Below are 72089 nucleotides of genomic sequence, written 5' to 3' on the forward strand. Positions count from 1 at the left end.
GTCAGGGGTACGATATAGAGTGAGCGAGAAAAAAAACAAAGTAGTAAACTATAGTGTGACTACTACCAAATAAAAAAATTGTGTTACAATAAAATCTGCCAATTTTTATATTTTATTGGTATCATAACAACTGATTTGTGGTTATCAAACTTGTAGGCCTATCATGGTAAAAATAACCATAATACCTATATAATTTATATATATGTTAATGGTTGATAAAGAAAATTGAAAAAAAGCTGGTAAGTGAATGTCACTCTGCTGTACAATAGGTTACAAGTGGGTCAATGTATAATGGATTGCATTAAACTTCAATTCAATGATATAATATCATTGTATAAGAAAAACGGTTCTGAGCGGAGACGGTTTGTCAGTCTGGATATTGTTTATTGTTATTATTTATTATAGCCTGTAAGTTGAATTATTATCATTATAATATTATTATTAGATTCTGAGCGGAGCTGAGCGATGGTCTTACAATGGTGTTTATTTAGTTTGTACAAACTATAATATTATTAACGGTGTGACGGTTTACATAGCCAATAGCCATATTAGTTATTTTAGTTATAACTATATTATTATTATTATTATAAGTTATGAACCAAAAAAAAATTTTAAAAAATATTATCAATATTAATCCATACATTTTTCTTTATTAATCTAAAATATAAATAACTACATTATAACTATAATCTAAGACATTTTTTTAATCGGACAATTCGGGCAAACTGTCGAGTTGAAACGCTGATTGGAAATCAGGGAATGTCCGGCTCATAGACATACTGCGCGAAGGACGACGAGAAGACATTTTGCGGCGGACCGTCGGACCAGGACGCCGGGCGGCCACCGAGCCAACCCGCGCAGGGGATCTCGTTGGACCGCGACGACGGCGTGAGGTGCACTACAACATGCGGCCGACCCAAGCCGGCAGTACTCTCGACGGAGAGATAGGAGGATGCTCTGGTGCTCGACGGCGATTGCTATGACAAGCAGCGGCGGCAGCAGCCTGCACGGGATCAGGATCGGGAAGCGGCGAGCAGAGGACGAGTCTGGAAATCAGCCTTTGCCGGAGGACCACCACCACGAAAATGCTGCCCACGTCTGCGAAACCGGCTCGAGTTTTCGTTCTGGGGGCAGGCAGGCGGTCGGCCGGGCGGTTCGGACTAGAAAGCTTCCGGCTGCAGATCAAGGTGCGGGCCGTGCGTGCCGCGGATATGGTGACACAATAGGAGTAGGAGGAACTTTTGGAGGTGACGGTGAAACTGATCAAAGGGTAAGAAGATTGGCGGCGACGGCAGTTCCGAGAAGCGCGACACAGCTTCGAGTATATTATAATTTGGAAGCTCGCCGGTCAATCGTAGGGTGCGCTGAAATTGTAATTTTACGGACAATAATTACTAACAATTTTGACGATTTTTCGACATATTGTTATATATTGCTAAAATATATGCAATATAATATATTTGCTATATTATATAATAAGTCGTAACACTCTTAGTTCATAAATACTGTATATACTTAAAACTATACTCACGTTATAATATATTATGTTGTCATTGTTTTTAGTAGTATGAATTTGATTTGGAGTTTGGACACGGGTTAGGCTGATCTGGCGCGGCCGGCTTTTCCTGTGATGTATATCATATACATATGGTTAACTGAACGGATCTATAGATGCGCCGTGGCAGTTCCGAGAGAAGCGCGACAATAAACGAGCACATAACATATTATGCTTTATGATAATTTATTTTCGCGATTCTCTTGGAACTTCCACGGCGCGTCTAGGTCCGTTCAGTTGACCGTGTATATGATATACATCACAGCAAAAGCCGGCCGCGCCAGATCAGCCTAACCAGACCACAGCAGAACGAACACCGTCGTCGCTCACGGGCGCGGGCAACATTACTTAATATTATGCTTTCGGTGGTCCTCCGGCAGCGGGTGATCTCCAAATACTCGTCCTCGCTGATAGGAGCTCCAGTTCCGCGGATTGGACATTCCCCGATGATATTCCATCTAACTCAACCAGAGTTTCTCTCCAAGTTCGTCCGGTATTGCTTTGGTCGGTCGCCTGTGGTTAGTGTAAATAATTAACTTTAAACATTTTAATATAGGTACCTAAATGAACAAATCTCGTCACTATATGGTCCAAGATATTATTATTATGTACAACATTATGGAATTAGTTAAAATATTATTTCGATTTTGGCATTTAAAACGGAAAAGTTATTTATTAAATTATAGCTAGATGCCTATATAATGTTGTGTATATATACGATAATTATTATGTTATACCTAGGTACCTAATAAGTTATAAGACTTATAACTAATATCTGCAGATAATTAATATGATAATGAACAACGGATATAGATTATAAGCTCAACTAAGGAGGCCGGAGTAGTGGAATGGCTATGCACTCTCAAAAGTTACGCAAAGCCTCCTAAATAAATTATTCTCTGAACTCACTAAAATGAATAAATAAAAAAATGAATTCACTGATTTTTTTTTTATTAGTTTCTATGGTGAAAAACAAAGCGTTAGAAATACAAATCTCGTTTTTAGTGGTTTTTCGTAATTTCTTAGTGGTTTTCACCCGTGTCATTAAATAACTTTTGAGAAAATCAAAAAATGACCTCTCTAAAGTACCATCTTATATCATATCTAAAGTACCATCGAGTATTTAATATGGAAAAATAATGTAAATAACTGTTATAATAATACTAGGTATAAACATATTTATCAATAAGTAAAATACTTTTCAATCTTTTACAAATCTTTATTTCAATCTCCGTATGACTAACCGTTTAAAGGTGTAATACAAATGGAGTTCTATATTGTTAATGAATAATGTGATAAAAAGTCAGAATCTCTCAGCAGCTGTCGAGTATGACAGAGAGAGTTCCTAGGTGGCTGGGTACACCTATTTAATGTTATACCTATTTATTTTCCAAGTGCTCATATACTTCATAGTGATATTTAAATGATTTGTGTTAACCAGTGGTCGTAGTGGCTCAAAATAAGTGGAGGGATGCTCTATCAACTTTTCATACATAATGGGTTAAACACACGGACTATGATGAGCGGGGGTAGGTAATGATGGGGGTGAGTTAAACCACTATTCATTTTTTCATAATACAATTGTATATATATAGTATAGTAGTATACACTTTATTATACATTTTTGTTTTTTAACCATTTTCTTATAATGTACATATAAATATATTTTGATTTTAAACCATAACAATTTTTACATGTTTATATTAATGTGTACAGGCAATTTATAACTTATAAATACTAACAGTATTCATTATATATATTTTATACCATTAAACAGCAGGCATAAAAAAAATGGAAAAACTACACTTTTTTTGTACACAAACTGTATCTATGATAAAATTATTAATAACCAACTCTTGCTTGTATAAATAACTCTAAACTTCGGAACTATTATACTTACATTATTTTATCAACATAAAATTATAATAAACTGCGTATAAGTTTATTAGGTTTAGGTGTTATGTGGCCCAATTTGACAAAAATAATACACTTGTTTCTAATCAAAAAAATAGCAATGTTTAAAATAATAAACATCATTATGTTTTTGTTAAACTAAAAACTATCGTAAAAATAATTTAAATTAAATCCATTAAAAACACCAATAGTATAATATATAAAGGTATCGATAATCATTGTATATAATTATGAGGAGATATATTATTATTTGTACAAAATAAGAAATGAATGAAAAATGTAAATTATAAAAAGTGGAGGGAGGCTATCCCCCATATTTCCCCCACACTTCCACCTCTGTATACTATATTATCTTATCACTGATAGAATCGTATTTTTGTGTGTAAATAGATATCAGAGAATATCATTACTAAATACGTAATTTTAATGTAAAGTTTAAAAGGTATCATTAGTGAAAATATCAACTATTACATTATGGCAGACGGCGCTATAAATTAGTATTTAACTATAAAATACTATATATTTATGGAATTATGAATCTAAACCATCATAGATATCATCATTTTATTATAATTATATAGTAAAATCTGTAATATTATAAATGTACTCATTATTATTATTATTATTTTTAGTTTTCACTCAAAACTTTAAACGTATTCATTATTCATAATAAAACATTAAAATATAAAAAATGTATCATTATAGTGCCTATATGCTTAACTGAAATGACGAATCAAATTTTAAAATGTGTTTCATACTAGTCTTAGTTTCGTAGTTATTGGTGCCGTTATAATACATTCTCGGTGCACCGCCTTAAAAACCGTACCAGTTCGAAGCATTAATAATATTATTCTGGAAGTTTGGTTCTAGCAAATATATTATAAGTTAAACACTTAAACGTAAACAAACATTGCACGCACCCAGATGCGTAAATGTAGTATGACGTAAACTATATAATTCCATGTATGTATATAGACATAATATAGCTAATAACAAACACGTATGTCGTAATACAAACGAATCCAATCTGAATTCGACTTTTAAACTCTTCTCTCTTGATCTTACAGTTCTGGTCTGACGGCTCCGTAAGCATAATAGGTACCTAAGCTACCATCGATTTCACCCGTGAGACGGACAAGAGTAAAAAAAAAAAAATGTATTTTTATCTTTCACAGCTGTGCGTTGCACAATGATATTTCATAATAACGGGCTAGGTATTCGAATTTTTTTTCACATTTTTATTTCTACTCATCAACCCCGGCGCGGACGAAATTTAAGGCCATGCGTTCCGATACCGGTTTCGGTACTTGCAGCATTATTATTTACCTATTTAATGTTGAGATGCCGGCGAGTTGTTTTCGCAATCGCTGTCGTGGTGTTCAAACAATATTCTATTTTTTTACTGTCTATATATAATATATTATACGGTCCATAATATTATTATATTTACGCCTAGGGGAAAGAATATGGTTGGGTACAGTGAAAGATTCTTCCTGCGCCGAGGGTACCAGTCAGAAAATACGATAACTTGGGGGTACACCAAGGGGGTGGGAAATACGTTAGCTGACCCAAACCAGTTGCGAATAGAAAAAAAACCAACGGTTTATTTTTTACTGGACATAATGATATTTCTGTTGATGATATATTATACACGTTAGACCTATACATAGTCAATAATATAACATTATGCTTGGTATGGACATTGGTCATAATATTATTACGACTGCAGACCATATTTATTTATTTATTTATTATTGTACATAGGACTGCACGAGAAGTACTGAGAACGAATAAAACATCATCTTTATATTATTATCTATATAGAAATCGAATATTAGTGGTTTTAAAGTAAGTAAGTATCTACAATCTATATAATAGGTATGATATATTTTTTCCGTTTTAGTTTTTAGAATTAGTAACAACACTACCTAACTGACTACCTAACGAGTAAAGATTTTTTTTTTTTAAATTGAATAGACATCACTATATTATAATATAATTTAACATTTGATCTATAATATATATTGTTAAGGTCGGTATATATACAGTAAAACCTACTCATAACCATGTAACGGACCTCCTACAGTCCTAAGACAGAAATCTCCCTACAACGGAAAATCATGACATTCCCGAATAATCTATGTCCCGTAAATTTAAGTCTCCTTAAAACTTCAAGCACCTCAAAAACTTCTTTATAGCGAAAAAAAATGAATTGGCACCGAGCGATTCCGTTATAACGATGTTTTACAGTACATATATACGTGTATTCACAATTTTGAATAGTCCGTGAAAAGTACATACAATCAAAACAATACGTTTAATTATAAATATTAACATAAAGTCAAATGTATTTTTTCTCAAAATTATACGATTATTTATTTTCACCTACTCTACTTAAATATAGAATATTTTCAAATATTCATATATAATACGAGTAAAAAGTATATAAACTTTCGATATTTGTCAGAAGTTTTTGATCCGCGCAATGGACTGTTCTTTTCTTTGAGGTTTTAACTTTTTTAAGTACTTGTAAAAGTTTTACTCAAGTCAGAAATTTTTTCAACAGGATTTCCAAAATATGTTTGAAGCGATAGTGAACGACGATTTTAAAATCACTTTCAAACTTACAGTCAGTACAAGTTCTGTTGGAATTGGATACGTACCAAACGTTACATTTAAAGTTTTTTGAAATCTTTTTATCACAGTTAAACGTATTCCGTTGTGTCTATATCGTATATAAATTTAGGTATATGTAGTTCTCGCGCTGTATCAGTATATAGATGGATCTGTCGCAGTTTGTAGGGTATTAGAATTTCGTTGTTTATCAGAAAACATTTTTTTCCCGTTACTTTGTTTCGTCCTAAAAATGTGCTATAAGTGCTGATAATCAACTGCTTACGATTTTGTAAACAGACGAAGTTTCCTTAAGATTTTAAATGATAAGCAGGATACAAATTTTATCTAAGTCACCACCATTGGTATAAATACTTTTCATTTTATACTTTTTAATATGAACAGTGGTTCTTACTTCTTAAACTTATCTTCTCGTAGCACATTATACTTAGCTACTAAAAGTATTGTGGAACATTTTTTTCTTACACTAAGAAAAAGAAAAACCCTCGGCAGCGTGGCCATTGCTACATTTGTTGTAATATTTATTAATGTTTAGAAGACATTAAGTACCAATACGTGAATTTACTAATAATGATATTATATAAACAATAGCTTAATTTTAATTAATTTTTCCAATCCCGATTCTTGAAAGAATAAGAATTTATTGACAAGGTACTAAAAGTTCCGGCCCAAGGGTTTTGAATATTTTGTTGTTGTTCATTGTTTCATGGTATAGTTATCGTGTTTTATAAGTATATATTTGAAGAGACTATACCATATGTCGTACGATAATGAGAGTTTCAATAAACTTTTGTATTTCTCAATAACAAGTACTTAAATGTCCGGGAAAACAGACCAAACGCACATTGAAATATTTACAAAAGATATTGAAATCGATATTTTCATTTTTATAATCATTATTATTCCCTTTCCTAAAAAAAGCTATATCTCAAGTACCTCATTTTATATTTTATTGGAAAACTGTTTTTTAATAATATTTTTATTATTTGTATGGGTCCAAATAAAAAGGTTCAAATTTTTAAGGCACACCCTTTGGGAAATACTGAGTCACAGCATAATGCATATACAATAAATACATTATCTGGCTGTTTTTTTCATTTGTTATTACTTATTACTTATTGCATAATATATTATATTGGCTTATAAAAATGTGTTGACAAGTAATAAAAGGCGTTTAAATTTGAGTGTTAATAACAGCTCTCATTTTATTTAACGAATTCGGACCACAACGAAGATCAATCGTAAAATAGTTAATTAAATCTTAATTTTTTTGTATTCAATTAAACCATTAAAACAATATAAAGTTGAATTTTTCACATTTGTTCAGTTCATATTTATTTTTGAACATTTTTAAAAAATAATCATGAAAAGTTTATCTTGAATAATTTCTTTCAAGCAATTATTTATTTATTATTATTATGTCGATTGTTTATTAATTTTATTTACTATTATACAATAGTTTATTCATTTATGTAAATTTTTAATATTTTATGTACCCTTACTATTTATTGGTATACTCTTCAACTGATCCTATTTTATGTTGCATAATTTCGTATATAAATAATATATATAGGTGTATGGCTATTGTATCTATAATTAATGGGCAGTTCATTATTTTTTAGTTCACAAGTGCATGCGTACATATTATTTCACTGTTTTTTTCCAGTGCATTTAATCCACGGCCTTGATTACATGTAGGTGTAATGCAATAACATCGTATTAAAATATAATATAACCGTCGTTTCGAAACGGGCAACTCGCCCGGATTTAAGAGCGGGCCTTCTGACTCTTAAAGGTTAGCGTGAGGTGTGGCGGCCAATCCGGTGTTATCAAAATTTGCGAGCTTGCCAAAAAGTGTCACGGGGACCAAATCCAATCGTGGGAGACTTTCAGCAGTGAAATATATGTCCGGAACGCAATTATCGCGGTACTGTATCGAAATTGGCGGGGAAAGAGGCATTGTTATTATGCGAGCGAGTACAGCTTAAATCGGGCCCGATAAAATTGGATATCCACGGGGTGTGCACATACAGTTAGAGCGTAGGCATATATTATTATATGGGGTGACTCGCCCCACGATTATTTATTTCATTTAATAATGAATATTTTATTCAAACTAGGATTTTCGGAATTTGTAAGTATATATACCTATACCCGAGGACCATTATTTCAAATACTTAGATGTGCTACACCATTTAAGGAGAATCTTTTAAATTCTGTTTTTCAAATGCGTAGGTATCACTGTTTTTTCTTATAAATTGGTAACCAGATTATGAAGGTACGTCGCAGCGTTTCAAAAATATTATCCACTAAATAATTTATGGTAAAAAAGGTTGGTTCCCATTTTAAAATAATAAGTTTGTTAAATGGTATCAAAATCTAAAGACCTAATTTAAAATATTTTAACCATATGGTCCTTTATAGTATATTTAAAAATTATTTAAAAAATATGAATTTGAACAAACCATTATCGAAGAAAATAACGAGGGTGAGAATCACGCTGTATATTATGGTACCTACATTATCGACGGGTGGTTTCAAAAACGCCTATAATATGACGGCGGCCGGGTGTAGTTTATGTTTATTTTCCGTTTTCCAGTTTTCCAAGCCACCCTATGTTATTTTAGGGGGCTTTTCAAACATATTAATACCGACAGGACCAGAGCTAATAATTCCTCGACGATAAATTATATACAGGTTCAAAAATCGGCATGGAAATTTGAGAAACGTTTAATACTACGTTTCCAACAGATAAATAATATAAACATATTATATAGATGTATATATTATACAGGATGTACCCGGAGGATATTATGACATATTTAAATTCAATAATTGCAGTGTAAAATTTTTAAATCCTCCAGTTTCACACTCTATATTATACAGGATGATTCACCATAAGCATGTTTGTCCCTATTTTTCCTTTAACAATAAATTTATTCAAATTCTTATTCTTGGAATTCTTAAATATGTTTAAAGGCCATAATATTTTTAAATTCTTGAGATACTTCGTATTACTGAAGGAGTGTCCTTTGGTGATATAAACTTCTGTTTTTCGAATGAGAACCTTCTTTGTTTACCATAAATTATTAAGTGAATAATTTTTTTGAAAATATTGATGTACCTTCCTAATTTAAAATTTAAACGGGTAGCTTCTCAATTATAAATATTTGTACTAAAAATGGTAGTCCTTAAAAACTATTTAAAAATAGTATAACATAAATGTAATATCTATCTATTATCTAGTATAATTACTTGGACCTTTTTTACAAATTATAAACGTTGATGAATTTATACTAATTACTAACATTTTCAAATCGTTATAGTCCCCATAATATCTTCCATATCATTGACCTATAATTATTCTTAGTACACAAAGTTAAATAACTGAAAAATATTTGTTAGAATTTGGATTTTGATACGCCAAAATATTCAGAAAAATTATCAACTAAATAATGTATTCATTATTGTTGCAAAGGGAATTCTCAAATAAAAAACAAAACCTTGTATCCCTACAGGACACTCCTTAAGTAGTTAAAGAATTTGAAAGTATTTAAGTGTGTTAAACAATTTCAATGATTAATTACTGCATAATTGAACAACAAAAAAGTAGACGAGCATGTTTGGTAGATCACCCTGTTAGTACCGTATATGACGAGAGAAATAAAATTATGCGCTGTACCAGGTGCCTAAGGATACCTCCGTGCAGTCGTTAATAGGTACGCTCAATACGGTTTTCTGTTAAACAATAAAACTGCTTTCTCCCCTCTCGAAAACGCATCTATAATGAACAATAATGGAACGAGGACTTTGTGGACGTACTCCATATGTATAAAAAAATATCATACTCTATAACATATGATTATCATGTACCTACGTCCTACATAATATTATAGCTGTATAAAGCTATATGCCGTAAAATACTTCAGTGTATTAAACATTTTGATACATCGTTTGGAACACTTGGTAGAGTAACGCGTAATAATATATTATAATTTATAATAATATAATAATTATTATTATTTAGTTTTTTTTTTTTTTACCACATTTATTCTAATTATTAAATCGTTTAATTCTTATTCTCTACGAATGTACGATTATGTCAAAAACATAACGTATTATATTGGATTTTTTTGATATAACATGAATAAAACTTATTTAAAATATTATAGTTATTACTTATTATAGGTACTATAAAAGTACTTAGGTATTCATTTTATAATATCGTATGTTATTTCCACTGCGAATACCTAACAGCATCTCTAGTAAAACGGTTGAAACTGAACATGTTTTTAATTGAAACCATAAGATCCTGAAATAAATCTTAAACTTAACTATATTTAAAAATATTAAACAGAAAATGGTTGTCAAAACATCTTCGGGCTATTTAAAGTACAACAAACAATAGAAATTTTGGAACACATTTGCCAGAGGTAGTCAGATGGGTTTTAATTTGATAATTTAAAAGGAACAAAATATAGTGTAGACTTTAATGTAGCTTATTATTTATTATATTAATTATCTGTAATACGAGATTTAAATTTACACTGAAAACAAGATAAGAAATTGGATCATAGAATTAACTTAATTATTATTCAATTTATTTTTTAATAATCGTTATATTTCGATTAGGTTTGGACAGGGGCAGACTGGCTGGGATGCTGGGATGCTACAGCATCCCTTGCCTTAAAATATATTTGTCTAATATTTTTTACTATATATTTAAAGACTCTATAGACACCTAATAAACAGCAGATTGTTAGTTGTTACCAACTTACGATTACTAGGAATCTATAATATTGTACAATTTTGATTGAAAGTTAGTTGTAACTTGGTACTTATTTACATTTTTAACATATATTCAATATTTTTTTAAAACAAAATAAAATATATTAATATTTTATAAATAATCTACATGTATTAAATTTGCCCCAACAGTTTTTGTTATTTGCCCTTTAAATTGTGTAGCATCCCGTGCCCTATTTTACCAGTCCGTACCTGGGTTTGGACAGGGGTTTTTAACAATTTTAACAATATGTCGCATAATAATTTCAAATATAATTCTAGATTTTCAAATTCTCAATATAATATGACAGCAGGTACACCACACACATTATGTAATCGACCGAGAAGAGGTCGTACGAAGCAGCGATATGGACCTAAATCAATATTTAATATGCATTATAAAGTATAGTAGAGCGTCCTAACTTCAAACGATATTGTTTAATATTCTTTATTCCTTCGAGAAATAACTTCTCAACAGAATGTCAGAATATCATTTAATATAGAAACAGTGAGACTGACAGACTGTTGTTGTTATAAACATTCAATACCGATACAGATGACATGAACATTGTCGTAGAGCTTCCAACTTTTTATATTTCCTCGCAGCTATAGGTATGCACAAACGCAAAAAAACTTTCCTGTCTATATTATAAGTAATACCGAGTGGTGGTCTGGTGTAAATTCAAATGTCATTTTTGACAATGCGTTAAGGAGTACGGACCGACCGTGGGTGCAAGAAATATAGGTATATATAATATAACTCCATTTGAGCGAATGACGGCGTCCCTGGGGAAACTGATCTAAAAAGCACAACACGTAACCCAAATCTAATGGAATCTAGCTGAAAACACGTATCGTCATTTGATATTTGTGCGAATTCGGTCACCTTTGTCCGAGTTCGAATATCAAAACACTTAACGAACGAGCTGCGGTAGCGACCGAAATTATCGTTCACGCACCGTCCTAGTGTTTTTGAAGTTATAATGTTATTAGTGACGTATTACAATTTATATTATATTGTCACGGACTTTATATTTTATTAATGGATGAAAATATATCGTGAGGTTGGAAATGGAGACGAGGCTGGGGTGTGATATAACAACTCCTTAGCACCCACAATACGGGGAAAGCCAGGTGACTTTAACATCCTAAAATATAGGGCATATCAAGTATCTGAAACTATCTATTGGAAATTTAGCGAAACAGATTTTTTTAAAGCCGCCAATTTCCAAGTCTATCAATAAAAAATAGTGCCCAACAATGTTAATCAGCTGATTATTTTAAACCAACAGTTGATGGACACGAAGACTGCTCATAACACCGCTCACTACAACTATAATATTACTCAGTATACTAGTAATAATTGATAAATACTAGTGAACCATATTTGTTAAAGTATTATTTAACATGAACAACAATCAGTAGTTTATTTTTGAGCGTAGGACAAAGGATCTCCACTATGGCACTCAACAATAATATAGTGTAGGTGCAGCGCGTGTAATGCAGTCATTTGATCGAAAAACTATTGTATGCTATATTTTTTTATATAATATATTATTAAATTGTTATCGTTGATCTGATATATATATATGAAAACTTTTGGCTCGTTTAAGCTACGAAATTTTAGGGGCACGTCAGGTGCCCATACCTAAAAGATTGGTTCCGTATTTTATACGACAGACGTCCAATTCGGACTACCAATTCGGTTCTACTGGGAATTGTACACAGCATAAAATTCGGCGTCTATTTTTCAGTAGAGTATACTATTGATAAAATATATGCAATTTCCACGTACAAACATAATAATAAGTACAAAATAAATAAGTAACATTGACATTCATTTTAAGTAGACAACATCACGAAGTAAACACTAAAAGAACATAAAGTGGTTTTGATAAAAACAAATAATAATATGTTTATTTTTTTTTTTTAGTTAATTGCGTGTGGGTTACAATAATTTAAACTTTTAATAAATACTTTATAAAAAGCTTTAAAATGTTTAAATATTAATTCTGTCCGAAACCCCATCGAGATATTTGGAAACAATTCGGAACTACCGGTCCAAGAATATTCATCATAATATTATGGTCATCAGATACACTTTCCTCGATTATTCAATTTTTTTTCTAGGTTTAGGACTTCCACGACTGAGATCATTAGTCTGTAGGTTATTATTATTCAATTATATGTAGTATAATATTTTACTATTAAACTCCTATATTATACCATGGTAACATAACATTGTTTTACTCGACGTTTCGTTGTTTTAAAACGCATATTGTAGGTACCTACATATACCGAGGAACGGGCGAGATACTTAAAAATTAGTATTGTGGTACTAGATAGGTATACTAAATACTAGATACTCGATAAGTACTTACATTTTAAGTATTCAGATACTCGAAAGGTACTCGATACATTTGAATCAAATTAGTCTCGGGTTTTTTAAAATCTATATCACGTAGGTATACATTATATATATATATTATACACTACATTGTTAATAACATAATAGTAATGAATAATAATAATATTCTACAACACAATTAATAGTTAATATTATTTATGTACATATTTTTTAGACAATCAGCATAAATTACAGTCAATGACTTGATTATTATACTTGTATTACTATTTTAGTAGCTTGGTATTATCATAATACTGCTACTGGATATACTAGATTTTGAATTATGGTAATTTTGGTTTGTTATTACTTATAATGTTTACTTCTAATGTATAATAATAATAGTTGTTGAGGTTATTAATTAATTAACCTTATATTGTATAGGTAAATGTAATTTGTTTCCTTTTAAAAATAATAACTTTTCGAAAGTAACATCAGACAATTTGTTCCTGTATACGTTTGACAGGTGCTGAAGAGCTGGTGTTGAATCGAATTAAATTTTTTTTTTTACAATATGAAATTATTAAGTGTATTTGTTTTATCAAATACGATATTCACCAATCCTATACCTTCTATGCCAGCTAAACCTTTATAGTAGGGTGACCATTACGTACCTAATCTAGCTGAGTACCTATATGGCTATGTAATGCTAGTCGTTAAAAGTTAATGTTTCAAAGCATGACTTTAATGTACTTAGCATCTTTCGAAAAAATTTTTTTATGAAATACATTTACTAAAAAATGCAATACAAAATACTCCATAATTCTTATAACGGGTATACAAGATACAAGATTGAAGATACAATCGCATTTAAGATGTATATTTAAGATACTGCCCAACCCTGCACATAACTTTATACATGTGATATTATATTATGTATATGATTTATTTTAAGTTTTTGAATGTTACGATGATATAAATGTTTTTTTCTGCGATTTCCCAAAACCCTTTTCACGCTTCCTATGCAGTTAATTTGCGGCCATGTATCGTATGCAATATTAAATGATAATACGAACTGTACATAGTTGACACGCAATCACTGACCCATTTATTATGTACATACTCTTTTATTATTTGCGTTTTGTCTCGCGTCTGAATAATTCCACTTGGCACTTGTTTAATTTCACCCGTAAAATACTGAACAATACAACTTTAAAACATTTGTTCGCAACATTTAATCTTTTCCTCTGCACAGCGATAATTTCTTCAACCATATACGCATTCATATTATATCTCTGAAGCGTCGCCTCTATTTTTAATGAAAATTTCTCTCATATTCGTGTAAGCGTTATGATACGCATATAATAATATATAAGACGCATATTTGTTACCACAAGTTCACACGCACGCGGCTGTTAAAACTCGGCTCCCTCGTTTATCACGCCGACACTGTACACGTAGGTAATATAAATATTTATAATTCATCGTGAATCTGTGCATAACATTATCTCTGTGGTCTTCATAATAGCTCTAGTATTATACGCTTGTTCGGTGAAATTACTTTTAACTTTTTTTCCGCACTCGAGTCCAAAACCTTTTTTCTTTTTATTATTTTTTTTCACCATATTCTTATGTACCTAGAGGGTTTAGTATATTATAATATATTATGTATGGCGCGCAATGCGAGCGTGTGTGTGTGTGTGTGTGTGTGTGTGTGTGTGTGTGTGTGTGTGTGTGTGTGTGTTTGTATAGCGTATATTGTGACTTCCAGAATAGAGATACAAGCCGGCGTTGTGACTTCCGAGGGACATTGTTACCTCCAAAATCCGGAGGTCACAAATATTTAAAATATTTTCGACGGTTTTATGAAATATGAAGAAATATCATCATGTTTCTGTAATAAACAGGATGGAGTCCATAAGTACTGAATTAATCACATAGCGTGTATTGGTTCGTGAGTTAATAGTACGGATTTCTGAATATAGACGGCGCAGGACTTTGAGATTAACACGCGTGTATACAAATTAAAGAAATATACGTTTAAGAGAACTCCGAGACAAATAAATCACAAATTCATCGCGGAAAGCTTTTCTGACCTCCAATTACAAAATTATAATGAATAAATAATGATTTTCAATATAATTAAATTATATTAAAATACAATTTAAAACTTTTTTCCACAAACAGTGTACCAATATTTCTTAATATTAACAAAATATAAATAAATAATATAAAATATAAAATACATCTATGATGTGTATGGTGTCTCCGAATTCTAATAACTCTCGCAAGGAGGAGAGGCTATGACCATGCCCCTTATTTTTTGTATGTATTTGTAATAACTGGAGTCCAAAAATACCGTTGTAATTATAACAAAGTTACTTGTATAATATGTAAGGCCAACGAATTAATTAGTATTTTTTTTTCAGAAAATTAGAGTAAATTTAATAATATAACGGTAAATTATTAATAATAATAGAATAATCCGGTACAAGAGTACCACAAAAAAAAATGTGTATACATAGTGTCACTAGAACCTCCGGTATCGGAAGTCATAAGTACCATTATGTGTTAAAATTAAATTTCGATGTGTAACAGTAAAATTTGAAATATTAAAATCACACAGTAATTATTGTGTCCTCAGGAACTGGAGTCCACAAATTACTTTGAATTTTACACATAGTCTTCTATGCTACAGTATTCGATTTCGCCTATTATAATTAGAAGAATACCACTAATACCTCCATCACCGGAAGTCCCAAGTCATGCGTTCAAAATATTAAGAACAATGTGTGAAGCAAAATTTATAATATTTCAATCACATTGTAATCGTTGTGTCCTCCGGTACTGGAGTCCACAAATTACTTTGAATTTTACACATAGTCTTCTATAACGCAGTTAAGATTTTACCTATTATTTAAAGAGAGGCACTAATACTTCCGTTACAGGAAGGCATAAGTAATATTGTGAGTTCAATGTGAAAAACAAAATTTTAAATATTATAATCGCACTGTAATCGTTGTGTCCTCCTGTACTGGAGTCCACAAATTACTTTGAATTTTACACATAGTATTCTATACTACAGTATACGATTTTTCCTATTAATCAGAAGAGTGACACTGATACCTCCGTCAACGGAAGTCACAAGTAAAATAATGTTTTTAACTTTAGTTTCGATATGTAAAGCAAAATGTAATATATGTTACAATCGCAATGTAATCGTTGTGTCCTACGGTACTGGAGTCCACAAATTAGTTTGAATTTTATACATAGTCTTCTATAACGCAGTATACGATTTTTCCTATTAATTAAAAGAGAGACACTAATACCCATGTTACAGGAAATCATAAGTAATATTGTGAGTTCAATGTGAAAAACAAAATTTTAAATATTATAATCGCACTGTAATCGTTGTGTCCTCCTGTACTGGAGTCCACAAATTACTTTGAATTTTATACATAGTATTCTATGCTACAGTATACTATTTTTCCTATTAATCAGAAGAGTGACACTGATACCTCCGTCAACGGAAGTCACAAGTAAAATAATGTTTTACACTTTAGTTTCGATATGTAAAGCAAAATGTAATATATATTACAATCGCAATGTAATCGTTGTGTCTTCCGGTACCGGAGTCCACAAATTAGTTTGAATTTTACACATAGTCTTCTATAACGCAGTATACGATTTACCTACTGATTAGAAGAGGGGCATTGGTACCTCCGCCACAGGAAGTCACAATTAAAATAATGTTTTAAACTTTAGTATTGATCATAGAAATATGATCATAGTATAATCGTTGTGTCCTTCGGTACTGGAGTCCACAAATGACTTTGAATTTTACACATAGTCTTCTATGCTACAGTATACTATTTTGCCTATTAATCAGAAGAGTAACATTGATACCTCCATCACCGGAAGTCCCAAGTAACATGATGCGTTCAAATAATTAAGAATCAATGTGTGAAAGTGAAATTTATAATAATACAATCACACTGTAAGCGTTGTGTCCTCCGGTACTGGAGTCCACTAATAAATATTAATTTTACACATAGTCTTGTATAACGCGGTATACGATTTTACCTATTGATCTAAAGAGAGGCACTAATACTTCCGTTACAGGAAGGCATAAGTAATATTGTGAGTTCAATGTGAAAAACCAAATTTTAAATATTATAATCGCACTGTAATCGTTGTCTCCTCCTGTACTGGAGTCCACAAATTACTTTGAATTTTATACATAGTATTCTATGCTACAGTATACTATTTTTCCTATTAATCAGAAGAGTGACACTGATACCTCCGTCAACGGAAGTCACAAGTAAAATAATGTTTTACACTTTAGTTTCGATATGTAAAGCAAAATGTAATATATATTACAATCGCAATGTAATCGTTGTGTCTTCCGGTACCGGAGTCCACAAATTAGTTTGAATTTTACACATAGTCTTCTATAACGCAGTATACGATTTACCTACTGATTAGAAGAGGGGCATTGGTACCTCCGCCACAGGAAGTCACAATTAAAATAATGTTTTAAACTTTAGTATTGATCATAGAAATATGATCATAGTATAATCGTTGTGTCCTTCGGTACTGGAGTCCACAAATGACTTTGAATTTTACACATAGTCTTCTATGCTACAGTATACTATTTTGCCTATTAATCAGAAGAGTAACATTGATACCTCCATCACCGGAAGTCCCAAGTAACATGATGCGTTCAAATAATTAAGAATCAATGTGTGAAAGTGAAATTTATAATAATACAATCACACTGTAAGCGTTGTGTCCTCCGGTACTGGAGTCCACTAATAAATATTAATTTTACACATAGTCTTGTATAACGCGGTATACGATTTTACCTATTGATCTAAAGAGAGGCACTAATACTTCCGTTACAGGAAGGCATAAGTAATATTGTGAGTTCAATGTGAAAAACCAAATTTTAAATATTATAATCGCACTGTAATCGTTGTCTCCTCCTGTACTGGAGTCCACAAATTACTTTGAATTTTATACATAGTATTCTATGCTACAGTATACTATTTTTCCTATTAATCAGAAGAGTGACACTGATACCTCCGTCAACGGAAGTCACAAGTAAAATAATGTTTTACACTTTAGTTTCGATATGTAAAGCAAAATGTAATATATATTACAATCGCAATGTAATCGTTGTGTCTTCCGGTACCGGAGTCCACAAATTAGTTTGAATTTTACACATAGTCTTCTATAACGCAGTACCTATACGATTTTACCTATTAATTAAAAGAGAGATACTAATAACTATGTTACAGGAAATCATAAGTAATATTGTGAGTTCAATGTGAAAAGCAAAATTTTAAATATTATAATCGCACTGTAATCGTTGTGTCCTCCTGTACTGGAGTTCACAAATTAATTTGAATTTTACACATATTTTTCTAAACCAAAATATGTGATTTTACTTATCAATCAGAAGAATGACACTGATACCTCCATCACCGGAAGTCCCAAGTAACATTATGCGTTCAAATAATTAAGAATCAATGTGTGAAAGCGAAATTTATAATATTACAATCACACTGTAATCGTTGTGTCCTACGGTACTGGAGTCCACAAATTAGTTTGAATTTTATACATAGTCTTCTATAACGCAGTATACGATTTTTCCTATTAATTAAAAGAGAGACACTAATACCCATGTTACAGGAAATCATAAGTAATATTGTGAGTTCAATGTGAAAAACAAAATTTTAAATATTATAATCGCACTGTAATCGTTGTGTCCTCCTGTACTGGAGTCCACAAATTACTTTGAATTTTATACATAGTATTCTATGCTACAGTATACTATTTTTCCTATTAATCAGAAGAGTGACACTGATACCTCCGTCAACGGAAGTCACAAGTAAAATAATGTTTTACACTTTAGTTTCGATATGTAAAGCAAAATGTAATATATATTACAATCGCAATGTAATCGTTGTGTCTTCCGGTACCGGAGTCCACAAATTAGTTTGAATTTTACACATAGTCTTCTATAACGCAGTATACGATTTACCTACTGATTAGAAGAGGGGCATTGGTACCTCCGCCACAGGAAGTCACAATTAAAATAATGTTTTAAACTTTAGTATTGATCATAGAAATATGATCATAGTATAATCGTTGTGTCCTTCGGTACTGGAGTCCACAAATGACTTTGAATTTTACACATAGTCTTCTATGCTACAGTATACTATTTTGCCTATTAATCAGAAGAGTAACATTGATACCTCCATCACCGGAAGTCCCAAGTAACATGATGCGTTCAAATAATTAAGAATCAATGTGTGAAAGTGAAATTTATAATAATACAATCACACTGTAAGCGTTGTGTCCTCCGGTACTGGAGTCCACTAATAAATATTAATTTTACACATAGTCTTCTATAACGCGGTATACGATTTTACCTATTGATCTAAAGAGAGGCACTAATACTTCCGTTACAGGAAGGCATAAGTAATATTGTGAGTTCAATGTGAAAAACCAAATTTTAAATATTATAATCGCACTGTAATCGTTGTCTCCTCCTGTACTGGAGTCCACAAATTACTTTGAATTTTATACATAGTATTCTATGCTACAGTATACTATTTTTCCTATTAATCAGAAGAGTGACACTGATACCTCCGTCAACGGAAGTCACAAGTAAAATAATGTTTTACACTTTAGTTTCGATATGTAAAGCAAAATGTAATATATATTACAATCGCAATGTAATCGTTGTGTCTTCCGGTACCGGAGTCCACAAATTAGTTTGAATTTTACACATAGTCTTCTATAACGCAGTATACGATTTACCTACTGATTAGAAGAGGGGCATTGGTACCTCCGCCACAGGAAGTCACAATTAAAATAATGTTTTAAACTTTAGTATTGATCATAGAAATATGATCATAGTATAATCGTTGTGTCCTTCGGTACTGGAGTCCACAAATGACTTTGAATTTTACACATAGTCTTCTATGCTACAGTATACTATTTTGCCTATTAATCAGAAGAGTAACATTGATACCTCCATCACCGGAAGTCCCAAGTAACATGATGCGTTCAAATAATTAAGAATCAATGTGTGAAAGTGAAATTTATAATAATACAATCACACTGTAAGCGTTGTGTCCTCCGGTACTGGAGTCCACTAATAAATATTAATTTTACACATAGTCTTGTATAACGCGGTATACGATTTTACCTATTGATCTAAAGAGAGGCACTAATACTTCCGTTACAGGAAGGCATAAGTAATATTGTGAGTTCAATGTGAAAAACCAAATTTTAAATATTATAATCGCACTGTAATCGTTGTCTCCTCCTGTACTGGAGTCCACAAATTACTTTGAATTTTATACATAGTATTCTATGCTACAGTATACTATTTTTCCTATTAATCAGAAGAGTGACACTGATACCTCCGTCAACGGAAGTCACAAGTAAAATAATGTTTTACACTTTAGTTTCGATATGTAAAGCAAAATGTAATATATATTACAATCGCAATGTAATCGTTGTGTCTTCCGGTACCGGAGTCCACAAATTAGTTTGAATTTTACACATAGTCTTCTATAACGCAGTACCTATACGATTTTACCTATTAATTAAAAGAGAGATACTAATAACTATGTTACAGGAAATCATAAGTAATATTGTGAGTTCAATGTGAAAAGCAAAATTTTAAATATTATAATCGCACTGTAATCGTTGTGTCCTCCTGTACTGGAGTTCACAAATTAATTTGAATTTTACACATATTTTTCTAAACCAAAATATGTGATTTTACTTATCAATCAGAAGAATGACACTGATACCTCCATCACCGGAAGTCCCAAGTAACATTATGCGTTCAAATAATTAAGAATCAATGTGTGAAAGCGAAATTTATAATATTACAATCACACTGTAATCGTTGTGTCCTCCGTTACTGGAGTCCACTAATAAATATTAATTTTACACATAGTCTTCTATAACGCGGTATACGATTTTACCTATCGATCAAAAGAGAGGCACTGATACCTCTGTTACAGGAAGTCATAAGCAAAGTTATATGTTAAATGTGTAAAAGTAAAATTTAAAATATTATAATGCACTGTACCTAATCGTTGTGTCCTCGGGTACTGGAGTCCACAAATTACTTTGAATTTTACACATAGTCTTCTATGCTACAGTATACGATTTTGCCTATTAATCAGAAGAGTGACACTGATACCTCCATCACCGGAAGTCCCAAGTAACATTATGCGTTCAAATACTTAAGAATCAATATGTGAAGCGAAATTTATAATATTATAATAACACTGTAATCGTTGTGTCCTCCGGTACTGGAGTCCACAAATTACTTTGAATTTTACACACTTTCATCATAATTTGTTTTAACTTGGTAATTATTTAAGATTAGTTCTTTTTATCGCACACTGCATGTCACAAGTTTGATGTGTATAATATTATTGAATATATATATATATCGAATATCGTTTTTTTAAAATTATTTGTATTATCTTGATAATCACAATATGTATATGCCATTTATAAAACCCTTCTCCCGTTGCCCTCTTGTCTAATAGACATGACTCCTACGACTGCGTATCCATCATAATGTTATACAGGGAAAACCATAGTGTCCCACCAAATGTCTTATCGTTCTTTATCTATATCCCTTATTCGTACATGACGAGAGTGAACGACGACAGTATAACATAGTAGGAGCTTACATTGTACGTCACTAAAGATTCAATCATTCTTTCCACGGTTGTCGAAGGTGGCTTTATGGATTGTCTGACTGACCATCGCGTTTCATTATACCTATGTTTTGTTTTCGCTGTTTTTCTCGTGTCAACGATTAAACAATTTTTTTTGTTTTTTAACAGTTTTTTTTTCATTTTGTGTTTATTCAAATTAATGTTTTTTCTCGTGAAGTACCTATATAATAGAATACAAATAAGGTTGTAACTATGTTAACGAGAAAAAATAATCGTTTAAAGAATACCCATGCAAATGAAGAAGATGTACAAGAAGGTAAGCTATTTCTACTTAAATTGTTTTTAAATAACATCGAATAAGATTTTACATATTATTTGCTCATACATAATTAAATTTATTTTACCCGAGTATAAAATATATGCTCCTAATGGCTTATTTTACCTTTAAATAATTTACGATAGGTAGGTATATAGAAGTGAAAGTAAATACCACCCGTAAGGCTGTAACCAATAATTTTTTTCTAGAGATTCTGAGCGAAGTGATGAATACCTATATTATTGATTTTACAATGAGGTATAACGAGAATTTTTATGCAACATCAATGTTTGACTAAATTTTTTTTTTTTTTAATTTAAAAATAAATAAGAATGAATTGGTAGGTACTTTAAATTTTTACTAAAGATGATTGATGACATTTTAAAAATATCTGAACTCTTTTAGAGATATATACATATGATAAAGGTATTCGATATTTTTTAGTTTTTATTTTCTATATACCTAGGTAAATTTAGATAGAAAAATGTTCAAAGTTCGTCAAAATCCTTGAAAATTAAATACCGGGTTTCTCTTGCTCGTAAGTTTTTCATATATAAATAAAAAATATCAAAAATACCTACAGTCACGATATTTTTAGTAATGTTATGTCTTTATATATTGCCAAAACTTTAATCATGACTTTAGTTATTTTGCTGTAATTTAAATATATTATTTGTGGGTATACACTATACATACTTGAAACGTTACTAAGACCTATAATATTATATTTTTAACATACAATGACATTTTTTAATGAAATGTATTCGACAAAAATTAATTTGCCTTACCGTAATACTACGAGTAAGTTACTAGGTAGGTACTTAGTTATAGTACCTATAGAGCTTCGCTCAGAATCGTTATTCGTATGCAATGACTTATCATTGAATTAAAATGCGACATATAGATACCTACTGTTAGTGTTATTACTTATTACACTCGTCAGATAGGTTTCTGATTTACCCATTTTTTTATCTGATCATCTGTGGCGGAATTTATATGAACGCAAAAAATAGATTTAGTAGTTTTCTTGCAGGTGGGATTTACAAATATTTATTTGGGGGGGGGGGGGGGGGGGGGTTGAAATATAATTTATTACAGGTGCAGAACGATAGCGTTTTTCTTTAAGTAAAATCAATTGTACGTAAAACACCACATCGACATGGGTGTGTAGTGTTCAATGTGCATCAATTGAGAAATATAAATTTTTAATTATAGACTTAAGAGGACGCTACGCGGCTTTACGTTCAATAGATCTCATGTAGCTTTGTTAGATTTAAAAGTTTTAATATTAGAGTGCATTTATATAATAATAATATTATTATTAAAATTAAAAGTAACAAGATTTTCTGTGGTTTGGTATAAGTATTTTTTCTACGGATAAATTTTTAAGCAAAATATGATCATTTTAAAATTATAATAAAAATGTATACACTTAAAACTATTTAATAAAAATTTCGAAAAATACTCCCACCGTACCACATAAAATGTTGTTACCTTTAAAACTAAAAATGGATAAATTCACTAAAATATTAAAATTTAAAACTAAAAAAGCTCCACGAGAACTACTAAACGTAAATGCTTTGTGTTACGCTTTTGTAAGTCAGAGAATACAAATGCAGTGGTTCCTTTTAAGACTAGCAAAAATATAAAAATATATTATTGGTTTGGTTCAAAATTTAAAATTGTTCCTATTATTATAGTTAAAACGTTGTTTTTGGTAATACGTAAATAATGCTATTATAACAATGGTATACAAACATCCATGTAATTACTTTTCAAAATTTCATAATATCATAAGACATTTTCATCACGCAAATTAATAACTAATTGCATAACAAATCAAATAACTGTTTACAGATTTTTTTTTTTGAATATCTATTACGAACATTTAAAATTCTTTTTTACATAAATTGTATTTACTTAGGGTACTGAATTTATTAAAATTAAAATCTTAGAAAGTAGTAAAAATAATAATTTATATTTTGTTAATTAGAATGGATTGCAGTTCAATACACTGATGATAATGTTTTCTATATGTGTCCTTCAAAAACAATAAAATGTAAAATAGTGATTGGCAAAAAATATATGGTGAAATGGGTTAATAAAAAATCATATTTAGCTAAGGTGCTAAAAAAAGGAAGTAAGTTTTCTATTTATTTTTCATTTTTCATTGATAGTTAAAAACATATTAATAAGACTATTTCCCGTATTCATAGTAAATTTAGGTGTCCCATAAGATATGTTAAACTAGGTATATGTTTTATGTGACACAAAAATTGATTATGCATACGGGCATATAACAATTTAATCATGATAAATAATAAATTATATACATATATAACTATTAATTCTATATAGGTAGGTAATCTATAATATAATATTATAATATATCACCCAATAAGTACTAGAGTATTTACACATTGATCTATGTTATACCATTGGGCATTGATTATAAGTACTATGTATTATATTGTACATTTGTACATATTATAATGAACATCTCTAGGAAACTAAATATGCGCTTATCGTAAAATTTTTCGGTTTGGAGTTTTAATAATATTTTAATAAATAATAGATCTAATTAAATAAATATTAAGTAATTAAAAATATTATGATTTAATTTTATTGGTAGGTAGGTAACTTTCTCTGAATAAAATAATACAAATTTTGTTTTAATTATGGTACCTAATTTTACATACTTTTTTAAACTATCTTGGTAGATACTAAAGATACAACTCTTATCATATAATACTGATATTTAATTTTTCAGTCATCAAAAAAATATAAGAAAAATAGATATTTTAATGATTTGCAGTTTTATGCCTATCCACCATTTTTTGGGGTTAATCACAAGTCCATACACTGTATTAGGTATACGACTAGTAGAAACACAGTATAATTATTATTATAATTTTTACTTTATTTATATTATTTATACAATTTAATCTATTAATAAAATATAAATACTTCACCACACCTACTTACACAGTTCACATGTTAGACATTTAACTACAAGTTGGTACTAATTTATCAACTTGAGTAAATCTATCCAAATTAAAAAGTAAAATTTTTCAGTTAGGTGCCTAACCATTTGAAAGTGTCGAGGCAGCCACTACCTAATATATACCTAGGTCTGAGATAAATAGTTATTTCAAAATAATAGAATTTTATTGATTAAGTTAGTAGAAACAACTTTTTAATTTTATATTTAAATTTTAAAGATAAAGAAAATATACAAAGGTTCTTAGCTGGTAAGAGCATAAACCATATGATAGATGAACCAATAGTGCATTCAAGTAAGTGCTAACGTGAACATATTATACGTGCAGGCGCGATGCAGCAGTTTTGCTTTTTTTAATAAATATATTTTTTTTAAAAAAAAAGGCCATAGTTTAGATCTAAAAAGTGGGAAAATTGATGCAATAAAAAATCGTGAAATGTTTACCTTGGATCATTCAATGGATAAACCAAGCAAGCATACTAGTAAGCGCATTATGTCTTTATTTTTATATTTAATATTTAACTTATGTATTTTTTTTATTTAATTAAAGGCCAAGCTGTTGAGCAGAATGATTTTAGTAAAATAGATGCATCAACAAATTTTGAAATGATTAACTTGGAACAGTCAAAGGATAAACCAATCATGCATTCCAGTAAGCGGTTTTTCTCTTTAATTTTATATTTAATATTTAACTTATGTATTTTTTTTATTTAATTAAAGGCCAAGCTGTTGAGCAGAATGATTTTAGTAAAATAGATGCATCAACAAATTTTGAAATGATTAACTTGGAAAAGTCAATGGATAAAACGAGCATGCATACTAGTAAGCGCATTATGTCTTTAATTTTATATTTAACTAATGTATTTTTTTTATTTAATTAAAGGCCAAGATGTTGAGCACACTGATTTAAGTATAAAAGATGCACCAATAATTTGTGAAACGTTTAACTTGGAACAGTCAATGGATAAACCAATCATGCATTCTAGTAAGAGTGTTATATCTTTATTTTTATTATATTTAATATTTAACAAAAATATATTTTTTATTTTATTTAAGGCCAAGTTGTTGAGCAGAACGATTTAAGTAAAATTGATTCAACAAAAAATAGTGATATTTTTGATTTGATATTTGGTATTATGGATGAAGCAACCATGCATCCTAGTAAGTGCTTTATCTCTTTATTTTTATTATATTTAATATTTAGCAATAATATATTTTTATTTAATTAAAGGCCAAGCTGTTGAGAACAATAATTTAAGTAAAACTGATGCACCAACAATTTATGAAACGTTTAACTTGGAACATTCAATGGATAAACCAAGCATGCATACTAGTAAGCGCATTATGTCTTTAATTTTATAATTAATAATTAACTCATGTATTTTTTTTATTTAATTAAAGGCCAAGCTGTTGAGCACACTGGTTTAAGTAAAGTAGATGCACCAACAATTTGTGAAACGTTTAACTTGGAACAGTCAATGGATAAACCAATTGTGCACTCTAGTAAGAGCGTTATGACTTTAGTTTTATTATATTGAATTTTAACATTATTATATTAATATATATTTATTTTTAATTAAAGGACAAGCTGTTGATCAAAATGATTTAAATAAAATAGATGCACCAGAAAATTGTGAGATTTTTGATTTGTTGTTTCACAATATGGATGAACCAATTGTGCGTTCTAGTAAGCAATTTTTCTCTTTAATTTTATATTTAATATTTAACGTATGTATTTTTTTTATTTAATTAAAGGCCAAGCTGTTGAGCAGAATGATTTTAGTATAATAGATGCATCAACAAATTTTGAAATGATTAACTTGGAACAGTCAATGGATAAACCAAGCATGCATACTAGTAAGCAAATTATTTCTTTTTTTTTAGTATATTTCATTTTAATATTTAATATTTTTTTTTAATTTAAGGCCAGGCTGTCGAACAGAATATTATTGGTACAATTGTTACATCCAACAATACTGAAGATTTTGTGGGGTCAGAATCATCAACATCTTCTGATTGTTTCAATAGTCCAGAATATACACCATATGCAAATGATAAAATGAACTTGGATTTTGAAACAAGTGATTCAGATGATTTAGATACAGTACTTTCACCTCCTTGTTCACCAGTAAATACAAACATAAATATAGTCAATACGGTAGCTGTTCATCAAATAGAATTAGATGTCCAAAGAGCTAGAAAATGTTCTTATAACTATAAAAAAAATGTTAAAGATAAGAGAGTATACTGTATTTTTTGTGAAAATCTACAAACCAATTTTCCACGTCATGTTGAACGCAAGCATGCACTAGAAACTGAAGTTAGATCTTTTATATTATTGCCGAAAAAATCAAAAGAGCGCTTAAGACAATTAGAACTTCTGAAAAATAAAGGAAACTTTCACTATAATAAAACGATATTAGAAAAAAAAAAGGGTTCACTTATAGTTGGTAGACGACCTACATCTTCTGAAAAAGTGGCTGTCAATGACTATTTACCGTGTAAATTCTGTTTAAAGTTTTTTAAGAAAAAAATTATTTTTCGGCACTCTAATAAATGTAAATTTAACGACGAATCACAAAATAATGAAGTTACAAAAAGAAGAAATGTACAGTCTCAATGCGCTATGCTGTTACAAGATACAGATGATTTCAAGCAATTAACTGCTGAAGTTTTTATTCATATGAAATATGACAATATATCTTTTACAGCTCAAAACGATAAACTGATATGTGCATTTGGAGCTAGATTACTAAAAAATCATCGTGAACAACACCTAAAAACGTATATATCACAACGCATGAGACAAATCAGTAAACTTTTATTGATATTAAGAACATTAGTTCCAGAACTAAAAAACTTAGAAGATTTTTTAGTACCCCAATATTTTAAAACAATTGTCAATGCTGCAAAAGAAATAAGTGGTTACAATGAAACTGAAAACTCTTACATTCACCCATCTATAGCTCTGAAATTAGGACATACAATTCTGCAATGTGCCGATATCATAGAATGCCAATCAATTATTCAAGGCTCTTCTCAAGATAAAATAAATAAAATAAAAAATTTTGTTACAGTATTTCAAAAAGAATGGAAATTTTCAATTTCATCTAACGCCTGTCAGGACCTTTCAAAAAAAAAATTCAATAAAACTATAAACCTCCCAGATGCTAAAGATATTACAGTACTACACAATTATTTGTTAAACCAAATAAAAAATGTAACTCATCTCGTTGATGAACAAAAAGAAATTAACCAAGAGACATATAAATTATTTTGTAAAACTTTATTAACCCAAATAATACTACTAAACAGACGAAGATCAGGTGAAGTAGAAAGAATACAAATAACAGATTATTTAAATAGAGACAAAAAAAAAATGCAGGAAGAAATTTTGAAATCTCTCACTGAAGTTGAGTCAAAACTATCTAATAGTTTTATAAGGTTTGAAATAAGAGGTAAAAGAGGCAGAGGAGTACCTGTTTTGTTAACTCCAGACATGAAAAAATCTTTGGATTTAATGTTGGATATGAGAGCTTCTGTACATATTTTTGAACAAAATAAAAATCTTTTTGCTATACCATACACTGCTGTAGGAGTGTATAGGGGGTCAGATTGCCTGAGAAGTGCAGCTATTAAATGTGGAGCAGCTCAACCACAATTATTAACTTCCACAAAACTAAGAAAACATGTTGCGACAATAACACAATTATTAAATCTAACAACTAATGATCGTGAACAATTGGCTAATTTTATGGGTCATGACTTGGCAATTCACAATGAGTATTATAGACTTCCGGACAATACTTTGCAACTTAGCCGTGTCAGTAAAATATTGCTTGCTGCAGAATCAGGTAAAATTAACGAACTCAAGGGAAAAACACTAGACGAATTTGATGACATTATAATTCCAAATGATTTAAATGAAAGTTCATCAGATGAAAAAGAAGATGATGAAAAAGAAGATGATACAATTGAAAATAGTAAGGTTTTATTTACATAAGTTATTGGTTTTAACTTGTATCATTTATTTATAAAACAAAATTATTAATACTATTTGTTTTCACTTTTATAGGTGACTTGTTTGAAAACCATGTTCGAATGAACATCAGTGAGACAGAAAACTCAATCACAGTAGTTGCTAAAAAATCCAAAAAAAGAGGGGATTATATAAAATGGACCATGGCTGAAATAAATGCAATCAAACGATCACTTGGAAAATTTATTGCACTCCGAAAAATTCCTCAACAGCACGATTGCTTACTAGCAATTAAAAATGAGCCTATTCTCAAAAACAGAGATTGGAAGAAAATCAAATTTCAAGTGGCAAATATTATAAAAAAAACATTAAAATAAAATTTCATATTATTTTGTTGAATAAAGGAAACAGTGAAGTTATATTAAATTAAATGGTAATTAAATAATATATTAAAACCTTTAATAATATTGTAGAAATCATAAAATGTAGTGGAGAGAGGAGCGTGCATGGTGGTCACATAAGGGAAAATTATTATATCTTACCATATATAACTCGGAAACTAAAGTCAATATTCAATATTGATTTATGAACTTATAAAATACAACATATTTAACTTTGAGATTTTTAAAATTATTTTTTATAATTTATTTTAATTTTTAAAAAAAACTGCAAATGGTTGTTTTTAAATTATAATATTATATTAACAAATACCTAAACAAAATATTTTAAAATTAATAAGACATTTTATTTCAGAAATAACCAAAGAATAAACAAATACCTTTTAGAGTAAACTTGTAATTTTAAATGTCACCTATGTAGTTTCACTTTTGACTGGTATTGGCCGAATATAAATAATTTTTAATTGGGTATCGTACATGTATCTCAATAAATTAACTAACAAAGCGTTTTGTAAGTGTAACTGCAAGCATTTTAAACTACATAACATTTATCATAAAACGGGTTAATAACTAACTTAATAAGTTGAAATAAACACTTGACATCATTTTTTTTCGAAAAGCAAAATAATAAATATGTAAGTTGTAACAATGCAAATTTCTTAAAAACTAAAAAGGAAATTAAAAAAATGGTGTTATCAGTTGTTAACATAATATGGCGGGAACAATAATTTTAGGATTTCATACAATAAGAAATCAGCTGTACGATGAAACAGTTACTTATCAATCTTAGTCTTTGAGATCACCTGTATTGCCCATATTAAGTTTTTACTAAAAATATATGAATATTAAATATTAATCCTACATGCAAGACTATATTAATTACCTTGCTTCATCACACATCAGAGCAAAAAATCCAACAGAAGAAACCTCATTTACAATAATTTCATTAACTTCATCGGCGCATAATTGAATAATTTCATCCTGGATTTTCCAACTAGTATAATTAACATGCCGGTTATGCATATTTTGAAATCCAGGTACTGATTTTACATACATGTTGCATAACTCTTTGAAATTACCTTAAAATGAATTATTAATTTTTATTTTTAAATAGTTAAATAATAAGTAAATATAAATCTAAAGTTGAAACCCAGAAAAAAAATTAATCCTATACTGTAAGCTAATGTTTATTTTGCTAAGCTCAAAACTTAATTCTATATTTTATTTTATTGTATTCAAAAAAAGGCTAATATAATATTATTTTTAAAAATTACCTTGATTAAGTGAAGTAGTTTTTTCACAATGGCCTCGAAATGCCATTCCTTGTTTACTGAGGTATAAAACTATATCTATAATATGGCAGATATAGTTTCGATTTTGCTTAATTTCTTCTTGATGTACAGCAGACAGTTGTGATAGTACACTTCCAGACTTTTTAGCTAATATACTAAGAGCCAGTTTTGAAACAAATGTCAAATGGCTCTTAGAAGTATTATGTTTCTTCAATCTTTCTGAAAGCTATATAAAATAACACAGTAAGTATACAATTTAATTTTCAAAATCAAATAAATCTTTATTTATTTATGTATGCACAATTTTAATTTCCGACTTCCCTAGACAATCTAACTCACAAGTTGAGCATTTTGAAGTATTAAATCTATTCAAATTAATTATTTAAACTTACTTTATGCCAGGTATTAAATCCTATTGTTGTCCAAGTATCTTCCATATTTTTATTACCAAACATCCGACAAGCATAACAAAATGTTGCATCGCACATAATACTGTATTCAAGCCACTTATATGTATTGAAATATTCACTGCTGAATGACCTAAACTGAGAACCAAATTTTGTTTTTGGATATGCCTGAAATAAAAAAAAAGAAAATTAATATTTGATACCTATAAAATTATTATACACAATAATTTACTACCTTTTCTAAACATCAAATTGAAAAAAAAAATGTGTCAAATAAAATAAACAAGTGTAATTTCTTAAAATATGGATGTTTAAAATATTAAGCATATAATATTATAATAATAAATCTATGCTTAGGTACTTTAAAAATAAATCATAATAAGCACAAATAGTAAATCCACTTACTGTTAGTATGGGGCGTATAGGTCCAGTTTCTATGTTTCCCAAATCATTGCAGTTGTGTTCAACTACATTTATTTTATTGATCGATGGATTAATGGGATCATCAATATTATCTTCATCTAGAAGTTGGTCATTCGTCAAAGTAGGATTTTTAGTGGTGACACGAGAATTTGTTTTATTTTTATTAAAAATACTAAACATTTTTATTTAAATTCAAGAAGTTCAAGAATCAGAACATAAATACGACAATGTAGTATGTTATACGTACAATCGTCAATCGTTAACTCAGTTGATCTAAAATGTGGCAGGTCCGCTAAACCACGATGTGCATTGTGCAAGTGTACATTGTATATTTGTATTTTGTATAAAATATACATGCAACACGCAGCCAAATGTAAAATAACTATAATGTGGTGACTATATTTTTATCATCAAGTACCTACCAACTAACTAACAAGAGAGTAAAATCAAAATCAAATAAAACAATATTATTATAGACATTTATAGTGGGGAATGACGGGCCCGTATTACTGTACCCAAATGGAAATACCTATTGCTTACAAGACGTAGGTAAATAAATAAATCCGTATTCGATAACGTCGTATTAAATTGGATTCTATTATTAATTTATTGTATTATGCCTACAGTACACTCTTCACTCCCTCCTCATCAAACTTATTAACGGAGCGGTGGCAAGGTGCGACGATATCAGATATATACAATATAGTACATACTTCTGCCATTATAATATTGACGATAAAATTAACGGCGGTTGTTGAGCGTTGGTCGGGAATCTAGGAAAAATGTATTAAAATAAAACCTATTGATTCTACGTATTGTGTACACGGTACATTTTAATAGGTAATAAACCCAAATTAATAAACGTATTTGATGTTTCCATTGACCATTAGAGGTTAAAATAAATTAGAAAAACAATATTTTGATAATTTACCAATTTTACCAGTCAATTAATTATTATTTATAAAATCAGAAGTGTTACTGTTACCGATATTGTAAAAAATCGGTACAGAAAATTTGGGAGTGCTAATTTTGATTTTGGGAGTGCTAAGCACTCCCAAGCCCCCCCCCCCCCTAGTTGCGCCCATGGCCCATTCTCCACTATTACAAAAACACTAAGTCATTATATGTCAGTATTTTATTTTCATGAAATGCAAATAATTATTAGTTCATAAAATTGGCATATATTAGACAAAGTCTGACAAACTTTATATTTATATTATATTTGTGTACACTAGATATGTTAGGTAGGTAGGTCAGTATAATATTTTTGTTGACTTCAGATGTAACAATGTAGGTTTAAAACCTAATGTTTTAGCTATTTGGAGTCCATAAGGTACCGGAGTGTATAATGCTTCTTAATTTTTTATAAGTACATATTATATAAGTATAGGTATATAGTGTTAAAGTAAAATTTAAATATTACAATCGCACTAAACTCGTTGTGTCCTCCGGTACTGGAGTCCACAAATTACTTTGAATTTTACACATAGTCTTCTATGCTGCTGCCTGCTCTATACGTTTTTTTGTAATAATCTAAAGAGTGACACTGAAAACTCCGTCACCGGAAGTCACAAATGATGTGTTTTTGTCACAAGGAAAATTATGTGTTCAAATACTTAACACGTTGACTGTGTAGGTATGTCTTTTTGCAGTTTTCACCCAGTGCGTAGGTATCATAAAAGTAAAACAAGTCTTCTAAAAAAAATAATAAGTGTTTTTAACGATTAGTATGTATACATAATTCAAACATGAGTTAAATCCACGCTAAATAAATATAATATAACATTCAGCCACATGTTGGGAATAATTAACAATTTATTTTAAATGTGTTTCCTCGTTGCTGATTGATCATCATGACGTCAATATTGGCGTCAGTACGCAGTCAACGTGTTAATGAGTGAAAGCGAAATTTAAAATATTACTATTGCTCTGTAATCGTTGTGACCTCCGGTACTGGAGTCCACAAAGTTGGAGTTCATAAGGTACCAGAGGCTACAATGCTGCTTAAATGTCTACAATTTTATACTTAAAATATTAATATTTTAATTCAGAATCATATGAAACAATTTTTTTTTAATGTTTTGGTATTAAAAACTAAGTTCTAGGGTTATTCTTAAGGGCGGAAGTCACTATTACTCTTACATGTGCATGGAGTTTACTAGATACCATACGCGGGTATGTGTGTGTGTGTGTGTGTGTGTGTGTGTGTCTATTTTCTTTTCGGCATCATTATTTTGACAACTATTACTCAATCATAATTCTATATATACCTGCCTACTACCTCCGAAAATAGTGTTCTTTATAAACTACACCCACGTCTGGTCCTATTCATTCACTGCATACTTTCCGTGCGGCGCATTATTCGATTTTCCAACATGCATGGAAACAACCATTAAAAAAAATCGTGTATAGGTACACGCGTATAATAATATATGAACATTATTATCGAAAATCTGTTATAGTGCGCATAATATTATATAATAGAAGTATCGAATATGTTTATATGTTTACTTCTCGCGGCATCTCGTGGCGTTATAATATCGCTCATCTCCACATTTTTTTTTTATATACACTCTACCGCAACCACTAACTCTTTTCATTCTTTAGAATATTGGTATATACGTTTTAACATTAAGTTTTTTCTTTTAAATGTATATTGGAAGTTTTTGAAATCTAAATCAAGGTTTTGATCTCTATACTTCCTCATATACCTATAGTTTGTTTAGTTTTTAATCTGTAATTGTTATTATTTTATAAACGTATTTTGCGTATAGTATACAGTAGTTCTTTCAATATTGTGTGTTCTGCACTATTATGTATACATTTTTTTAAGGTCCTCGACAACAACTAATATACTTTGGTCACTGTGTATTTGTACAGTACGGTATAGTCGGGCAAAAAGGGGTCCATGCATAAGATCAAGCAGGATTTAAACGAACCGGATATGTAACGTCAAAAACGATAACTATTGCAAATATTGAAACAATAGTTTGGAAACGGAAACAAATATTTATGAATGATCTTATACATAATCAATACTCAAAACTTACTGTCCACACGACGGTGATAATAACCTTACATTGGTATGTAACTATAATATGTGGTAATGACTATAATAGTGAGTTAAAAATATGTAAAACGCATAAACTAAAATTCACGCGCAAAAGAATGAATGTCTACGCTGCTATCCGAGTCACTGAAATATTTAAAATGTCTACGCTAAGTAATGAGTATAATATTACAAAGACGTTTTGTGTTTTAAATATCAAATTAGTCGTCTAATTAATTACTAAGGGATTTTCTTTTATGATAACATAATAAATAATGTATTATTATTATACGGATTTGAGCTGTTATTATAACATGGTACGCGCGTTTAAACAGTATATAATATATACGATATTGTATATACCTACGTACACTGTACCTATGAATATCAGGTAGGTACTTCCTTATAATATTATATAGATGCCGATGCTCTACACGCATATAATAATAATGACCTACCCGTCCATAGTAAATTCATTAATTTAGGGCTCCACGTATTATTTTTAATGACAGTATTTATGTATGTACAACATGCAGCGCACATATTGATTATCAAGACGCGAACGGCCACGATATTGTTATTTTAATATAATATGTAAGTAATATGTTATATTATATTGCAAACGATAGAAAACCGACAGCAATTAATGTACAGCCTATTATACAGTGTGGTTGGAATAGTCACAACTTTCGATGTACGGCGATCCCGCTTATCGGTACGTTGTATAAAAACAAAAAGTTCATTAAGTACAACTTACAACAATCATTGTAACTTCGAATTTGTATTCGCAAATCTTGGCCGGTTCATAATGTTTTTAGTTAGGAAAATAATAGCTATGTATGGGCTCTAGAAAAGAAAACCACAAACAAAATCTGTATCCACTAGAAAACATAAATTACCATTTTTGAAACTCGAGTCGTGCAAAATGCGACATTTAATCACCTACCTATTTTATTTGTTGGCACGAGTAAAAAAAAAATGTTTTAAATTTAGAATGAATCTTATTTTTTTTTTAGTTTAAGATGAAATAGAACTATCTTATTAGTTTTAAGGAGTAAATACTTGTGAAGAATATTGCGTTCGAAGTATGTGCATTGTGCGCTATTTTTTAAATTGAAGTTCACTCTTGCTAATAAATTCTATCGCCGGATCAAAGCAGAACACTATACACGCGTAATTGTTCAAAAAAATAGCTGCGTTATCCCAGCCCATGTTTTCACGTATTTGAGAGAGTGGTGTACAAAATCGAACAATTTAAAGTAGATGCATATTAATATATTATACTGAACAATTTTGGAATTCAAATTTGTGTATAAAAGTGTGCTGTGTGACGCACCTCGAAAAAGTAGTGCGCTACTTCCAACCACTGGCCACTGCATATCTACATGGACTTACTTTCAAACTTGAAACGATTTAACCACTAAATAGCGATCGTGCGGCGGCATTAGAAACCATTACATTTCGCGTTCGGATACATTCTTTTATGAGACCTGCAATGATAATAATATATTGTAATAAAATATGTGGTTTGTCTTCGAAGCCACTTTTATTACTTGAACGAACCTCAGATAATACGGTGGACCACAATCTGGTACTATACGCACAGTCACACGTGCGACGGCGACGACTGCGAGAAATTAATATTGTTTTGATAATAATCATTTTTGGTTAGGCACATAACAAATACACATTGTACGATCATACCGGAAAGGTATGTCATCCCAAACGAATAATTATGGACGATAAGATTTATCCGACACGGATAAATGGGAATAAGCGCGTACACTTATATAGTGGTGATGGGAAACGTGTGCGCGTTGTAACACACGTGCTCGTTTATTTCGTAATTCTTTGGCTTGGTAGCTGCCTTTTTTGTGAGGATTGGCACTTGACAGGATATATTATATTCTTCAATTCCACGTTTTTGAAACAAATCAGTTAAGTATGCCGTTTTTTTTTTTTAAATATACGAATAAATGACTAAACTTAAAGATATTTATCTATTTTAAATTATTATAGATGAAATAAAAAATATTTTAAATATTTTTTTGTTCGACTAACGTACTAAATCTGGTAGATAGCTCTACAGATACCGATTCTGTTTGATCAGTAGTTATAATCATTATTACTGACATATTATTATAATTGTGTGATCACCCACATAAAACCGTGGGGCTATTTGCAATATTGGAAGCGGGCTGAACTCCCTAATCCCCTCTAGTTTAACCTGTGAGTTATCATACATGATACGGTATACTACATACAGTATAATATGCGCGTGATATGCATCATGAGTTCCGGAGGTGGAATTTTAAAATTGTACAAAAACCAATATATATTGATAATAAATAAAAAAACAATAAACGAATGCGACGGATTTTTCATTTTTTTTTTATACTATATTATTATAGTCGTCATCGAGCGGTGCAGTAATTCAATAAAACGTGCGATTGGTTTGGCTTGGTTTTCCGAACGTATACGGAGATTTATATACGTTGGAAATTGGCGGTCCATTTGTTCGAGCCCGAGACCGAGTACGAAAATAAAATCATCGCGTGCCCTTCGGTTGCCAACGCACGGCGGCGGCGGCGACGACGGTTTTTTTAAACTTTTTTAACGCTTTGAACTAGAGCGAAAACACTCGCGTGGGCCGATCAATATAAATTGGCCGAAACGTCGCACGACCGCCGAAGAAAGATATAGTAAACGCCGCCGGCCGTGACAAAGAGGGGAGAAAATAACATTTAAAAAAAAATCTCTATAACACTTATTAGTTCTTACGTATATATTATATTAGGTACTGTTATTTTCACGACAAAATTTAATCGAGTTAAAATTTTTTCAAACTTTGTATGTGCAATAGGTACTTATTAAACCTATACACGTTAAAGTGTATTTTAATAAATAATAATGATGAGTATGATGTTTTTGATGATTATGATGTTAAATGTATAACTCAATGTGCCACTAGTTATAGAGACAAGTCTGCAGGATGACATAAGTTATATGTTGTGTGATCCAAGGTCAAGTGCCCCAAAGTAAAATTAAATAGCGGTAAGGCGTTAAGAAGGAACATTCAATAAATTACGGCTGACAAATTAAAAAAAAAGTTGTTAGAGGAAATTCTAGCGGAAAACGTTTTGTAGAACAAACGCCAACGTTTGAAACGTTGAAAAGGTAGAAATTCGCGAGCGCTTGGTTTAATGCGGTATTTTGTTTAACCGCGGTCGTGGTGTATGACATAAAAAGTAAATCGTGATAAGTCATGATAGTAACACAATGAATAGTGATAACGATCGGCAAAAGTATAACCACGGTTCTGGTTACTAGTACTAAACAGACCAACGCTGGATCATGGCGTTTGCAATGTTTGCAAACGTTTACAGCATGACAAAATGTTTATTTTGTCATGGTTTACAGCTTTGTTTAGCAAACGGACGTTAATCAAAATACCGCATTAGACCTATCACTAGACGGCTTCCCTCCTCGTACCATTCATCATGTAAGTAAAATGTATATATTGTTATCATATTATTATTCTATAATGATCACATGGTATAGATTGTTAATTTTACAGTAAAAAAAAACAAAAAAGAGAACCGTCGGATTTTTACATCGAGATGACGAGTCACATGAAAATGTACGAGTGATGTAAGTCGTTAGTTTTTGGACGACGGACATTTAAAACGATATTCCAAACGATGAAGTATATACTCGACTTGGTCATTTATATGCTAACACATTAATCATTCGCACGTTTTGTACGACGACGACGACGACGACGACGAAGACGACGATAATGATAATTTAGTCAACGTAAGTCGTCAAGTTGGCTAAATAATCGCATAATCCTCGTGCTTATATTATAATATTATGTACGCGTACAACGATTTCAACGCGCGTGTTGCATAAAATGATAACCTAATAATAATAATAATAATAATATGATATATTGTAGTGTATGGTGGCGTGGTGCATTATCAGGTGCTAACATATAAAAATGCTAAAAATATACGTTTTAACAGCCTCACAAGTTAGCTAAAATAAAGCAAAATAATTTTTTTTTTTTTTTAAATATTTTGAAATGTAGTCGTGGTGCTCAATGTTCACCAGGATAAAATACGATTTAAAATATAACAATCGGACAACAAATGATTTTAAATATTTTCATTTGTTCATTATAAAAATGTTTATTCTACTTATTAATTATTGAAGCATAATAAAAGTAGCACTTATAAAAATCTAAATTAACAAAATAGCAACAAAAACCTGAAGTATGGAAAAACTAATTTCATATTTGACTTTTCGGTAGCTTGAAACAAATTTAAATCTTACTTAGATTGTTTTAAGGTTGCCCGTTAAGAATACACGAATGTTACAACTTCCGAGCCCTGAATTCATTATCCTCTCAAACAGCTATGCGAGCCGCAGGTTAGGTACCTAGCTATAATACCTGCTGTATGCATAATAAAACTTAAAGTCACGCGTTTCATACTTTATAAAATGCTAAAATATAATAATAAGTAATAACAATAATATTAGGACGTATAACCTAGTAATAATAATAATAATAATTTCATTCGATAACGGTTTAATCGTTTCATCACGGTTGGGCAGGTACTTATATAACATGTAAACCCTCCTTGGCTTCCTCCGTGTATTATAACGTGGGTAACGTATACTTATAATATTGTAAAACTCGCCGTCATGTGCGAAACCTCACATTGAACGTTTCCCGACTAAACCGGACATTAGAATGATAATGAAACACGATAAGATCGAAACGTTGGGGCCGACTTAATTCCGCAGTGGCGTGTGCTGCACGAGAACGAATTCTCAATGGTTATTTTATTGCTGTATTAATATTAATAATTTATTTTATTAATAATAATTTTAATATGTTGTTACTTATTATTTCATCTACGAATAATATTGCATGTATAGGCCGAACTTGGAAAGTCCATTTGAAATATGAACTAGTTCATAACGACACGCCGGGTGAGCATAACAATTAACCAAGTTTACTAAATCGTTCATTTTCTCTAAACTTAATATTTTGGTTTGTTTGATTAACGATTAATATACTAATAAGTTAAATTTTTTCCAAGAACTTTCCTTTGCCTCAATAATTCAAATGGTGTCTCTACACTGCTCGATTTTTTCTTCTTAGAAAAAAAATATGGGTACCTATCGAATGTACCTATTGGATAAACTAACCATTACAAAAAGGTGTATTTAAGGATTGTGTTATTTATTAGTAATTATATACCTATGATATTGCTTAAAAAATTATATTTATTAAAAAAAAGTTGACACGACAGTAACGAAATAAAAATATTAATTTGTAATTAATGTTAAAATAGCAACATTCGGCCATACAAAATACATATATTTTTCAAAACTTATTATTTGACATTAGAATAACTTTACTTTTTTAAGTACTTAAGAATATAAGTCTTAAATCAGTATATTTTTATGAAATTACATCAAGTTTACTTACTTGCTTAGAACTAAATTAAAATAATAAATATTTTTATAGTCATTATAACAAAAACAAATTGTGGTGGAGCTTAAATTTTTCTAATTCCATTTTCTTATCGGAACATATTATGAAGTATTTGATAAATTTGCAAATTAAAATTATGTTCATTAAAATTAAAAATATTAAATAATTTAACTTTAAAAATAAGTCAATGCAGACAAAATATTAACCCAATTAATTTTCTTTCATACATTTTAACTCGTTCATATCTATCTGGTAATACAGAACATAGAGGTTCATTATGAGAGGCACATATTATATGGTACAACTGTACAAGGTACATGGAACGTATTACGACGGTGTGTAAACTTAAACTGCTTACACTCGAAATATATTGTATTATCATCATAATATAGTGTACGGTGCAGACCACAGTGATATTACCTGCAGCTGGGTCACACGTAAATACGTAATACTCCACAATTCCCATACATCGATGGTGCACCATATGTTCACATAATAATAATATTATAAGTAACAAATATGAAATTATTTAGGAACATAAATAGTGAAGTTTCGTTGATTTTAAAACTTCAAATGTTGCCTTTTTTTCTAAACTTATAGTTAAAATATGTACAACAACCACAGTTTTAAAGAAGAAATAATAATAAACCTACATATATTTGGTTAGGTTAGGTTAAAAAGCAAATTTTGGAAATAAGTGGACTAAGCTTCACATCTATCTTACTCTGAAATCTAAAAATGATAACTGAATCATATACCGTAACATACATACATATATATATATATATATTATATTATATAGATTCTACACAATTCTATTATAGGTATTTATCAATTGTAATGTTATTCATTTTCGTTTTCTAAATATTTACACCCCATATTGCTGTAAATATTACGATGAAATCACACTCGTGGCGTTAATAGACTCAATACAATAAATTAATGTCGTAAATAATTCTGTTTCAAAATTTATCGAATGATTCTCGGGTTGCCTGATACTATAAAACCGGAAGGTAATTCTCTTGAATTCGGTCGACAAAGATAAAAACTTTTAACGACTGTATGATAATAGGTTTTTCGAACGTATAGGCACATATATATATTATTATATTATTCGCTTTACACGTCACCGGAAAACGTCTTCAATTAAAACGGTTTTAAAACCCCATCTGAAAGCGATAATCTATTTATGCGGTGTACGATTTAACCGTGAGTATATATGATGTTATTTACGGTGGATTCACCTTCAAAATTCCATTTCAAAAATGGACAATATATATATAACAGGTTAATAATTTATGGTACGTTATAGTGGTTCTTACGGCACAGAATACAATAGATTATATTATATTAATATATAATACATATAAAAAGTTATGCAAAGTATAATATCAGTATTTTAAATAATAATATGTTTTTTTTATTCTTGTGATAAATAGTTTATTTCTTAATATGAATAAAAATTATTTTTTGTGAGTTAGTGACGAATAAAAGTTTCTATCTCAACATTAAAAACTTCTTTTTTTCATAATATATATGAATTATTATGTAAACATAAATGCACCTATAGGTTTTACTAAGAATATACATTTTGTTCACGTAAAATATTGAACAAATTAGAAATTCAATAATAGTTACCAAAAAAATAAATCCAATATTGAAGATAGTATGTAAACATAATATGCAAATACTTTTTTTCAGTATGATAGTATTCCTTCTTCGAATAAATATTCTGAAAATTATTATAAGTTATATGATAAGGAATTTGAACACAATAAAAAGTACCTATTATTTTATATCGCAAGTGCATGAGTTAGCTATATAGTTAACTATCTATTGACGAAATACCTCCACTGGGATGTCTCTTCACTCTGTTTCCTGTGTGTACTAAAAAAAAATTATCAATTAAACTTATTGTTCAACTTTTCTAATAGAATGCCTGATAGAAAAAATTATGTTAAAAAAAATTATTTTATATGATCACATATAAGGAAATTAAAATCGACCTGTACGTCGAATATAATATTATACTATTCTCACGCACATTTCGGTGTACCTACTAGGTACCTAATAACAACATAATATTACCCTACGTGCAGGTTTCATGGCAACATCACAACATTACTCCGTTATAAATAATGAATAATAATATTGTAACTGACGATGAAAATATAATATATATATATATATATAGGTGGGTGTATTTAGAACTTCCGGCACAGGAACTTATACTTATGTCTGTTGTATATTGTGTAAAAATCACACGGGAACTAGAAATCTTTTGCCGAGCAGTTTCGGTAAGCGACCATCAATATTATCGGATCGAATTACGAGCGGTATAAGAATGTACCCATCTATGTCTACAACAATAATAAAAACACCCGAGAATTTTACGATCAAAAAGAACAATAGGAACGGTGTCATGCGATATATTATTTTTGAGCGCACCATGATAATAATACCTATATATATATATAGTGCCTACCCGCCTACGAAAGGCCATAATTAAATTGTCGAAGATATATTGTGTCGCGGTGGTCCTCCGAGAGGAAACTCGATGGGGGTGTAAAAAATTGTTGTAAAAGACGCGAACTATCACACATTGCATTGTTCGACGAAGCTGCAGCCGAAGTGGATGTAAATTCATCGAACGATTTATTATTTTAATATATTATAATATTATCACAACACTACGTTCGCAGAAGTCTTTGTCAGACGTGCATTTGATTCCGAGAGTGTTTTATAATGTTTATTGTTATACCTCAGTAAAAAATAAAAAAAGGTAAAAAACGACGATTGCATTCCGTTTTAGTAAAAAATATACTCAAAACGCAAGCGTGAAATACCTAATCACGAACGCCGGAATACACAGAAGCATAATATTATATTTTATTGAGTAAAAACTACATAGGTACAATTTAATATATATATTGCTAAGAAAAAATAACGATAATCGTATGAAAAAACTTGTTTTCTGACAACGCTGTTCAGTATTCATAGCTCGTAAAATGTCAATATTTATAATATTACAAATTATGATAATATGATAGGTTAAGTACGCGTGCAGACAGTGCATTGATTTTTTACAGTCGTATTATGTTTTAATAAAATACTTCTCGAACGTTTATAATTGCATTACCTACTCATATTCATGTCTATCTGAAATTACATTCATACATTTACGCTTCGACCTACTTGCCCTATCTATTCGCAATTCACATTATACTTTCTAAAACTTCCCTCTATACACGTAAAACACATTCACTTTTCTAATAGAACTTGTTCTACTGCATCAACCACAAATCATAAGTACACACGTGAAACAACTTATGGTTAATTTTTATGTATTTCATTCAGCATTTATAGTGTTTGATATAAGATAATGTTTTTGATATTTAAATAATAAAAATGAATTAGATACACAGCGCTTGAATAACACGATGAATATTATAAGAATTATAATTTCGTTCTTAAATGTATATTGTTTCACATTAATTTACTAGATTTTTCTTCTTAAGAACGCTTATATTTATTTCAATTTGAATAAACACAAACAAATTAAGAAAAAAAATGTTGGTTTCATAAAAGTGAAAAAAAAACAATTGAAAAAAAATCTACATTTGAATGCACGAGAAAGGTATTTTCAAAAAGCAAACGGAGACAGGATACGTTTTCAATGACTGCAAAATTAACGCTCTAGTAAACCTCATATAATAGATATTTTCTGGTATACGTTGTGTGAAAACTTGGGTAAAACAGAAAAACTATCGTTGCTACGGTTATTGTATCTCTAACAGTCCTAATAAAAATGTATTTATTTCTTAGCGAATGGGTTTTAGAGATAAAACCGATTTTCAGACTCGTAGAACTGTCTTTTGATGGGTTAAATAATTTATTATTGACCGATTTTTTACGACAAAATAAAGTAAGGTGTGGTTGCTAAAGAAATGCGTGAATATTTATTGTAATTTTATTGACGCAACTCTTTTAAAAATATACAATGTTTTCATAAAATTTGACACTTGTTTCTTTTTTGTTCTATGCGTTTGACTATAAAATAAGAAAATAACAAAAATTATATCCTCAAGTATTTTTTAATCAATTGAAGTTCTTACGTGCCAGATACTGAATTCGTCAAAGAATTCCCTGGCGAAGGGCCAAAACGATTTCCGTTTACAAATATGTTTATTTCCAACTTCAATCAGCTTTCGATAACTTTTCACGGTTTCTTGATTCTTTACACCACGCATGTGATTATTGTTCTGCAGAAAATTTATTGTTATACATTTTTGGCATATTTTCTTCGAGAACCTATAAAACTGTTTCCCTTGTACGAAATACGAGTTTAGTTCGAATCTCAAACGTACCAAACGTACCAATCGTAGACAAACGAAAATTTATTTGTGTTAATTAATTTTTATCGGACTTTCCAATAATATTTCTTCACATTAAAATTAAAAATTTCTTTAGCGAAAACTTAATTATAAAAGTTTACGTTTCTGGGAAAAGCTCGAAAAAAATCAATATAGCGATACTAACGCCATTCCAACGAAATCCCTGTGTATATATTATATTTAAGTTCTAATTGTCGACTAACATTCACGTTTTATCTCAAATAGTTGAAACTATTTACTGATTCAACGCGACAAATTATTGCCTGGTGAAAGTTCAGTTTTCTCTTCGAGTTGTGTTATAAGTGAACTTAATATACCCTTTCAGTACGAAAAGCATACAACTTTCAACAGAACATTTTAACGGATAAAAGTGTTATGGTACAATATTTTATAGTGATGGAAGCATTATTATATTTTTTTTTACGGTCGTCGGAGTGAATATTCACAGGGCACATTTTAATACGAATTTAATTTTGAAATATAAAATATGTACACATGACAATCTAAGATATTTGTAAAATTGTACGCTGTACGCATTTAATTGATATTATTCACGTAAAATATCGTCAAATTAAGTCCATAACATGGTGTGTAATAAATAATAATATTTAATACGCATAACTGTTCACAATATTATATTTCGTAAAACGGTATTTTAAAATAAACTTTCTTTTAAAAAGATCAGTTGACGTAACTTAACATTTTGTAAGTGTAATATAAATATAAAAAAAATATAAAAATGTTATTTTGAAATCCCCCGCTTTGAAAAATCATAACTATATTATTGTTTTAAGGTATAACTACAACATGTTTGATATATTATGCAGTATTGGGTACATTGTAATATTATCGTTGGTACAACAAAATACTACTTTTATATCGTAATGGCAATTAGGCTTTGGGTTACTTGCTTTTGCTCCAGATAATATTTACTTACCTTAATAGACGCTACTCACTTGTGTATCTTAGTGAATTAAGCTTAAAAAATTATTATTATTGTTAGTATTTTAAGTCGTATAATGTTCGTATAATAATATTGTATTATGAGTAACTTACTCACTAATTAACGTTATTGCAATGTTAATATCACAAATTATTTTTTTCACAAAAATGTAATATTATATGCATTTTATAACTGTAAAGTGTAAATACATTACAGGGAATATTCAAATTAAATTTTTTTAAATGTAACTTTAGTTTTATTACGATATTCAAATTACATTTTAATGTAGGTACATATTACATATTACATTTAACATTTTACATATTATTTAATTGTTAGTTTTTAACTTGTACTTATATTTCTCAGTAAAAATGTATTTTCCTCAAGACTGCGAAAATTTAAACATAAATATTAAAATTTATGATCATGATAGTTGAAGATGTTATTTAATGAAACTTTCATCTTAATGTCATAATTTAATTAAATGTATTAGTAAGTTAATAGATTATAAATTAATTATGTATTTTTCACTATAAAATATTTTAATTTTTATGATTGTAAATATAATAGGTAAATAAAAAGTAACTTGTTTAATATTGGTTTGTTTATGCTTGAAATTGTATTCCATTGTTTTTTCGTAAAATCAACAAAATGTAATTTCATTACATGAATTTATATGAAATTAAAAAGTAATTCAATTTATTTTTTTCCCAGGGTTATGGCTAATGAGTAATTTAATTTAAATAGTAACTTATCCAACTCCATATATATAAGCATTAGTTCTAATTATATTATAACTTACTATGGGTAGTAGTGAAATCATAATGAAAAAGGTTTGGAAATATTGAAAAGGTACAAAGTATATTTTTTTCCTTTGCTCAGTAGTACAAAAACTATATTATATACGAATACGATACGATATATTGTAAAAGTTTTACCGATAATATGCTTATAAATAAATAGCGTGGAAATGCTTGGGAAAAATCAGCTGCCTCGTACTGAAAGCTAACCTAATAGTCAACAAAGTCACTATATACAGTATTTAACTTTTCGTCTGGAACATTACTGTGTGATGATCTTCAACTCGTATGTCTTTCTCGTGCCATTTAATGATCAAAAATCAAGCGAACACTAAACACTTGACGTCAATAACACAATGCAAAAAAAAAAAATTGAAAAAGAATAAAAACGCTCTAATTAGAAATACAGAGGGATGGGTGGCATTGTGAGGGATTCTGTAAGATTTAAAACGTTAATTTATTTTTGTGATATTTTGCGTTTTAATTGGTGTTGTCATTGCTCATTACATTAAAATATAAAATGTTTAGTAGGTATATAAAATATATATATACTTATTTTTACTTAGGTATATATTTCATAATAACTTGAGATTCTTGACAATTTATAAGGATCAATTAGCCAATTAGGCCATTATCAAATGTCAAAGAAATTATCTTCTAAATTACAAAAAAATTGAAATGTTCAAAATAATGTTTGAAAGTTAATGTTATCTAATAACCCCGATGTTCATGTTTGACAAAATAAAGATAATAATTTATTTGTTATTGTTCAGTGTTTCTAACGCTAACCCCTTTGTAATTTAATCGTATTTTGACGTATAATATTAGATTTGGGCTATTTAAAAGGGTTTTCGTTGTTACATAGGTATAGTATACAATGTGGAATATTTTCCTTGGATTCGAACGATTCAGACGATTTAAACATATTATTATCTATACCGGCAAACCAAAATACTATTACAATTTTGCGTTTGACTCTCAAACAATAATATTATTTTATCGTCGTAGGTACAGATATACTGTAGAAGTGTTGTATTTAACTTCATTAGTTCCATAGGTACGTACCTACGCCAAAAAGTCGCGTATCGCTGCAAACAATAATAATATATTATGTGCATACGCGTATGTTATTATACTATTTATGGTTTTTAACTATCTATAATAATATATTGTTCAGGAATTTTCGAATGTTGGCGTTTTGCGGTCAGAACATCTGTACGCGTCCAGATAACATTTCAAAACCTATACCTATGACCTCTGCATTTTGCGCATACTCACGTCACTCGTTATCTTATATAGATGGTGCATACCGTTCCAAAAAGTGTAACCACTGCATTTCACGCATACATACGCATTATTCGCGGGCTGCACAGTTGTTGGCGGTCGGGCCAAATATTCGCACTGGTCGTTTTTAGCGCCGTCCGCCGTAACTTTTTTGCGTGAAACGAATTTCGTTATTTAAAAAAAAAAAATAGACTACGCGAAAAAAAAAACGAAACGAAACGAAACAAAAAAAAAAAAATGTTTACGGTGATATTATCATACAGTTTTTCAGGGGACGGACAAGGGTCTAATTTTTTTTTTTTTATTTTAATTATTAATGATCCTCCTGCCGAGAGATACAGCAGAGATAGAGGGAGAAGTACAAATTTAGGGCCCATTTTACTACGACCAGGTTTTTAGACGCATATACCTCTATATACCCCTCAAGCCCCTATACCGCGCACGTATATTTCATAATGATATTTGTCTCACGTCGGACGTTGCACGGCGCTTGGTAAAAAAAAAAAAAAAAACAATAAAAATAAATAAATAAACGCAAACGAACAAAAACCGTTTTGTCACGCGGCCATAGTGGTATATAGTAATAATCAACGGTCAGTCTTTTCACGACCATAATTCAACGGATTCGAGTGTTCTGAAATATAATATACTATATATACGCATACACGCCTAGATCGGAAATTCAGTGTAAAAACTAAGTTTGCGACTGTGTTCGGCCTGCACTCGGTGTACTAAATATAATAGGCTTTATATACGAGTAATAGTCGTAGTCGTAGCTATTATATAGTTCTGGTCATTTTTTTCTCCTCAGCCGTTCTGGACACACACCGACGATAAATTTGATTTATGACGCTTTACAAGTCAGTAAACCTATGTAACACACTATTTTTCTAAGCGGTGATTTCTTGTGTTTTGTAAGTAACAGTGACTCGAATTTTTTTTTTATCTTTTTTTCCATACATAAGATAAATGTACAATATTTATTATTGTGACAATTGTATATAATATTATAGTAACCTGTCTGATAATAGAAATTTGTAAGTTCGTGAGTATTTATTAGGTCACGTTGAATCTTTAATCTCCTGTATAATATATATATATATTATTATCAATGACAAAATCATTACTTTTGTATATAAAATAACTAAATAATTTTTGATTTTTATTTTAAATGAGTTAAATCGAATATTTTTTTTTAATATAATATATTACATTTTTACTAATTATGTTAGTTAAAAAACCTATAAGTTTAAAAGTTCTCGTCCCAGCAATATATTTTTTTTGATTATCTTAAAAATAGAAAGTTAGCACTCTTTAGATGTGGGCGGTGTAAATCTTGCGAAATGAATACAAATTTTCAGTAGGTATACATTAGAAATTAAAACATCTAAGATTTCTGTTTTGATTATAGATGTTTTGAGTAGGTATTATTTTTAAATAACATGATGCAACATTTTCATAATACAATTTTATGTGCCTTGCACAGTAAAATATAACATATACTTATCCTAATTAGATTTTGTTTTTGTAAAATAATTAATTTGAATTTAGATTCTAAACTACTGTTTTAATATAATTTAATTTATCATCCTTTAGAAAGTCATTATGTTTCATTTGAATATAGTATAATGATAATATAATAATACTAATCAATGTTATAGTATTTGTTAGGTCTTTAATGCACTTTTCAACGCTAAATGTTCATGTTTTTTAAGTTTATTTAAATTAAATTGTATTGATAAAGTTATCAAATCAATTCACCTATGTGTGATGTGTATATTATATTTAATATACAATTTCATTATTAGTATGCGTCGCATATACTTGTCGACACGTATCTATTAATTATTATTTACGATAAAATGTAGGTATTTTATGATTTTAAATATAAATTTGACTACCATTAGGCATTTCGTGTGATATTATGGAAGGCATTATAAATCATTATATTTATATGAGATGGAAAAGTATAATATTTATACATAATTTTAAATATTTCATATTCGACACCATAACCTCAAATGTGGTGAGGAAGGGATTGGTATTATAGAGGATTAGTTACTCGAATGTCATGATTCAATTCTAAAATGTAGTGCCTATAATTTAAATCAGTAAAACACATATTGCGAATATTATCGTATGGTAGTTTAAAAATCAATTACTGAACTGTGTGTTGGGGAAAGAGGGCCCCCTCTCTCCCACTCGGCTTCCCTCCATGACAAATTAAAATCGTACGTATCTATACGCTCGTCAGTCGTCACTAACCCGTTATTGGGTCGATTCATATTATAATAAATTCAATGTTAATAAAATAATATTTAAGGACATTTATTCACTCTAATTTATATTTTTCATTTCAACGTTTTCAAAACTTGAAAGCCCCCGTGAAAATCTTATTGTTTATTTTGAGAGTGTATAAAAATATGTATGTTGCATTCCTATAGTTTCTACTGCAGTAATGAGCTATCATACGTAGAAAAAATGTCCTGTATACTAACATTTTTTTTATAACCACATTTAGACACTTGTGTTTATATATATATAAATAAAAAATGACAATCGAAATATAACATCACACACAATTATTATAATGTGTATGACAATAAAGAAAACAATTGAAACAATGAAAACTTCGTAATACTAACTGAAAAAAGAAACCACAGAATATCATACTAAAAAATTAATAAATAAATAAAATTGTTTTTGTATACAACCCTTTTGTATGGATATAAAACATTAGTTTTACTTTTTTTTTATGATTTATTTAATAATCATAACACGGCCATCCTTTGCCAAAACCGTACTCTGGCTATATTGTTGTCATTAAAAATTATCTCTTAGTTATTTTTATTTGCACATGTGTAGTACATTTAACAACTTTTATTTAGTTGGCAGTCTGTAGGGCCTTAAAAACAATTGTCCATCGTATTCCTCCGATTTTATCGACATAATAGTAGTAAATTTAGAAACGTTCATTATTTGTGCCAAAAAATATAACATACCTAGAAAATTTATTTTTTATCGTGCGCTCAAGCGTATATAATTACTTCTAATTTATGTAGTGTAATTATTTAACATGATTGTAGAAAAAAATTACCATAATATATATATGTGTGTTTAATAATAAACCTTACGTTGTATAATGCATCACTAAATTTCATTATTACACCTTTAAACTTTAAACGTTACAGAAAATGTCTTAATATTATGTATCATATACCTAATATACCTGTTTTTGATGGCAACATTTAAAAGGTTCAATTTTATGTTTTGTCGCTTATAGAATATCGACTAGTCTACAAGAAGCTCCCCGTTAAAGTACATCGATAGCACATACATGTATTATAATTTATGAGTCACAAACATAAAATATGTATTATTCAGCAACTTCAAGTTGCTTTCATTGTTTTTAGCATATTAATATTATCAGTTCCTGCTTGAATAATAAATTCTACACTTTTGAAGTTAAATCATTTTCAATCATAAAATTAACTACCCATTGTAGAAACCTACTTTTTTTTAAATACAAATTGTGATTTTTCTATTGAAATAAAAATATTAGTATAATAAATTTGTCAAAAATATTTTAAAATATTGAACTTCAACATATAATTTACAACAAATACAACATCTGTTTCGCATTTTTTTCCATATTAGCCGCGGAGAGTAAATGTTTTCCATCACATATTACATTGTTTTAACTTAAAACTAATTAAATTAATTAGTTTATATTTATATACATTGATCAAATTATAATATTACAGTAATTAATCAATTTGTTTTACCATTATCTCTGCATTAAAAATCAAAGACTATTTAATATTTTAAAACTTAAAAAAATACATTTTGAGAAAAAATCGACTAATAAAACATGCGTAATGCACTGAGCCATCGATATTACATAATATACCCTTACGGCTACGTACAAGGTACCTACAACTCAAAGCCTAAATACTAAATAGTATTATAAATAAAACTAATAGAGGAGTTAATAAAACAAAATTCACTTTTCACACGCTTTCAATTAGCAAACAATTAGTTATCAAAAAATCTAAATATTATAATATATGTCAGTGCAACGAACTCACGGTTGACTCGCTATCTTATATATTATAATATTATATAGACCAAGCACCAGCCTTGCATATAGGGTAGCTGCAGTAGTTATATACTCGTCAAACATAGAGCATTGCAGTAAATCGTACGCGTTTATAGTGTAGCCTTATATAATGTACACTATAAGTAGTGATAACCGGTGTTGATAATACACTGTAATATCATATGGTTTATTTAGTTACAAGTCCTACACTCATGCCATATATTATTATGTCTGACCACTATGAGTATACTTTATGCCGGTCTTTTTGTATAAATGCTGTGTTTTATAACCTTTTTTTATAAGGCGACCCACTATTGCCACTATTAGAGATAAGACCCTTTTCATCATTCAGCCCATTATAAAAGTTATATTTGTACTGTTATACCTATAAGCTCTAGAGTTTTAATTCATTACATGGTTTAATTTTATATTTTATTTAATATGCTATGATCATAACAATTTCGTGACCCGTCACACATGGGCTGGGAAACAATATTGTAAGGTGTGACTACTATACCTCATAACGGTGGAATGAATTCAATCAAAACGTTCCATTAGTTTTTAATATTTTAATGATCGATTCGATTTTATAGCATTGTGTTATTGTTTTGGATTAGGCAGCTGGTATATTATAAGAACCCCATTTCGTACACATTTTTATTTTTTTAAAAATCGTGATTCGCAAACTGATTATAATCCAGAACCTTGTTGTAAAAAATGGTAATTTACAAAATACAACATTATGAATACATATATATTTTGTATGGAGTTAACAAATTCGATATTACTTTGTAAATGGCCGGCCGATGTTATGTATACAGGTATTTCCTGATGGAATAACTTCTACATAATAATTATACATATCTTATAAAAATATATAATGGCACCAGAAATTCGCAAAATAAAAAACACTAAAAACTTGTAAAATTATAGCAAAAACTAAACATAAACTTTTTGGCGACGTGCCCCCGGTAGCAAACACCAAATAGAGGAGGCACAAAAGGTCTTCCTGGAAGTTTTTTATTTTTTATATTTTTAACCGTCATAAATCACCGGGTGAATTCAAATTCTGCCAAGTTAATTTGTCCCGGCGGAAGAGTCGAAAACAAGAATGGGGCGAAATTATTTGCGACAAAAAAATAATATACGCGACGTCGTTAACTATAATACAGATCGATATTTTCAACATCAGGGGAAAAAACGAAACTCCCGCGCATTACAATGAAATTAATATTGAATCGTAAAAATAACGACAAAAAGAAAAATCATTAAATTTAATACCACGATACGTCGTTCAGAGTTGTGTTACGAATCGCATTATACGAGTATAAAGTTGCGTATTTCGCTATGTTTAAGTTTTGTTTTCGCTTTGTGTCTTCTTATTATTATTATTATTACTTCAAGTCTCTGAACAAGTCGAGAAAATTCAATTCAAACTTTTGTATATTATACATTTGCGTATAGGTACTATATACGTGCGACGTGTAGAACATATTTATTGTGTTTTATTGTCAACTACAATAAATTTATACAGTATTATGGCATTACGCGCTCAGTGCACACGCAAAAAAAATAACGATAAAAAACCATTATTACTATTATTATTATAGAATATTGGTTTTACGGTTATAGGTATATAATATCATTAATAGGTACTATTTTTCCAACTTCGAGCACATATTATTATACAGGTCAAGACCGCACACATTGTTTTCTTTTGTTTAAAAGGTATTTATCGAACATCCGATGACTGAAAACAGCATTTATAGAAACGTTTGATTGATAATTAAAAATATTATTATATACCGTTGACAATCCTATGGGACAATAATATGACATCTCTATAAAAAAAATGTCTCGTTATAAAATATGTTATCACATTAATAAATTGTTTTAAATTATAATAATAATTGTATATGGTATATTGATATACAGTGCTATACACAGCTATACAATAAAATCGATGCGTGCCCTGGAAGCCATAAACAAACTATTATATTATTGCGTCCAAAACGTTGAAGTATAAAAAAAACTATAAATAATTTGGTTGTTATAATAAGTTTACGCTTACTGCAAGTCTGTAAAAACTATTAACCAAATAATTGTTTTATATATTGTTTTTGAAAAGTGTATTGTAATTTATAGGTATGCGTGTTTTATATGATTTCTAAATACGTCATATTTTATTGAATTGAGCCTGTCTCCTTAAGCATTTAAACGCGGGGGCAAAAACTTAAAACACATAGTATAACCACAACCTAAGTAATATTCATCCTACATTATTTCAGGCCCAGGAGCCGTGTGGCCTAACGGAGCACCGGTAAACTTTCCAGAAGGTCAGTGCCTAATAAAAAAACATTAAAAAAATATTAGCATGGATGTAAAAAGTTTGAATAATTTTCAACAACTAAAAAAACCAAAAATAAACTTGTATAATATACCTATAAAACGTGTATTTTTGTTTTCATAATACTGTATGTATACGATTGGAGTCGACATTATAACCATAAATATAGGTAACAATAAAATCTGCATTTTTAGTTCTATAGAAATTGGAACTTTACCAGAAGGAACTTAAAAAAAAAAATTGTTTTAATTTGAACTGACTTATAGTACCTATTCTAAAACATTAAACTATTTAATAGAATCAATAATTAATTATTTTTACTTCAAATATTTGGTTTTGTTGAAATTGTATTTTCAAACGCTCATAAAAAGTTATTGTGGTTTTACGCTAAACCATTTATTTTAATTACAGTTAGAATAATTTACTATAGGAATTTTATAGTAAATGTTCTAGCCTGAGCACTTAAATTGTACATTTAATCAATTTTCGACTATACTAATATTTTTATAATTTGTGTACATAACCGCCAAATGAAAATTGGTTTGGTATGTGACAATTAGTTTTAAATTTAAAGTTTTGATGATGAATAAAATTCATATTTTGTATGGGTATGACAATATCGAATATTCAAACACCTTTTCTCTGAAAAATCTAATAATAGGGATAATCAAATGAAAACAACCGCATTTGGTATTAATATTAATTGATTTTAATTCAACATTCAATATAGGTACGCGTGGAAAGTTATATAGAAATCACCAATTCCCAATCGCCTCTGATGGACTTAAAAAAGTTTGTAAGTTTTTCTCCTCGATTTGTAATCTGGAAGTTTTTAAATTTAGTGAGATTAATATTCTTGGGAAACAGGATTTTGAAAAATTACAAACTATATTCTAGTACTCTCGTATCTTTGGAACAAAGTTTGGAAGAATGAATAATTGTTAACCTGTCTTCTATTATATTGTCAGTTCTCACTATTTATAAATTTCTACATTTTAACTAAATTGATTCCGTGACTTTGTATTACTGTGAAAATCAGATTACAAGGTTTTTTCCGCCAATAAACATGTAGAGACCCAAACTAGTTGTTTATTCTTTCATCTGTAGTCAATAAAATCAATCAAATTTCTTAAAATTTGTGACTAACGTGTTATCGATTTTCGAGTTAAAGACAGGAGTTGTTTTTTTTTTTATTGATATTAACTGCCTTGGTGAGTGGTGACCAGGGCAATTGGCAACAAGAAATTTAAAATAATTATTACATTAAGGATTAAATTGTTACACTAAGTTATAACTTATAACTATAGAGAAGCATCGTTAGTCGTTACTGCCAAGTTTGAAACTTAATATAAAAATTATCCAGTATTATGAACTTTATTTTGTACAATTTTGTTACTTTTTGTTTGTATAACCTTGAATATAAGGTCTATGGTTATATAGCAGATATTTTTCTTACCTACCTACTTGGAATATTTTTATACTGTAGTATCGGACGGATTACACTTAGTGTACAATGTGCCTTTATATGGATCCTATTTTCCTCAAGGCTACAACAAAAAAAGTTAAATGAGTATTAATCGATCAACTTAACCGTTACGAGGTGAACATTTAAAAAAATATAATTACTAATTGGTATAAACTAATATTATATTATTCCTGAAGCCGGTTAATAACAATTTTTTAATACGTAATCGTTTATTTAATCGTTATTGTTGATCTCCTACGGTTTAGATCAATAATAAATAGTTTTGCATACGGCATAATATTACTAATTACTATATTAGGTAGTGTATTTGTATAATTTATTATTTGTATTCGATTTTTCAAAACTATTTTCATTCGTACGTGTTCAAATACCTTAGAAATGGAGAATAATAAAATACAATAATACTATGTTTATGTAAGTTTAGGGTAGGTGCCTAAAATACTAAAATCATTTAAATTTAATGAATAATGATAATATATTTTATCATTGAATATGATAAATGATTTTAAGTGGTCTAATAAAGGTCTAAAATGTATATTGTCTATAAATAGATTAACAATTTCCAAAATAACAATATTTTTGCGTACTGATTTTGTTATGTTTTTCCCGATTATTTTGTAAAGAACTGGGAATTTTTTACTTTTGTAACCCCCCTCCATATCTACCAATTAGATCCAATTTTCTGCCAGACGCCCAGACACCACTGTTTAAATTTAAGTATTTTTATTGCTCCAAAAGGCGATGTCAGACACAAAAAACACACACATACATCATTGTAACACCAATATATAATATTCATGGAAAATAAATGTATTAATACGCAATTAATACTCTAGCGTCCAATAATACTTTTTTGTGACTTGTTATTTCCCACTACAAACCAGTGCACTAACCGTAATAATGAATAATAATATATGCCTACCATGCTAAATTGCTACCAATATATTATACAGTCATATTATAGGTACTAAGGTACCTACGCACATTTTTTTTAATCCACTCTCAGACACTCACTCAGGAATAATATCTTTATAATCGCTTATAAGTTATAACACCCGCTTATCCCGCCTATATAAAACAATACATAATATAATAAAAACATCATATCCTATTGTGTTATAAGTTAATTAAAAATCTCTATGCACTCGTGTATAAGTAATATAATATCCGTCTAGATTAGACGCAAATCTTTGACTAATATTTATTTCATTTTTTTGTCCGCCTACACAAATGCAACCCTCATATTTAATTTGATTATGACAAACTGTAATTTCTTATTTCATTTAACATTTTAATACTGACAGTATCGCGCTCGCGTTTCCAGTTCAGACTTGGATTCGTGACATAGGGTGGTCACACCCGTCACTTCAATTAAGTTGTATAAGATATAGCTTTCCCTTTTGAGACTCTGAGTGTGTGCCTCGCGCTCAGTCATAACTCATTTTTCTGCAGAGTATGTCGTAAGAACGACTGGTGGTATATAAAAGTATTTTGGACCATTAATCCTTTTTTTTTTATCCTTATCCATTCAGGATGTTTACGATTGACTCAACTATTCGAATCCTTCGTCGATGAAGTATTATGAAACGATAAAAAGTTATATCGAAAAATGGTCAACATATTATTTACGTAGAATTTCAGGTTTTACCAGACTTCTTTATATTATTCATTTATCTTTTGGCCATTTTTCATTTATTTAGACGGAATACTGTCTTCTAAAAACTGAGTAGGTACCTATATAATATATAATAACATCCGAACCTTTAGATGAAAAAAGCCCGTAGTTTCAGACTCCAACTGTGTGAAAATTGTTTTTATGCGACTTTTTTTCAGGAAATGCTTTTTTTACTTTCTCAGCACGAGCTTTATTTTTAGCATAATAATCACAATTCATGAGCTTTAGTTTTTAATGACAATAATAAAATGAAAATATACATAATATTTTTTTTATGTTTCGTGACTGTCTCGATATTACACTTTAATACGATATTTATATTTCAATGTTTATGCGAATTATGCTCGTATTATTATATTCTGAACGCAAGTGAGATTATCGGTCGATTTTACTGAGATAATGATGATGTTTTGTTTTCGCTGATGTCTATATTTTATGGATAAAATAAACGATAATGGAGTTTCATGCTATATTAGCTCTCTATCGACTGGAAACAAGATGGGATTTTGAATCTTAACCGTAGATTCCTTTTAGTGTTGCCAAAGATCGCAAATAAATCTATAGCTACATCGAACGACTTCGTTTGAAAAAACGGTGATATTTGTAGGAAGTATTATCGAAGCGCATATTGGATTTTTAACGAAATGTAGAAGATCCGATCGATAGCTGTTGTATTGATTGTCTATAAGCGAATTTCGGAAGCTATAGGTTGAAAACAATTAATTATTAGCGCTTTCATAATATGCCCTTAACATTTTAAGATATTTTATTAATTTGATAACATTTTACTTAGAAAATTAATTATTTTTCTCATTACTTTTAATTTTTTTTTAAAATAAATAAACGAAATGATTTTATATTATAATATACAATTTGCGTTTAACAAAGACAGGCGAGTGACGCTGAGTATAGACATTAAATCATGGAGATATAAATCATAATATAATATGACGATTAGTGGTAGAAAATGTAAAATAAACAGTCGGACAATAACTCATTTTTGAATAATTTTGGTGGACTACATTTTTTTTATTCAATTATTTCTTTTAAGTATTTCTATTATTAGTATAATAGAAATACCTAGCTATTTCTCGTATGTTTAAACCAACAAAACAATATTGAAAACCTCGAATATTATATTTAACTGCACGGTAGTTTGAAACAAATTTTCAGTGTCTTACTATAGTTTGATTGTTTTACATTTTTTTTTAGATTCTCGTAAAAAATAATATGTAAATGCTTAAATTTCCGAACAAAGATTATAAGGAATTGTTTTAGTGACAATAACGAGATTCGGTTGACAATATTATTATTATATTTGGTCGGGCGGTCGCGGCCGATCGTTTATTATTATAAATTATAATACGTTAGTATACATAATACATATTATTATATTATTATAAATGAATAAATTATAATAATAATAATACGACATGTATCACTTAAAAAAAACATCTCAGCAAAACTTTAGGTCTACAATATCTTATAATATACGACGTGCTAAGATGAAACGACGCGGAATAAGCATTGTCCCGCCTTACTGCTCCTCTGCAGTGGTTTGGAAAATTTGTAATCTAATGTTACCGCTGGCAAGTCATTTGATGTCAAAGGATCGTCACTTGCCGAGTAGTTACCCACATAGCATGCAGTAGGTGCAAAGATTATGTCACATACGAACTACGTATTACAATATTATATTATAATGCGTAACCATCACCTTCGCCAATTTTTTTCGTTCGGAACCGTAATGCTCTCGATGTGTGTGTGTATGTGTGTGTGTGTGTGTGTGTGTGTGTGTGTGTGTGTGTGTGTGGTTGTTTGGTGGTTTGAGTTTGGTTGGTGTTGGTTGTGTGTGTGTGTACGTGGGGTAGAGACGAAAAATAAATGCTGTACGAAATCATTTCACGCGCGAGACAAAAATAGACGTAAATGAAGAAATCAACGAAATTCGCGAGGTGGCGACGAACATATTATTATTATCTGCAACGTTCAAGTGGCAAAGTGCGTATATACGTTTAAACGGGCGTGGAAATTTAAGACTTTTGAGCGTGCGTCCAAGGTTGACCGATGATTTATTGCCGGCACGGTTGGATGGATTTTTCTCCATCTGCTCGCGACGCGTAACGGCCAACGGGCAATAAAATTTCGGCCGTACACCTCTATTTGTCATGCGGACGATACTATACGATAGTGTGACGCGACCGCCGCACAGATATCAATTTTTTGAATCACAGCGACTATAGATAAAACGTGGTCTTGGGATTTTCACGATCGTATTTCCAGCCTGGCGATTATAATATTATTCATATTCACGACCTACACACACGGAAACCATCCATGCGATTTTATATCGTATATAATATTATATAGGTGCCCAGTGGGTGAAGATTTTGTTAAATATTTTAAAGAAGGGGGATTAGATTTATTCAAAATAATGCTCATATTTTCGTTACCTCCATCGTCGATATAATTGCCCATTATGCAATAAACAACAATATATAAAGACATATTATATTAAATATTAATATATATTTTAAATTACCACACAGTTAAGATGATTTTAGAGCACTATTTGTTTTCACTCTCTGACCCATGCGCCACACACTAAATGTACGTGTAGCAGAACCAACCCTGTGTTGTTACTTTTAATATTGGAGTGAATTCACACCTATTTTTAAACTTTAAGTTAAGAACATTGTCTGTGTCCTTATGTTGGCTTTTTTTTATGATATTTTAATTTGTATGTAAGTTATGAGTGTATAAATTGTTACAATTTAAAAATGCTTATAAATTGTATAAACATTAAAATATTATAAAAAATTCAAGGAACGCAGATGTGAATGTTCGGAAATTAAAATTTGATAATGGGTGAATTCACTCTCGTTAAAAAAATAAAAACTAATAACACAGGGTTGGTTCTGCTAAACGTAAATTTCCTATGTTGCACGTGGATACAGAAAAAAAATGGCGCTGACATCCTGTTAACAATATTCAATCAGTCACGATACTTCAACAACAATAAAAAATAAAAATCTATATTGAACACGTTTAATAAAATGAAATGTGTTTATTTCCAGACGTAGATAAAAACAATGGACTCTATTGTTACTAATTACCAAAACAATAGAATAATTTAATAAATAATAAAATAAACCGTTGAAACAGTATCATTCCATAAAATAATAATATTCGCCAAAAATGATTTTTTTTTATTCTAAGTATTTGAGTTAAGCCTTCTTTTAATCATTGCTCGTGAGTCACATCCACCGTAATAATATTATTATTGCATTAATATGCGCAGATGACATATGTTGTGTATATATTACTCGTATTACATAATTTGCAACCCTCTCGTGCGAGACCTTTACACCCGTATCACATGACCGCCGCCATTAATGAGCCCCAGCGGCCGACACAAATAAAATAAATAATAATACACATCTGACCAAATTATAAATTTCACGAATGAGGAACAAACAAGCGCGGCGTGGACCTCAAAATATTATAACTGTAGTTATACACATTACTCGACTGTAGTAGTTTGTTTGACAAGGCTGATCATTTGTCTAAATCAAGATGTGAAAACTATACACAGATATGCCAATTCGTTAGCTTATTAGTTAATATTTATTATATTATATGAATACTGCAGTCAGCGTTAACGCCGATTAAAAAAAAATTTGATGTATATTGTATTTAGGTACAGGGTATTTACAGGGTCTTTCAAGTTTCCAATATCGTGTGACAAAAATGGCGGGGATCGCGTACGAGACAAATATAATCTCCATAATTTTAGTCACACCAAGATAGGTAGACCATGTATATTATAATATGTTGTTATTAAAATTATTATTATACTCGATTTATTATAATTTTCACGAATCCTCTCCCACCCATCATTTGATTAATCTACATACTTATCACATATATACATATATTTTAAGGATAAAATATAATATCTTTCTAATATTAAATTTCAGAAGATATAATAAAATTACTTTCGACATGAACATTTGACTGGATGAGTTCCGTCACAGTAGTCTGTGTTTATACTATTTTGTACTCAGAGCTTTCAAATGTAGAATATACAGTAATCAGATGTTGATTAATGATATTTATACTGACGTTGACTGAGTTTTAATATGATATTATGTACTTTGTCAGAAGTCACGTATTATTTCCATCTATATTCAATATTAGAGTTTAAAGTTCATCATTCACAAATTTTCAACGGTGAGTATTTTCAAAAATACGAAGACATATATTTTAAAAACCTAAAGTCAATTGTCTGTATATCATACATAAACGTACATTTTTAGTTTTGATGCATCAAGTACTAAACTTAGAACAGTAAAACTAGTATTTTTTGATTACTTACATTTTATTTTTGATACTAAGTTTGGACTTTCAAATTGGGAGGAAAAAGTAAAAGCGTGAGTTACATTTTCTTTTATTTCCAGTATGTTGTATATAGGTGACTAGGTGAGTATTTGTTTTTATTGACATTCCTAAGTATTTCATTGAATTTAAGTTTGGAAAGTAGTTATTGTTTAGAACTAGTGAAGGACATTCGTTTCGGTTTAGAGTGAAGTTGACTGAGATTGATTATTGGCTTCCTTTAGTTTAAATTTTCATTTCCTTGTCCAGGAAATCAAGTCAAGGTGGTGTTGTACTTATAATTGATAATAATATGATTTAAACGAAATTATTTATTACATTTTTTTTTTATCAGAAGTTCGATAGGTGTAATTAGGTACAGCATAAAATGTTTGGTTTGAATTCATGGTTTCCTTTCAATTACATTTGAGAGACAACTGTTACACTCTTATTATACAATATAAAATAATAATATATTGGTAATTATACTGTGTTTAATATAATCTATAAACAGATTTCAAAGTATTTTACTAACATATGTTACAACATATATACTATATAGTACATAGTATATAATATATATATTACGAACAATTTACATTTACATGTGTTAGCAGTTAGTACTGTTAGTAGAGCACGTAAACTGCCGAAACCACTGACATATTTGATAACATATTATAACATCTTTATTTCTTATGCTGTACATTTCTTCTACTGTACAGACATCCTGTATACGCTGTGAGATTGATCTTCGTGCAACAGTTTTTATTCAAAAAATCGTAAGCAACCAGAAAAATGCACACTCTGCATCGATAACCAATTTGAATAATAATACCGTAAGTTTTCCAGTATTCAGAAATATTTAACTTTAGAAAATCCAATTTTTAAAAAAAAAAAAAAAAACAATGACAACATTTTAGGATACCACACATCTAAATTTAGTTTTAGAAACAACGCACATTTCTATGGCCACCTTAAAATGTATTTCCATACACACCACATATTCGTCTTTCTCACATATTAGGTACTCAAATATAAAGTTAATACAACTATCATTCGCATTAAAATGTACATCAAGTCCCTTATAAAATCAGACGTTGTCACCCTACTCACTACAGTTATACCTATATACAATTATTTAAAAAATTACATTTAACCCAAATCCAGATATAACTTAATCTTTAATTCTTATATATATATCCGACTAGATATACTCCTTCATTTTTAATTCCATTTTCTTCTTCTAATTACTTAGGCAACTCCCTTATAAACCGTCTTATGCGGATTACTAATGAAGACCCCACTTTAAATTATCCTTAATAACACTGTTCAACTGGGTCTTTGCTAATATTATTTCAAACTCTATTGATTTTTAGTTTCATTGATAAATTGTTTATTTATTATATTTATTATTCATTCATTTTAATGTATTGTTAAATTACTATTATATCACTTTTTGTTTTGGGCCCAGGCTTGTATCTTATCAAAAATAAAAATAAAATAAAAAATAAATTCTAAGTTATAAATCGCCCTTTGTCGTGTTAATTGTATACCTATTATAAATTATAATAATCTGAGTGGCGTAGCCTGAATTTTCTTTGTGGTGGGGAGGTGGGGTACTGGGGTGATAATGCATTTACACAGGTTACAGAGTTGGTTTCTAACACCTCCCATAAGTTTAGTATACTGATGTCGAGGTTTTATTTTAGGTTTCAGTTCCTGTACGGCTGTACAAATTTGTATTCAGTAACTTTCGTAGACCATAGAATTAATTTGTAAATTTTCTAAAATTTTGGGGAGGACTAAATTCGTATACCGTAATATGTTTATTTCTCAATTTACTTTGATTTGCGATGCCCAGGGCGAAAACCAATTTTCAAACCAATTTTACCACTTTTTTTTAAACGCGAGGCTTCTCAATGTAAGCGAAAAGCACGAGGCCCAGGGCCTGGGCCCTGTTTGCCCCCCCTCCCCTAAGGACGGCTCTGCTTATAATACTATATTATATAATAAAACATGTGTGAGTTTTTGATGATACAATTTTATTAGTTATTGTTGTTATATGTAAATACTGATACTGTCATGAAATATGAAACACAATGTTGTGGTACAGATTTCGTATACCTGGCTAATAATATATATTCTATGTTTTTATGTAACGATGTGCACTACTATTAAGCTTATGATAAATAATAGTTTATTTTATTATAATATATAACGTTTAGTTTGCATTACCTTATGACTTATAATGCAAGGAAAAAACAATTCTCATTTTGATAACTTGTGCAAAAGTGTTTAATATTTAGCCGGTTGAATACTTTTTAATAAAACTCTGAAATGGAAATGAAATAATATTACGAGAAATATAACGAAAGTTGACTGCATTTTATTATTTGATTATTGCATATCTGAGATATAGAATTTAAATAAAATATGATGAATTTATATTTTATTTTAAAAAAAAACCCATTTCACCGATTAAATTAATTAAAATTAAAAAATACTGCATTTTTATATAGATTGTATAATGTATATTTGTATAATATATTTTCTTTTCTAAAAATAAAAAACATAATGCAATTTTGTAATTTATATTACCGAATGATTATTCACAGAAACAATGTCCGTTTATTTGAACGTTTTATCACAATTTATTAACTTTTATAAGTATTAATTAAGTATTAATTAACCACGAATATCTAAGGAATTTTATTTTTTTATGAATATATAAAGTTTTTATAAATTATTATATGTTACCCGCTATATTATTTGATGGCTAAGTTTACGCGGGGGGTAACATTAATATCAAAATTGTATTATTATGTAAATTGTATTTAATACATTAAAAATTAATTTTATACATTTCAGAGCGAAAACTTTTCAAATAATCAAACGTTAGCTTAACATAAATCATATTATTGTAGTATACGGTGAATGGCAATGTCTAATGTTTACGAATATCAATAGAATTTATTGATACGATACATAATAGGTCCGAGCTATTCCAGTCAAACTATATACTATGTCCTCTTATGTATCCCAAAGCACTTAAGCACTGCATCGCAGTCATCTATTTCCGCTACATAATATGGAAGGAATGCAACACCAATCTGATTATCAATAATATACGCATCTGAGCCTTTACAATGATAATAATAATATATTGGCTGCATTGTTCCAAAATTCCTAATATTCCTCGATGACCTCTGTTTCATTATCGACTCTTATCGATATTATTGGTCTCCTCGTATTTATACGCTTGAAATTAATAGTTATTCAGTGAAATTAAATAACGATGATAGCGTAACAATTGCTACATAGTTACATTACTGGTCAATTTTTTTAAAATTTTATTTACTATAAATAGTTAATATAAACGTTAGGTATATTATTTCATACATGTATAAAGAGTCTATAGATAATATACGTTTATTTACTTATTTTTGCTATTGTTTTATAAGGCATATACCTATATACACTTATGCAAATATATTGTTACCGGACTCTCAGTTTTCTAAAGATTTATAATATGATATTTTTTGCGTATCATCCGAAGGAAACAATTTTGTATTTACCACGTATAAATTACATTAAATCATGATCAAACTGTTTTTCTTCTCATCATAGTTTTTCTAAATTTTTTTTTTTCACACACACTATTATACTTCTTACTACCATTAAATAGTCCTTGCATTGTGATGATGATAATAAAAATACACATACCTACTAATAATCACTTTTTTCCCGTAAAATTTAGTAGAAAGTCTACGACACTACCACCAATTTAAATAGGACATAAATACATAATACATGCATGATTTACCATATTATTTAATTGAATCATGATTTTGTTTTTCCAACTAGGTTTATAATGTACTGATGAAATTTGTTCATGTCATTCACATAATTTATTGTAATTTTTTCTAGGTTTATATACTCGAAACGCACATATTTTGTAAATGAATAACAATCTATTAGTATATTACAAACATTCAAACATTTTGTGTTATTATTCCAACCATACAACATAATAATACGTATTAGGTGGAGTTATCAAAAATAAACACAATTTTAAACAAAAACGGCCATCAAAAGGAGCAGAGTTGTGGTCCCATATGGGGTGACTAAATATACTTAGCCAAAGCTCGTTAGTAATAAATATGTTCTGGAAGTTAATTCCTTTAAAACCATTAAAGTGCGCTTGCATTTATATCCTAAACACACACTTTAAACACGTCCTTTAAATTATGTTTTGCAATTATTTTAATACTCGGACTACTAATAGGTTCATTATACATTCTATGTTTTAATACATAATATTATTACGAGCGATTAAATTGTTTCTTTTGCCTCTCTCTGTCTCTCTATAGGTTTAATATGTTATAATTTTTCGTAAATCATAGTCAAAAATGAAAACATATTTTTATAAAAACAAAAAATGATATCTAATAATAACTGCCCTTGTGCCATAAAATTCTATTACGATATTCGTAATAAATCATAGCTAACATACAAGCGTCATCCTGCAGTATGATAATAATCATAAATCGTGTGGTAATGCCGCGTAATGGTAAACGATGGGAGATCATATCGGAAAAGTCAACAAAATATTATATTTGATTTGAACGTAATATTAAAAAAAAAAAAAACATTCGACAAAATTAATTATTCCAGTCTGCACGGTATCGTGCCATTATGGTCACCGCGATATTTTTTTATGAACTGCACTGACCATCGTTGCGTAATTAGCACGCAACGTCGGTTTTTCGAAAAGACAAACGATTTGAGTACATATAATAACATGTTATTATGTGAACCGACAATTATTATTAGTTTTGCATGAGGGCATGATTTGCTAGTGCGGCTTTTGTGCAACTTATCTGCGGCGCGCTCAGTTAATTTAATGCGTTATAAATTATAATAGCTATACGGTTAATAGTATTATAATGAGGTCGTATGTCAGAGGGATATTTCATTCGGATAATACTTCATTTCACGGGTATAATTAGAGATGCAAATTTGAGTAGATTTCAAGCAAAAAACAATTTGTTTTTATTATTATTTAGAAAATGTTTTTATACATTTTATTTCGTCACTATAGGTAACTCGGTATATCATAAAAAGATAAAATTAGATAACCGTGGTGGCGTGCTATTTATATAGAGTGCTTGACTTAGGGAGACACAGGGGGCCTTAGTACCTCAATATGAAATTTTCAGATATTTTAATATATTATCACCTGGTAATTTTTTTTTAATTAGTTACAAAATGCATGTATATATAATGATATCCGATATAGTGATACATAATAAATAATAATTAGTAATTATAATATAATATATTAATTACGTTTAATATGTGGATTGTGATTTGTTAGTATAAGGTGATATTTACGGTTATACATGGATCTATGACCTTGTAACCACGAACGATAAAAGACGAGAAGACTAAGAATAACAACTGTCCCAAAATGCAAGAACATTGCAATGTTATTTTTTTGTTTACAATGTAAAATGTATTTTGTTAATTCTGTTGTAAGTTTAAAAATCTTCTGCGGTGTCTGCTTAGTCCTTACATGTTTTTTGTTATAATTAGAATTTGGGACAGATTTTAGACAAAAAATATACATATAATATAGGCTATACAATGTGTTATAAATAACTAACTTAATTAATTTTTTTTAAAGCTATACTTTATTGTTGATTTATTTAAACGAAATACCAGTATTACCTTAATTACCTGAAAAAGTCTACCACCTATGCACTTAAACCTACGTATGTTTATAGTTGAAATTTTTAAAATAAGAATAATAAGTTATAAAATGTTAGTTGGTCTATGGTTATATGTTTTAATGTGTGATAAAGGGAGTATGGGGGGGACTAAGCTTATTTTAGGTATATTAATTATAGCTGTGCATGCAAATTTGTTTATGTGCCATCATATATTCTTCTCTTACCTACCTATATCTTTTACTGTACCTACCTACTGCGTATACATATTATACTCAATAATAGTTCGGTATAAGTCATACAACAGCTGACTATATCAGAGTATGTTTTGTATAGTACTTATATATTGTCCCTTTCCCAACATGTATATTTATAGCATACAATTGCGTTTGAATTTTTTTGTTACATCTGTAATGGATATACATATACGTTTTACCGTTTTAGTGTATAAGAGTACACGAAATTAATATTTTTGTAACAGGTTGTTTCTGAAACCAATATTATTCAATCATGAAGTATTTTTCAATGAAAAATAATTTACTCATACAATCGACCCATTCCTGTTTCTAAAAAATTGAGTGAGGAAATAGGTTACACATCCGTGGTGCCATTATTAACCAATAACCTATAACCAACCAATTATTAACACTCAGGTGGAATCAGGTAATACAGCTAGCAGTTCATAATATGTATATTATAATATTAATAATACCAAATAAATAAATAATATTAATAATAATATATAATATTAATTAAGTACTATTAATTAGGTACTATATTATTATAAAGATATAATAATCTATAAACGTTTTTTATTTTTTTTTTCATGCATTGGCTTAGGTAACGTTATAATCAATTTGTTTTGAAATATAAATTAACAAAAACCAATATCCATTAATAAAAAAACCACACGAAAACAAATAAAAAAAATTTAAAAAAATGTCTACCCATAAAATGTTGTTGGAAAAATGTACAGGACTCCGTACATGCCTTTATACATAAATATGCAATGCGCGTATGGTATGGTATTAAATTAGGACCGCGGTAAATCGCGTCGGGTAGATAAAAGAAAAATAATAATAAACGTATAGGGAATTGCGTCGTAAAAATCGGGGGCGATACGAAACGAAACGGTGAAATGTCAAAAGTTCAGTACTATATAACAATGTATATAGTCGATCGGCCGTTGCGCAAAGGTCAACGTGTGCTGCAGCGTGCATAGGTACGGAGAGGTACCGCCGCCAGCACGCGGTGCGCGTGTGCTGAGCGGGAGAACGGTAATGATAATAATAATATATTATATTATATACATTATATTGTATTGTATAGGAAACGGGAAAGTCGTATTTCGGCCGGTGAATGTGTATCGGTCACACGTTTTTCGATAGTGAAAGCGAAAAATCGGACATAATACGTCCTATAGCTGCGTGGTATATAGGTAGTAAAATCGACGACCGCGAAACCGCCTGCATCTGATCGTCGGTCGGTCGGTCGGTCGGTCGGTCGGTCGTCGGCGTTTATTGTTATTATTATTTATATTTTTTTATATAAACAAACTGTTCAGAACGAGACCGTAAATATTGATTTTTGTGTGAACACGAAAATAACGATAAAAAAAAGCACGCCCCCGCCGAAGTAGTGGACGGAGAATAAGGAGAAGGAGAAAGAGAAGGAGAAAATAACGAAAATTATAATGATATATATATATATTATATATCCTATACACGTAACGGCGATATAGTAGCATGGTTACGTAATAAGCGTTTTTAAGTTTTAACTACCGTTTCGCGTCCTGGCCAATGAACACGGATAAACAATAACCGTATACCTAATACCTATATAAAATCTATTTGGCGGAAAACGATCGAACGACGGATTGGAAACATTTGTCTCCCGGAAGCCGGAAGGGTCGTCCGTGTGTGGCGATATACGTTTGTCCGTATACCACACATACGCATTATATGATATAGATCAGGTTGTAATTCATACAGGTAATATAATATGATATATATTTCGATATACCTATTTCGCGTAGGCATAAATAAATATATACACAGAATATTTTACCACACACACTCAAGCCAGTCAATTAGATGAACTTCGACCATCGACCATCACTCTCTCCAAACCCTGAAACGTACATATTAACTTTTAACAATATATTTATTATTTATCTATCAAAACTCTATATAAAATGTCTTTCTCTAAACATTTTTATCATTTTTCATACAAATGACTGTTAACAAAAACAATAGGTATTATAAATTTAAATAATTATAACTAGTGATCAATGAGATACTAGCTAATACGTGGCTGCTATATATTATACACTATAGATACTTAAAAATTAAATAAATCGTTGACTGGGACAAATACTGTCGAACACTTTGTACAAATGTATACCTACGTGTAAATCGACGTATGAATCTGTAGGTATAATTATAATAATAATAATAATAATAATCATTAATAGCATTACACAATATTATAATATACGCCGTATTGTAAAATAATGAAGTCACTCGACGGCGGAGTTGAAGATTAACCGATGCTGGAAAATGGTGAAATAATATGCATAAAAATACTGCATAATATTAATATAATATAATTATAATGTTACGTCTAACGGCATGGACATAATATGAGTCCGAGAACAACGAACGTGAATTTAAAGTCACACACAGACACACGCACAACAGAGATTATTAAAATCTCACACCTGAGAACGGTAAATTCATGTACACAGCCAACGTATTAAGAAAGGAGGGAAAAACAAGTGATTAGAATAATTATAAAAATAGTAAGGATATGGTGCAGCAACAGCAAGCATTGGCTACCGGATGTTGGCTACTGTAATACATATTGTATATGTAAGTAAATAACACAGGGTATACAGACACCGCAGTGGTTCCCAACATTGTAGGCACTAGTTATTATTTTTATGTATCTAAAACAAATTTTTAAATTAAAAAAAAAAGGAAAGAAAGACATTTGGTAAAACGACAATTTATGATAGGCTCATGGCTTATCATCAGTTGGACTTCGAAACAACTGGTGTACTTATATTATAATATGGAAGGTAAAACATATTTAAATTTAATATCTGTAGTGTACAATTTTCAAATTGTCTAGATACAAATACAGTATATGATCATGATTTAAGGTAGCACACTAACACTAAATATTTCTGACGGTGACCGTGAATTTGATTCTCGTTTCGTTTAGGTACTGCATAAAGGACCAAATTTAATAGTAGGTATATTTAATTATTTTATAAAAATTCTTATTTTTAAAATTTTTTTTTTTTTGTTTACACCATCCTCTCCTTTTTTTGAATTGGAATATTTTTTAAAACGAGTCTTAAAATATGTTTTTTTTGTTATAAATATTAACAGATTAAGAATGGGTTAAAGTTTCGATTTATGCATGTATTTATCGAATTTCTTAACAGTCTAATTTCTTATGCATTTATAATAACCTACCTTTGTAAATTAAAACATGATTTTTCGACATTTTAACTTGTTGTCAATCAGTACATTTTTAAGATTGATAAAACTTAGTTTTAAAAAAAAATAATGTGACTCAAATTTTAACTAAAAAAGCGGAGTTGAAATTTAAAACATTAAAATTTTTCTGCGTTAAGTGGAAATCAAAAAGTAAAAAATTTGAATGTATCTAAAATAAGTGTGATATTAAGTCCTTTACGCAGTGAAAATACCACGAATGAAATGCAATGTCATCCAGTCGAATGATTTAGTGTCACTTTGAATCGTGATCATAAATGTATAATACACACAATCTAATCATGTACCTACTATAAAATATATAGTCTGGCTTCGCTTGAATATTCATCGGGACAATGGCGAATCATTAAGATTTTTTAGACTTCTAATATGATTAGATGTACCGTTAGAAACGTAATCGATTGTGTGTGTAGATATACAAATATCAAAAACTATATAGTCAAAAATGTTATCGAGAAAAATACAATTATTTACTCAAAACTAAAATACTGAGTATAATAGTATAGTTTTTGTTATTTTTATGCTGGAAATAATTTTAAAATTGTATGTTTTGAACGTTTGTCAAAAAACAATATGACTAGTGACTTTTAAAACTTTTGATTTGTACTCAGAATAACGTTTTTATCTTGTAGTTTACTAGTTTATACCAATTCAATTTTAAAATATTTCTATTAGCCCCCAAAATTTTGAATTTTTGAATTTTATCTAAATTTATATCGTAAACCTTTATTGAATTATTATAGAGCTTAAAACATAATGGATTTTTTAATAACCAAAAACACTAATCATCTCTATTCAACTAAATTGTCTTAACTATAAATGCTAATAATATTAATTAATTATTAGTTCTATACATCTATATTAAATATTTACTAAAATGCTTCTAAAACAAAACCCTAAAAGTTACCATTTGATAAAAAATTCTAGTGATACAAATCAAGCGTATTTGACTCGGTAAAATTAGTAACATAAATCTAATTTACAAAAAATCTTTCGTAGAAAATATTATTACAATAATATTACTCGCCAATGAAGAATTGACCACCTATATTATTTGTACTACAATAATTAGTGATGTGTATCTTATGCAGCAACAGTTTAAAGACAT

At 29.5% G+C, this 72089-nt stretch overlaps 3 protein-coding genes across 3 annotated transcripts; 2 read left to right on the plus strand and 1 right to left on the minus strand.

Moving 5' to 3' along the window:
- The first annotated feature begins 752 nt into the window (after positions 1 to 752).
- LOC132940613 (uncharacterized) lies at positions 753 to 1907 on the plus strand. The gene is made up of 2 exons (XM_061008333.1): positions 753 to 1372; positions 1821 to 1907. The coding sequence occupies exons 1-2, from the start codon at positions 953 to 955 to the stop codon at positions 1905 to 1907; spliced, it is 507 nt and encodes a 168-aa protein (XP_060864316.1). The 5' UTR covers positions 753 to 952.
- A 21473-nt stretch (positions 1908 to 23380) lies between these two features.
- Positions 23381 to 29673, plus strand: LOC132940614 (uncharacterized). The gene is made up of 15 exons (XM_061008335.1): positions 23381 to 24408; positions 25490 to 25564; positions 25653 to 25751; positions 25820 to 25921; positions 25990 to 26091; positions 26153 to 26254; positions 26326 to 26430; positions 26501 to 26602; positions 26671 to 26772; positions 26852 to 26956; positions 27025 to 27126; positions 27195 to 27770; positions 27861 to 29252; positions 29345 to 29595; positions 29653 to 29673. The coding sequence occupies exons 1-15, from the start codon at positions 24303 to 24305 to the stop codon at positions 29671 to 29673; spliced, it is 3342 nt and encodes a 1113-aa protein (XP_060864318.1). The 5' UTR covers positions 23381 to 24302.
- On the minus strand, positions 29264 to 32334 carry LOC132941785 (zinc finger MYM-type protein 1-like). Its single transcript, XM_061009954.1, has 5 exons — positions 31751 to 32334; positions 31331 to 31513; positions 30921 to 31164; positions 30530 to 30725; positions 29264 to 30474 (listed from the first exon to the last, which is right to left on the minus strand). The coding sequence occupies exons 1-5, from the start codon at positions 31946 to 31948 to the stop codon at positions 30420 to 30422; spliced, it is 876 nt and encodes a 291-aa protein (XP_060865937.1). The 5' UTR covers positions 31949 to 32334; the 3' UTR covers positions 29264 to 30419.
- Between the last annotated feature and the right edge of the window lie 39755 nt (positions 32335 to 72089).

This window comes from Metopolophium dirhodum, chromosome 3, assembly GCF_019925205.1.
Source record: "Metopolophium dirhodum isolate CAU chromosome 3, ASM1992520v1, whole genome shotgun sequence".
NCBI lineage: Eukaryota > Metazoa > Arthropoda > Insecta > Hemiptera > Aphididae > Metopolophium > Metopolophium dirhodum.

Bases quoted from the DNA above. Each gene is read 5' to 3' on its own strand.
- LOC132940613 (XM_061008333.1), top strand. From the start codon at position 953: ATGCTCTGGTGCTCGACGGCGATTGCTATGACAAGCAGCGGCGGCAGC. The intron at 1,373-1,820 runs GTAATTTTACGG...TATACATCACAG, and splicing joins TCGTAGGGTGCGCTGAAATT to CAAAAGCCGGCCGCGCCAGA.
- LOC132940614 (XM_061008335.1), top strand. From the start codon at position 24,303: ATGTGTCCTTCAAAAACAATAAAATGTAAAATAGTGATTGGCAAAAAA. The intron at 25,752-25,819 runs GTAAGCGCATTA...ATTTAATTAAAG, and splicing joins TAAACCAAGCAAGCATACTA to GCCAAGCTGTTGAGCAGAAT. The intron at 27,127-27,194 runs GTAAGCAAATTA...TTTTAATTTAAG, and splicing joins TAAACCAAGCATGCATACTA to GCCAGGCTGTCGAACAGAAT.
- LOC132941785 (XM_061009954.1), bottom strand. From the start codon at position 31,948: ATGTTTAGTATTTTTAATAAAAATAAAACAAATTCTCGTGTCACCACT. The intron at 31,165-31,330 runs GTAAGTTTAAAT...TATTTTATATAG, and splicing joins GATTTAATACCTGGCATAAA to CTTTCAGAAAGATTGAAGAA. The intron at 30,475-30,529 runs GTAATTAATATA...ATATATTTTTAG, and splicing joins CTGATGTGTGATGAAGCAAG to TAAAAACTTAATATGGGCAA.